At 38.0% G+C, this 72,089-nt stretch overlaps 1 protein-coding gene across 3 annotated transcripts; it reads right to left on the bottom strand.

Moving 5' to 3' along the window:
* Nucleotides 1–39,309: 39,309 nt before the first annotated feature.
* Nucleotides 39,310–65,681, bottom strand: LOC149549198 (uncharacterized). 3 transcript variants are annotated; one of them, XM_089792620.1, is made up of 3 exons: nt 64,865–65,666; nt 64,429–64,585; nt 39,310–39,552 (listed from the first exon to the last, which is right to left on the bottom strand). In XM_089792620.1, exons 1-2 carry the CDS (start codon nt 65,537–65,539, stop codon nt 64,469–64,471), a joined length of 792 nt encoding a protein of 263 aa, XP_089648746.1. In that variant the 5' UTR covers nt 65,540–65,666; the 3' UTR covers nt 39,310–39,552; nt 64,429–64,468. The 3 variants fall into 3 exon arrangements, with proteins under 3 accessions (XP_089648746.1, XP_089648744.1, XP_089648745.1); XM_089792618.1 differs by lacking the exon at nt 39,310–39,552 and adding an exon at nt 40,558–40,865 and having other exon boundaries at nt 64,865–65,665; XM_089792619.1 differs by lacking the exon at nt 39,310–39,552 and adding an exon at nt 42,177–42,567 and having other exon boundaries at nt 64,865–65,681.
* Between the last annotated feature and the right edge of the window lie 6,408 nt (nt 65,682–72,089).

The following is a 72,089-nucleotide window of genomic DNA, read 5'->3' as shown; positions in this document are numbered from 1 at the left end:
TGATTAGATGAAGAGAATTAAAGTACCAAAGTAGCCTAAGAATTTTCAAACCTCTTAAACCAAGCAATCTTCCCTTTGATGCGTAGATGTGTCCGAAAGATGGGATGTGTGCTCAATGACGTTGCTCAATCTTCAATGAAAGATATGAATCAAAATGGATTTTGCCATTATGATGGTATTTTGATAGTCCTTAAGCTCTCAAAATAGCATTATAACATTAGCATAGAAGTGGATAAAATTTGTGAAGGGAGAGGGTTTCATTTATAGGCCAAGGGGTAGTGAGATGGAGGGTCGGGATGCAAGGAAGGGGAATTGGTTAAGGAGGACTAGGATGCAAGGAGAAGAGAGCACATGGATTGTGCTTCGTCAAAGCTCTAGCCTTGTGACAAGTGTCATAAGGGGATTGGATAGGAAAGAGGGTCAAGATAGGTAGCTAGAGGGAGTTATGAGGGAGGAAAAGGGAGGATGAGTGTGGAAAATAGGTGTAAAAATTCTTTAAAGAGACTTTAAGTCATGTAAGAGCCTTTAAGGCTCTTGGATAAGAATGCAAGACTTTAAGGATAGAACTTTGACTTTGGTTTGGTTTAAGACTTTCTTAACCCTTGGTTAAAGTTGTGCACATACTTAAGGAAGGAATTAGACTTAGCTTAGGATAAGATTAAGAGGCAAGTGGTTTGGGATTTAATGAGGTAGGTTAAGTCTTTATTTGAATATTAAAAGAGAATGTTAAGTCTTTGTTTGAATAAAAAATGGGGATTGAAGTCTTTGTTTGAATATTAAAATGGAGGGTGAAGTCTTTTTTTGAATATTAAAATGGGAGGTGGATGGAAGTTTCACTTTGGCTTGGGTTAGGAATTCTTAATCTAGGATTAAGGTTGTAATGGTTAGAGTGAGGACTAGGCTTGGATTAGAGGGAGATTATGGGGCAAGTGGGTTAGATTTGATGGGATGGGTTACTTAGGTGGCTAAATGAGGTTAGTATGGGTGGATGGGTTGGATTAGGGGTTTGGATTATTTATTGAATGATTTATTTAATAAAATGGGGGATGTCAGATTAAATTAAATAGATTTGAGGATTTATTTAATTTAATAGAGGCATCGGGATTTAATTGATAAATTGATTTAAGGTTATCATTCGATTTTATCAATTGGACTATAGTTAATTAAATTAATCCATTAACTAGGGAATGATGATTAATTAATTAAATAATAAATGTTTAATCAGTAATGTCCTAGGAGATGACTAAATACAATTACCTATTTGTGTACTCAGATTTAGGTGTCTACATTTTGCCCCTCTTTGACATAGTGTTGGAACAACACTATTTCAAAGAGGTTTGAATATAAATGATGTGAAGAAGAAATTGAAAGAAACATGGTTTCCCCAGTCTTGAATAGAAGAGGAAAGAATGGACTATGTGATGCCCCCTCAACAAGGTGGCAAGGAGAGAAGGTGAGGCATGACAACTTCTTGAAAGGTACAAGAATCTAGGGCGAGAAAGGAGGACTGAGAGTGGCTTAGAGAGGGGGTTCAAGGAAGCGTATACACTCACTATGGGAAATCCTTGTGTGCAAGGATGACCAATGGTTAAGAACACTAGCTATAGGGGGAGGGGGGAGGATGATTGGTTTTCTAAATTGAACCTAGGGAAGTGATTTGGAAGATGGGAGATTTGGGAAGATTATGATTTGAGGATTTATGATTGGTGATGCCTAAGATTATGATTAATGCAGGAGCTATGATAATGATTGATGAAAGAGCTATGATTATGATTGATGCAGGACCTATAATGATGATTGATATAGGATTGGATACCATGGGATTGATAGAAGATATGATTGTGATATGGATAAAACTGTTAGATCATGATTGTAGGACTGATTGGATGGGATGCCTGGATAGGATGGGAGTTTCAAGTAATCCATTGGAGCTTGAGCACATGGGTGTTCCAAAGGGGAGCACCACCATGTAGTTATGCACTTATTTTGATATAGAAATATTGGGGATATGCTAAGGTTACTAAGAACATCAAGGCTTTTATACCAATATTAGATAGGACTAATGCAAAATAAACATGCAAGGATTGCCCTAGCATCACACATGAATCTCGAAAGAAACTAAGTGGAAATGATACTAGGTAACCCACAAGCAAATTATATTTCCCAAGTGTACCATGTAACCACAAGTGATATCATGTTTGGACTATGCAAGGGTCATATCTAACTGACTCACAAGCAGAAAAGAAGATGAAAAAGACCTGATCAAAACCTTGCGCTCGAATTGCCCCATTCGTAGCACACCATGATATAAAAGATCATGGCAACCATGAGCAGGGAACAACCCAAATCACTTGGAAATGAATCACTTGAATAAAATACACAAAAACCTAATATCAGAAGAAAGAATAAATTCATGATAAAGGAAGCTTTTGCCGAAGAGATCGGGATAACTGGATACTGACAGGCCAAGGTTAAGTACAAGGAAGGATGTAGAGCACTTGTCCCTATCCAAGGCTTTGGAATTAAAAGATAGTATCATGTGAGAACTAATGTAATGGAATGAAATGGGTGATGAAATGAAACAAAATGTAATGAAAATGTAAAGAGATGTGAAGAGATGAAATGAGATGCAATGCGACGAAATCGATAATGAGAGGGAATGGAATGTCTAAGGAACAAAATGATAGATGATGGAATGAAATAGTTAACGACCAAACTGATATATAATATGATGATATGAAATAAAGAAATGGAATGAAATGGCCAAATGTGGGGATGGTATGAAAGGAGTGGAAATGTGATAAAATAGGACGTGATAGGTGCTATGTAAGAATGTACTAGTTTTACACTTGATCCCGTTCTTTCAAATGGTCACAAGGCTACCTTAGGGTTTGATATAACCATGACATATTCAAGTTCACACTTAAGGGAAACACAATCTCCTCCACATAGTACCATCCTATTTAGGCTTCCTAGATACCATTAGAAGCATTTTTTTTTCCACATCCTCCTTTGCATCTTAGGAAATTCTTCCACCCTAGTCACACCTAGGTAAATCATCTTGTCATATACATTCATCACCATATCTTTTGCATTCCATCCTTAGAAAAGTTAGCATTTCATGCCACCAACCACATGTTCTGGTAAGAACCAATGGAAGAAGAAAGACATGGATCCTAGTCTTAGTAGTAGCACAACTTGGGCTTAGCCATACCCCATAGTTTCAGAAGCACCACCAGATCCACCATCACAAACTCTAGAATAAATAAGCTCTTATGTAGATATTGATGCTTTCATGAACCAACCTGGACACGTGACTATTGTTAATGCCATCACAGATAGAAATAGGGAGACCATCATGGCAAACTTCTTAAGAGATAATGTTGGCACCTTTGATTTTTGATGACCACCGCCTCCTAACATTATAGATCCTGCACATCCTTTTTTCGGATGGAAACCACCATCTATAGGGTCATCTATCCCTCATGATCCTTTCTTTTCAACAAACAGTGGGTATCAACCAACACACACAGAACTAGCAGACCTGAATATCCCTTTGAACAGAGGTCACTACTCCCATTCCATAAAACACTCAACCCATCCTCACTCAACCATTAGTTCATACCACATCCCAACCAACCTCAAGTGTATCATCTACATCTACTTCCACCATCCCTATCCCTCCTTCACAATACACCCCCTTTTCACTTAATAGCACTGCATTTCCCCTTCTATCCCAAAATGCATCTAATCCATTTATGAGTATCATAAACATCCAACCTATATCCCAGTACACTATAGGAATGCCTCCATTAGGGTCAAACACTTCATCCTCCATTCCCCCCAATATCACTATCAATCCATTTATCGCTAGCCAAAGTATTTCAACCTCATTTCCATTAGGACCTTGGAGTTTTGGTATGGCCCAAGGGCCTGCCGCTAGTATCCCCTTTACCACTGCATCCATGCCCATACCTCGGTCACATTCATCCCTTCCTTCGCAAGTCTATTCATTACCACCCATTACCGGCTATTTTTCTATGCCAACCTTAGGTGATAGCCAAATCATCCATTTGCTATAATACCCTACTGCACACACTCTACCTCACGTTAATTACCTTGCACATGTTACTACTTAGTTGATCTCTCACGTAGAAGCACAACCAACATATATTGGACAAAGTATACATTCCCAAAGCATGGCTCAGGCATTTCCAAAGCTACCATCTTTCTAGCTGCAATCAACACATTAGTAGTATGCTCAAATATCCACACAAAATTATCTAGTAGGGTAACAACCTCATGTTTACCCTCCCCATCAACCATCTACCCAGTAGATGTAGCAGTATGAAAAAACTACATTCCAACAACCCATAGCATCCATCCCACCTGTTATACAACCCATTTTCCCACAAACACCATATGGCAGTCAGGGTTTCCCATATCAATCTCTAGCATCTATTATGTATTCCACATTGGGGGCACCTAGACCAGGGGCATCCATTACTCTGCCCATGAACTCTGAATGGGAAGAAATGAAGAATGCTCTCAAGGCCCTCAGGGATGGAATGGATTCAAAAACTTTTTAATTTCAAAATGATTGTCTATATCTATTTGAAAAAACCATTACAATGACACCATTTCCTAAACACTTTGAGATTCCCAAGTTTGATAAATTTAGGGGGAAAAGTGAACCAGTCACGCATGTCAAATAATTTAATATGCATTGCCAAGAAGTGGCCTATAATGATGTATTCCTCATGCAACTTTTTTTGAAAAGCTTAGGAGGTTTAGCCCTAGAGTGGTTCTGTCATATCCCCTAGGGTACCATTAAAACCTTCGGTGATCTTTTTGAAGCCTTTGTGGCTCAATATGCTCATCTTGTCGAAACTGAATTATCTATAGTAGACCTAGTTTATACCAAGCAAAAAGGAGGAGAAAGCCTTGCAGAATACTTACAACATTGGAAAACCCTCACAACTAGGACCTCATGTACTATCCCAGAATGTCACCTTGTCAAAATGTTCATAAATAATATACATCCTAGTCTTGCCCATCACATGGTTATGAATTTTTTACAAACATACAAAGACATTAAGGAAAAAGGGACGGGACTTGAAAAATGGCTCATCAAGGATGATGTCATCAAAATTTACAAAGAAAACACCCAAGATTGAGGCCCAAGTAATGAAAAAACACCATATCAAAATAAAAATAAAAAAATGATGACAAATGGCGTCACCAACACCTGACATGTTCATATTGTTGGGGCAGCTACCAACATTCCCACCACATCTTGTCCATAGCAACCTTATCAACAACAACCCCCTATATATCAACAACCACCTATGCAAAACAATCAATAAGTACCCACCCATCACAATCAAACCAATGCCATCACACTTTTGGTTGGACCTGAACCACATGTCCAAAGACAACCACACATATACACCCCTTTGGGGGAGCCCCTTGATGCAATATTTGAAAAACTAGCCAAGGATAATCTTGTTCGATATCTGCAAACACAACCCTTGGTACCTAATCAGTCTACAGTATCCTAGTATAAGGGTAATGAGTTCTTCAAATTCTATCGTGTCAAAGGACATACCACACTTAAGTGCATGCAAATCAAATATTATGTCCAAGACCTTATTGACCAAAAAGAGATCATAGTAGGGGCACAAGTTTCACCCAATGTAGGGTTGATGATATATCAAAATGCTTTTCCTCCTCATAACACAAACATAGGAAAAGAACCTACAAACACTCCTACCAACAAACCAAACAATGCTTCAAATAAATAAAATGATAACCAAGATAAGTCTCAAAACTATACCTCAGCATAGTTGGACTATAGGAGCCTTATCGGATGCATATCACAAGCTGAGCCATCTATCAATGTTATAAAAATCAAAGGCCTAGATGCCCAATGTGCAATTACTACTCGCTGAGCTCGGCTCAATATAGTTGGCCCACCTATGTCTACACCATTAAGACTACCTCCATCCAGAGCACCTTCATCAAGATCATCCTCATTAGGACCACAATATAATATCTTGGAACAGCATAGAAACATGCCAACTAAGATTTCCATTCTAGATCTCTTACGAACAAGCCCACTTTATCAAGAGATCATCGACAATACTCTCCATGAGTCATGTGTCCCCACTGACATAAATTTCACCGAGTTCCATAACTTGGTTGGCCATCTTTTTGTATCATGTGCTTTATCCTTCAAAATCATTGACATCCTAGCAGTTGAACCCGATCATATCCTTCCACTTCACATAGCTATCATGGTTTCTGACTTTGCATTCAAACGGGTCATGATAGATAATGGATCGGCTTTAAATCTATGTACAATAAAATTTATCAAATAGGCAGGATACAACTAGATTTAGATAGCAGAGGAAGACTAACATAAGACAATATTTACCACAACTTGGGGAACATTCTATTATAACATGATGCTGTTTAGGCTAAAGAATGTCAGGGCAACATATTAGCACCCCATGACGGTTATCTTCCATGACTTGATCCATAAGACTCTTGAGGATTATGTAGATGATATCTTAGTCAAACCTCTTAATGCCCTTGATCACTTATCTCATCTCGAGGAAGTGTTTGATCGATTGGCTAAATATCGTCTCATGCTCAATCCTAAGAAATGTGTCTTTGGCATTACCTTAGGAAAGCTCCTACGATTCATTGTATCACAACATGGTATAAAATGTCAAGGCTATCATAGATATGGCTCCTCCTAAGACACTCAAGCAACGTCGTTCTCTTCAGGAGAAACTACAATTAGTCAGGAGATTCATCTCCCAGCTCGTTGATAAGTGCCAACTGTTTACACATTTACTCAAAAAAAATCAAAATTTCAAGTGGGATCCCATTTTCCAATGCAACTTTGAACTAATCAAGCAATACTTGGCTAACCCACCTATCTTGGTTCCTCTAGTTCTAGGACGCCCACTCATATTATACATTACAACTACTCCCACAGCACTGGGTTCTCTTCTAGCACAACTTAATGATACAGGAAAGGAAAAGACTATTTACTACATCAGTCGTACTCTAGTTGGATATGACCTTAATTACACACCAAAGGAAAAGACTTGCTTGGTTGTGGTATTTGCCACTCAGAAGTTACATCATTATATGTTGAGCCACATTGTGCAACTAATATCCAAATTTGATCCATTAAACTATATGTTGTCCCACACAGTGCTCACAAGGTGCCTAGCCAAATGGGTCATGCTTCTCAGCGAATTTGACATCTAATATGTTGACAGAAAGGCTATCAAAGATCAAGCTATAGTAGATCACTTGGCTGATGCACCTTTGGTTGCGGATCACCCTCTCATTATGGAATTCCTAGATCAACACCTTTTTTTAATAGAAGAAAAAATATCCTGGAAGTTATACATTGATGGATCATACACATACCATGGCTCCAAAGCTAGCATACTCTTGGTCACACCTCAAGGAGATTATATTCCTAAATCTTTTAAACTATAGTTCCAATGCACCAACATCTTAAAGTATGAGGCCCTTATTGCAGGACTCAAAATATTAGTCGAATGGAACATCACAGAGCTACAGGTCTTCGAAGATTCACAACTCGCTATCAAATAGGTTCTGGATGAATATCAGCCCAAAGATGACAAGCTGCAACCTTACAAAGAGTTGGTAGATCACTTGAGGGAACATTTTACACAAATACAGTTCACATAGATACCCAAGTTGCAAAACAAAGTTGTGGATGCCATGGACACTATTGGCTCACTATTAGAGATCCCACGGGAGGCTGCAAAGTATGAATTCTTAGTTAAGCAACTACACGAACCTACATAAGAGAATGAAAAATCAAAATAGGTCTGCATCTTGATTGCTCCGTAATCCCTATCATACCACAAAATTCACACTTACCTACAAAATGGTATCATATCTCCCAATCTCACACAAACCCAACGCCAGAACCTTATTCGTAGATCATCCTATTATACTATTGTAGCTCAAATCCTATATTGTCATTGCTATCATGATACTCTCTCTAACTATTTAGACCAAAACAAGGCTACAATGGCTCTCAAAGAAGTACATGCCAGACTTTGCAGTGCTCACACGAGCAGGATAGTTCTAGCTAAGAAAATCCTCGGGTTGGATATTATTGGCCCACTCTAGAGCATGATGCATGTGACTTTGTAAAAAGGTTTCTACCCTATCAAAAACATGCTAATCTAATCCAAGCCCCAGCTTAAGATCTCCAACCTATTGTGCCACTATGCCCATTTGCGTGTTGGGGGTTTGACCTTGTTGGTATTATAGCACCTCTCTCTTTAGAAGGACACAAGTGGATAATCACCACCATCGATTATTTCACTAAATGGGTAGAAGCAGTCCCCCTTGTTATTACCACAGGAGTTCAAGTGTCCAAGTTTATTCTCTATCATATCATATGTCACTTCAGCATTCTGGCTACCATTTTTACTGACCATGGAGGTAATTTTAAAAATATCTATATGGAGGAATTGTGCACTTCCCTTCATATCCATCACCATTTGTCTATCCCATACTTCCCACAAGGTAACGGTTAGGCGAACGTAACTAATAAAACCCTACTCAAAATCTTGAAGAAATTTGTCAATAATTTCGGCTGCAATTGGTATTTACAAATCAACCCCACCTTATGGGCCTACCGCAACTCATTTCATACGTCCACAAGCACAACCCCATACTCCTTAGTTTATAGTGATGAAGCAGTATTACCTATTGAGGTCAAACTCTAATCCCTATGCATTTCTTTGTGAGGCCAGATATCTAATGAGGATTACATAGTGGCTAGACTCACCCAACTAGATTTACTTGATGAAAAAAGGCAACAGGCCTATGACCACCTCATGGTCTATTAGAATCGCCTCAAGCGCAACTTCAATAGGAAGGTCCATTCGTGCCAATTTCAAGGAGACATGGTCCTCAAAGAAAACATGAAGGTCCAAGTTGACCGAGAAAAGAAAGGCAAGTTTGATCCCACATGGCTTGGTCCTTACATGGTCATAGCATCTTTTGGCTCAGGGGCCTATCAGTTATCCAAACTTGAGGGTGAAATCCTGAATGATCCTACCAACATCATTCACCTCAAAAAATTCTATGCCTACAAAAGTCCTCAGTGTATCCTGCTCCCTTAAAGTGATAGACAATTTTTTTAAAAATAGTAAAGAAAAATAAGTGTCCAATGGTGAATACTTGGCAATTCAAGCACCTTGGATAGGTGCCCTGGTGAAAACTTAGCAATAGGAACTGGGTGTACTTAGCCTATTCATTATCTATCAATGACCTACATATCCTGCATCACCCCTTCACATCTCATTGCTCATCTTCCCATTTTCCAAGATATTCCAAGAGTTCCCTCCTCGCACTCCAAAAAGTCATGGCACCAGCTTGGAGAGCCTACCTAGATCACATATTCTACCATGGTTAGCATATCTATCTCATCCTTGTACCTTACTAAATGTATCATATCAGTTGTATTTTATCCTTGTACCTTACCACATGTATCATATCAGGTGTATCTTATCCTTGTACCTTGCCACATGTATCATATCAGGTGTATTTTATCCTTGTATCTTACCACATGTATCATATCAAGTGTATTTTATCCTTAAAACCATGCCTTTATATCATATACCTGTACCAAGCCACAATGTTCTATGTACCATATCCTTGTAACAAAAACAATAATTCTATGTATCATACCCATGTAATAATAACCGTATTGCATCAATGCTATTTCCTTGTCCTGAGCTTTTCCCTATCATACGCACATCTGCTACTGTATTCTATCATGCATTCCTGAGTCATCCACCCATTGTATATTCATGCTTGTACACTTTTTAGCCTTACAGCAAAATCCTGCGTCACTATTACAATAAATCTCACTCACATCCTAGTTCCAATCCAACAATTGCCAAAAATATCAAAAAAAATTCAAAAATCCTCCCAAAATATCAAAAGAAATCCAAAAATTACCAAAAAATTCAAAATTCCTCCAAAATTATCAAACAAATTAAAAATACCTCCAAAAAAAAAAAAAAAAGGAAGAACCAACCCCATCACTCCTTTACAGAGCATCAACAAATCCAAAAAATTAAGCCAAACTCACCCTTCAATGTCCTCCATCAGATTGCCAGAGGATTCTACACAAACCACCCCCAAATCAAACCCAAAAAAAACAAAAACACCACCAATATAATTTCTCTTACAATCTCTAAATAAATCTCCCTTCTTTTGCACAGGATGGAGGGAAAGACGGCGCTGATAGTCGACACGACGATGGGAATCGATGAGGCAACAGCCTACCTGTTTACAGCACACGAAGCAACTAACACAAAATGCCAAAATCCAAAAATCCAAAAATTTCTAAAACTAACCAAAAAAATTCAAAAAACATCTTAAAATATCAAAAAAATCCACAAATAGCCCAAAGCATTCAAAAAGGGGTCATAATTGCCAAACATGGTTGTAAAAGCTTGAAACATTAACAACACCCCAAAATTCATGTCAATTCCTGAGTCACTTTAGCCCAATTAGGCTCTACAACGTGACATTAGATATTTCAACCCCACATGCCTCACTGATATTAAGAAGTAGCATAGTAATGTCCTGAAACATTTCGCGAGACTTTGGAAAATCTAGCACAACGCAGATAGCACAAGAGGTGCCTTCATTTCCTTCCTCTTGTCAAGAGCAACAATTCCCCATGGCTCATTAGTCTTATTTAAGTTGCAGTGGCCACGATTAGTCTAGTCCCCTTCAACAAATATATCAATGCTATCTTGAATGCCCAGATATTCATCAAACTCTTTCATCCTCATACAGCTGGGGGCACAAAATAAGTAAGCGTAAGTGTGAGAGCTTGGCTCCCCCCTATGTCAACTTCTTGAGACCAAAGTGTTCTTTTTGGACCCCTCAAGGACCTTTTTCAAGGCCCAAGTGTCCTTTTTGGACCCCTCTGATGCCTTTTTAGGCCCAAAGCGCCTTTTTCAAGGCCCTATTTTGACCTTTTCAAAGCTCCCGAGACACCTTTATAGGCCCAAACACCTTTTTCAAGCCCTTGAAATGCCTTTTTAGGCCCAAATGCCTTTTACAAGGCCCTATGTTGACCTTTTGAAGCCCCTGAGACACCTTTATAGGCCCAAACACCTTTTTTGAGCCCTTGAAATGCCTTTTTAGGCCCAAATGCCTTTTTCAAGGTCCTATTTTGACCTTTTCAGGCCCCCGAGATGCCTTTTTAGGCTCAAACACCTTTTTCAAGCTCCCAAAGTGTCCTTTTAGGCCCAAACGCCTTTTTCAAGGCCCTATTTTGGCCTTTTTAGTCCCCTGAGACATCTTTTTAGGCCGAAACACCTTTTTCAAGGCCCTTCTTGACCTCTTTTGGCCATTGCAAGCCTTGTGTAGGTCCCAATGCCTTTTCCCAAGCCTCGTAAGCATCTGTCTTGTCATGCACCTAGAGAAACATCCCCACATTTTTCCTTATTATTGTCTATCACGATTGTTAATATACACACTGCCATTCTCGCCTACCAATAATGGTTACCCTTACTCTATGGATTGTATTGTTCTCACTTTTACAAGAGTTAAACCATTCCAATATTTATCACAAAAACACAAAAACACTCACATATCTATCAAACATCCCAAAAATATTTACATATTCCACAAAAACACAAAAAATATTCACATGTCTATCAAACATCCCAAAAACATTTATACATTCCACAAAATCCCAAAAACAAAACATGGAAAAATGTAGAGCTATAAAACTAGTGCTTAAAGGAATACAATGAATAACCAAAACATTCAAAACAATAGATTTAACTCACATATATGATTGGATGAAAGAGAATTAAAGTACCAAAGTAGCCTAAGAACGTGCAAACTTCTTAAACTAAGAAATCTTACCTTTGATGTGTAGATGTGTCTGAAAGATGAGATGTGTGCTCAATGGCGTTGCTCAATCTTCAATGGAGGATATGACTCAAAATGGATTTGTGAATGGATTTTTCCATTATGATGGTATTTTGATAGTCCTTACGCTCTCAAAATAGTATTATAACATTAGCATATAAGTGGATGATATTTGTGAAGGGAGAGGGTTTCATTTATAGGCCAAGGGTTAGTGAGATGGAGGGTCAGGATGCAAGGAAGGGGAATTGGTTATGGAGGGCTAGGATGCAAGGAGAAGAGAGCACATGGATTGTGCTTCTTCAAAGCTCTAACCTTGTGACAAGTGTCATAAGGGGACTAGATAGGGAAGAGGGTCAAGATAGGTGGCTAGAGGGAGTTATGAGGGAGGAAAAGGGAGGATGAGTGTGAAAAATAGGTGTAAAAAGTCTTTAAAGAGCCTTTAAGTCATGTAAGAGCCTTTAATGCTCTTGGATAAGAATGCAAGACTTTAAGAATAGAACTTTGACTTTGGTTTGGTTTAAGACTTTCTTAACCCTTGGCTAAAGTTGTGCACATGCTTAAGGAAGGGATTAGACTTAGCTTAGGAGGGCATTAGGGTGCAAGTGGCATGTTAGAGGGATGCAAGTGGGCTAGCATTTATGAGGTAGGTTAATTAGTTGGTTGAGTGGGGTTAGCATGGGTCAATGGGTTGGATTTACCTAATGGTAGGGATTTGGGTATAGTTAGGGGTTGGGAATTGATTTGAAATTATTTATTAGATCAAGGGGGATTTTTGGGATTAAATTAAAAAAATTTATGCATTTATTTTATTTAATATAAGAATAAGGATTTAATTGATAATTAGACTTTGGATTTGTCATTTGATTTTATCAATTGGGCTATAATTGATTAATTGAATTAATTAACTAGGGGGTGACAATAGATTAATTAAATATTAAATACTTAATTAATGATGCCTTAGGAGATGACTAAATAGGATTACTTAAGTGATGTAATCAGATTTAGGTGTCTACATTTTGCCCCTCTTTGAGATAGTGTTGGAACGATACTATTTCAAAGAGGTTTGAAGATAGATGACACGAAGAAAACTTTGAAAACAACATGGTTGCCCCAGTCTCGAATAGAAGAGGAGAGAATGGACTGTATGATCCCCCCTCAAGAAGGTGGTGGGGAGAGAAGGTGAGGCCCAACAGCTTCTTGAAATGTACAAGAATCTAGGGCAAGCAGGAGGACTGAGAGTGGCTAAGAGAGGGGGTTCAAGGAAGTGCATACTCTCACTATGGGAGAATGATACAAAGGAAAACCTTGTGTGCAAGGATAACCAATGGTTAAGAATACTGGCTATAGGGGGAGGGGGGAGGGTGATTAGTTTTCTAAATTCAACCCAGGGAAGTGATTTGAAAGATGGGAGATGTGGGGAGATTATGATTCGAGGATTTATGATTGGTGATGACTAAGATTATGATTGATGCAGGAGCTATGATAATGATTGATGTAAGAGCTATGATTATGATTGATGTAGGATTGGATACTATGGGATTGATAGGAAATATGAGTGTGATATGGATAAAATTGTTAGATCATGATTGTAGAACTAATTGGATGGGATGCTTGGATAGGATGTGATGTTTTGATAGGATGGGATACTTGGATAGGATGGGAGTGTGAAGTAATCCATTGAAGCTTGAGCATGGGGGTATTCCAAAGGGAAGCACCACCATGTAGTTGAGCACTTATTTTGATATAGGAATATTGGGGATATGCCAAGGTTACTAATAACATCAAGGCCTTTACACCAATATTACATTGGACTGATGTGAAACAAACACGCAAGGATTGCCCCAGCATCACACATGAATCTCGAAAGAATCAAAGTGGAAATGATACTGGGTAACCCACAAGCAAACGATATTTCCCAAGTGCACCATGTAACCATAAGTGATCACATGTTTGGACTATGCAAGGGTCATATCCAACTGACTCACAAGCAGAAAAGAAGACAAAAAAGACCTGATCAAAACCTTGAGCTCGAATTGCCCCATTCGCATCACACCGTGATATAAAATATCGTGGCGACCATGAGGAGGGAACAACCCAAATCACTTGGAAATGACTCACTCAAATAAAATACACAAAAACCCAATATTAGAAGAAAGAATGAATATGATAAAGGAACCTTTTGCCAAAGAGATTGGGATAACTGGATACTAACAGGCCAAGGTTAAGTACAAGGAAGGATGTAGAGCACTTGTACCTATCCAAGGCTTTGGAATTAAAAGATAGTATCATGTGAGAACTAATGTAATGGAATGATTATCATGTGAGAACTAATGTAATGGAATGAAATGGGTGATGAAATGAAATGAAATGTAATGAAAATGTAAAGAGATGTGAAGAGATGAAATGAGATGCAATGCGACGAAATGGATAATGAGAGGGAATGGAATGTCTAAGGAACAAAATGGAATGAAAAAGTTAATGACAAAATTGATATATGATAAGATGATGTGAAATAATGACTAAGTACAACCATCACTAGCTCAGCTATAGTGATATGAATACTATGTCACGCTGAGAAGTACCTGCAAAGATGAACAATGTATAAAAAAAAATGACAACCATTAAGAACCAGAAGCTATAGCTGCAGAATAATAAAAGCAAGCACAAAAACAATCACATGTTAGATAAAAGATCTCACCTAAGATATTGCGCAAAATTGGTTGAGGTACACATGGTGTTCCATACAAGAGGAGGCACTTATAAGTGGACACCAATAATGTGCAAAACCATGGGAACACTGAAGTGAAATAGTGAAAATCCAATAAAAGATCATGACTTTATCCTGGTACCTTTAGTCAAGTACATCATCGTGGCACTAAAATCACATGATAGTATAGGAAATCATTATTCGTAGACCAGGCATGCCTCCAGTTGTGTGAAATAGTATTGAGTTTGTTCAGTTCTACTAGGGAGCAACTATCGTATCAGGAAAATAAGAGAGTGTGGCATGTGTTATTGGTGATTTAGTAGTGGGTACTATCTATGCATTGACGAAAATTAAGGTGGCTGAATGTCAAAACCAAGGGCCAAGTGTACTGAGTACCAGTGTAGTGAGATGTAGAGAGTGTGTGTTGGTAGAGAAGGTTGGAAAAAAAAATTAGTAGTCATTATATCATGGGAATGGCAGAAGTGTACTCAGTACAAGTGTGGTAGGAAGTAGACATGTGGGAAGGTCAGTAAAGAGTGAATCCAAGCAAGGGACGACCATAAATAGGCGTATAGCATGAGAATGGAATAAAGCAAGGTGAAGAGTAAAATGTGGTCATTGGATTGATTGAGAAAGTTGAGGTAGTGTGTAAGTGAAAGCATGTCAAGCTCACCAGATCAGTCACAGCAAGAGGGTGATGCTAGCTAGGGAAGGTGGACTAGGCAAGGGCGAAGGGCAAAGCGCATTAAGCAAACCTCGGAGGAGCTAGTGTATCAACCTGAACAGTAAGGTGAATCAAGTTAGGCAAGATAGGGGTTGGCACAACCTGAAGATGAGAGGATCGAGGTAGAAGAAATGCCCTTGTTAGTGTTAATGATGTTTTCAGGGACTACAGCACAATAGGCATTGCAAGTGGTATTAGATGACAATGAGATGATGATATAGGTAGAGAATAGTAGGCCTAAGATGACAAAGAGTATGTCCAGAGCAGAGGAGGATGTGGGAGAGATAAAATCTCCTAAAAAGTATATGGAAAAGGCTTCGAGGGATGTAGATGTTAGTGTGGGTGAGGGGATGAGTGGATCAGGTCAGTTGATTAGTCTTGGAATTCTAGGACAAGGATCAACGGGAGGGGAAGCAAGTAGTGTAAATGTGGAGGAATTGTGGCTAGAGGTGGGGGGTGGAGACCAATCATCAAATGACGTGGAAGAAATGTGGAGAATGTTGGCTATAGAGAGAGCCCAAGTAGAGAATGTTGAATGGGAAGTCGAGTTTTTGTTGGGATTGATGAAGAAAGCATGAGAAGATGGAACGCAAATGAAAGCAAGACAACTCCAAGCAGTGGTGAATACAGAGTGGGCACGGGTGCAATCACTGGAAGCAAAATTGTGTGTGGATTAATTGCATGCGGAGGGAAATGTTGTAGGGATGTGTGTGGAGTGGTCACGGGCTTAGTGGTTGCAGAAATTGCTGAAGATGGCACAAGTGGGTTTAGAGAGTGCACAAAATGAGCTGGTGTTATTGCAGTCGTAGTCAAAGTCCTTTAGAGAAACTATTGGAAAGGTGAATTCTTTAGCATTGAAGTTGTAGGAGCAGTTAGCATTGAGTGAGGGGAAGGTGAGGCAATTGCAAAAGAGTTTGGGTGAGACAAGAGCGGATGTGGAGCATTGGCGAATGGTGACTAATCAAATGCAGCAAGAGTGAGATGTGGCCCGATGAGTGATCACTGCACAGGGGCTAAGAAAGTTGGTGGAGAATGTATTCATGAAAATGCATCGAACGAAAAAGGTACAAAAAGAAGCTGCTTATTGGATGGGATGTTATTATCAGGCATTCCCAAATGAGGATCGACAAGAGTCACAATTCATAGATAGGGAATTTGTACAATTGTTAAATACGCAGTTGCATGGTGGTAGGTTTCCCATTCCTATGGATGCAGTGTAGATATGTAGAGGATTGATGCCAGGGGCTTCTTCGTCAGGAGCTGGGTCTGAAGGAACACCATTGATTGGACACCCTATCTTACCACCTCTCCCAAGGAGGCCAAAATAAATAATCTGCCAGACATTGGTTAAATGTAAGGTTGTTGTTATCGTCATAGGAGAATAAAAAGTTTGTGCTTGTTGTTGTGGCAATAAAAGGGAAAATGGATGTTGTTTGTAATGCAATGTCATGTTTTGTTTTTGGGATTTCATGGAATATATATGGATTGTTTTGTGTTTTTGTTGAATATTTAAATATTTTTGGGATGTTTGATATATATTTGAATTTTTTTGTATTGTTGTGATAGATAATGGAATGGTTTGACTCTTGTAAAAGTGGGAACAATACAATCCGTAGAGTAAGGGTAACCATGACTCGTAGGTGAGAATGTATGTGTGTAGATTAACAATTGTGATAGACAATAATAAGGCAAAATGTGGGGATGTTTCTCTAGGTGTGTGATGAGACAGATGCTTATGAGGCTTGGAAATAGGCATTGGGACCTATGCAAGTCTTGTGATGGCCAAAAGAGGTCAAGAAGGGCCTTGAAAAAGGAGTTTGGGCCTAAAAAGGCATTTCGAGGGCTTGAAAAAGGCGTTTGAGCCTAAAAAGGTGTCTTGAGGGCCTAAAAAGGTCAAAATAGGGCCTTGAAAAAGGCATTTGGGCCTAAAAAGGCATTTCAGGGGCCTGAAAAAGGTGCTTGGGCCTATAAAGCCATCTCGAGAACCTGAAAAGGTCAAAATAGGGCCTTAAAAAAGGCGTTTGGGCCTACAAAGGCATTTTGGGGGCCTAAAAAAGGTGTTTAGGCCTAAAGAGGCATTTGATAGGCCTTAAAAAAGGTGTCTTGGGCCTACAGAAAGGTGTTTGGGCCAAAAAAGTCACTTTGGGCCTTAAAAAGGCATTGGAGGGGACCAAAAGGACACTCGGCCCTTGAAAAAGGCACTTTAAGGGGCCTAAAAAGGCACTAAAGGGGTCCAAAAAGGACACTTGGGCCTTCAAAAAGGCATTTTGGCCGTAAAAAGGTGCTAGAGGGGCCCAAAAAGAGGTGCTTGGGCCTAAAAAGGTGCTAGAGGGGGGAGTAAAGCTCTCACGCTTATGCTTACTGATTTTGTGCCCCCAACTGTATGAGGATGAAAGAGTCTAATAGATATTTGGGCTTTCAAGATAGCATTGATATATTTGTTGAAGGGGGCTAGACTAATCATGGCCACTGCAACTTAAATAAGACTAATGAGCCATGAGGAATTGTTGCTCTTGACAAGAGGAAGAAAACGGGGGCACCTCTTATGCTATCTGCATTGTGCCAGATTTTCCAAAGTCTCGCGAAATGTTTCAGGACATTACTATGCTGCTTCTTAATATTAGTGAGGCATGTGGGGTTCAAATATCTGATGTCCAATTGTAGAGCCTAATTGGGCTAAAGTGAGGTAGGAATTGACAAGAATTTTGGAATGTTGTTAATGTTTCAAGCTTTCACAGCCATGTTTGGCAATTATGACCCCCTTTTGAATGCTTTGGGCTATTTGTCAAATTTTTTGATATTTTTATATGTTTTTTGAATTTTTTTGGTTAGTTTTAGCAATTTTTGGATTTTTGGATTTTAGCATTTTTGGTTAGTTGCTTCGTGCACAGCAAACAAGCGGGTTGTTGCCTCACTGATTCTCGTTACCACACCGGCTATCAGCATCATCTTTCCCTCCATCGTGTGCAAAAGAAGAGACATTTTTTTAGAGATTGTAAGAGAAATTATATTGGTGGTGTTTTTTTGGGTTTACCTTTTGGATTTGATTTGGGGGTGTTTGTGTAGTATCCTCTGGCGATCCAATGAAGGACATTGAATGGCGAGTTTGGCTTCATTTTCTAGATGTGTTGATGGTCTGTAGAGGAGTGATGGGGTAGGTTCTCCCTTTTTTTTTTCTTTTCTTTTTTTAAATTATTTTTGGAGGAGGATTTTTGAATATTTTTTTTGATAATTTTTTGGCAATTTTTGGATTGGAACTAGGATGTGAGTGAGATTTGTTGGAATAGTGACACGGGTTTTCGTTGTAAGGCTCAAAAATGTACAAACACAAATATACAATGGGTGGATGACTCATGAATGTATGATAGAATACAGTAGCTAATGTGTGTATGATAGGGAAAAGCTCAGGACGAGGAAATAGCATTGATGCAATATGGTTATTGTTATACAGGTATGATATACAAAATTGTTGTTTTTGTTACAAGGATATGGTACATAGGATATTGCGGCTTGGTATACGTATATGATATAAAGGCATGGTTTTAAGGATAAAATGTATAAGGATAAAATAAAAATGATATGATACATGTGGTAAGGTACAAGGATGGGATAGATATGCTAACCATGGTAGAATATGTGATCTAGGTAGGCTTTCCAAGCTGGTGCCATGAGTTGTTGGAGTGCGAGGAGGGAACTCTTGGAATATCTTGGAAAATGGAAAGATGGGCGATGAGATGTGAAGGGGTGATGCGGGATATGTAGGTCATTGATAGATAATGAATAGGCTAAGTACACCTAGCACCTAATTGCTAGGTTTTTCTCTAGGGTACCTATCCAAGGCACTTGAATTGCCAAGTATTCACCATTAGACACTTATTTTTCTTTACTATTTTTTTTTTTTGGTTTCTTTTCTCTTCCATTGTCCTTCCCTTTAAGGGAGAAAGATACACTGAGGATTTTTTTTAGACATAAAATTTCTTGAGGTTAATGATGTTGGTGGGATCATTTAGGACTTCAGCCTCAAGTGTGGATAACTGATGGGCCTTGAGCCAAAAAAATGTTCTAACCACGTAAGGACTAAGCCATGTGGGCTCAAACTTTCCTTTCTTTTCTTGGTCAACTTGGACCTTCATGTTTTCTTTGAGGACCATGTCTCCTCCTTGAAATTGGTGTAGATGGACCTTCCTATTGAAGTTGCACTTGAGGCAATTCTGGTAGACCATGAAGTGGTCATAGGCATGTTTCCTTTTTTCATCAAGTAAATCTAGTTGGGTGAGTCTAGCCACTCGATAATCCTCATCTAATATCTAGCCTTGCAAAGAAATGCATAGGGATGGGAGTTCGACCTCAATAGGTAATATTGCTTCAGCACCATAAACCAGGGAGTATGGGGTTGTACCTATGGATGTACAAAACAAGGTGCAGTAGGCCCATAAGGCGGGGATGATTTGTAAATGCCAATCACGGTCAGAATCATTGACAACTTTCTTTAGCATTTTGAGTAAGGTTTTATTAGTTACCTCCACTTGACTGTTACCTTGTGGGAAGTATGGGCTAGAAAAATAGTGATGGACATGAAGGGAAGTGCACAATTCCTCCATATAGATATTTTCAAAATTACCTCCATAGTCAGTAAAAATGGTAGTTGAGATGTCGAAGCAACATATGATATGATAGAGAAAAAACTTGGACACTTGAACTCATGTGGCAGTGACAAGGGCAATTGCTTCTACCCATTTAGTGAAATAATCGATGGCGATGATAATCCACTTGTGTCCTTCTGAAGAGAGAGGTGCTATAATACTAACAAGGTCAAACCCCCAACACGCAAATGGCCATGGTGGCGCAATAGGTTGGGGCTCAGATTAGATTAGCATGTTGTTGACAATGTAGACACCTTTTTACAAAGTCACATGCATCATGCTCTAGAGTGGGGCAATAATGTCCGGCCCATAGGATTTTCTTAGCTAGAACTATCTCACTCATGTGTGCACCACAAAGTCTATCATGTACTTCTTTGAGAGCCATTGTAGCCTCATTTTGGTCTAAATAGTGAGAGAGAGTATCATGATAGCCACAATGATATAGGGTTTGAGCTATAATAGTATAATGGGATGCTCTACGAATAAGGTTTTGGCGTTAGGTTCGTGTGAGATGGGGAGATACGATACCATTTTGTAGGTAAGCGTGAATTTCATGGTACCATGGGGACTGGGGACCAACCAAGATGCAGACCTATGTTGATTCATCATTCTCATATGTAAGTTTGTGTAGTTGCTCAACTAAGAATTCATATGGTGTAGCCTCTCGCGAGATCTCTAATAATGAACCAATAGTGGCCATGGTGTCTGTAGCTTTGTTTTGCAACCTGGGTATCTGTGTGAATTGTATTTGAGTAAAATGTTCGCTCAAGTGATCTACCAACTCTTTGTAAGGTTGCAACTTGGCATCTTTGGTCTGATATTCATCCAAAACCTATTTGATAATGAGTTTTGAATCTCCGAAGACTTGTAGCTCTATGATGTTCCATTCGACTGCTATTTTGAGTCTTGCAGTAAGGGCCTTGTGCTCTGAGATGTTGGTACATTGGAACTGTAGTTTAAAAGATTTAGGAATGTAATCTCCCTGAGGTGTGACCAAGAGTATGTCAGCTCTGGAGCCATGGGATGTGTATGATCCATCAAAGTATAACTTCCAGGATGTTTGTTCTTCTATTAAGCAAAGGTGTTCATCTAGGAATTCCATAGTGAGAGAGTGATCTGCAACCAAAGGTGCATCAACCAAGTGATCTACTATAGCTTGACCTTTGATAGCCTTTCTATCGATATATTGGATGTCGAATTTGCTGAGAAGCATGACCCATTTGGCTAGGCGCCCTGTGAGCACTATGTGTGACAACATATATTTTAATGGATCAATTTTGGATATTAGTTGCACAGTGTGGCTCAACATATAATGACGCAACTTCTAAGTGCAAAATACCATGGCCAAGAAAGACTTTTCCATTGGTGTGTAATTGAGCTCATATCCAACTAGAGTACGACTGATGTAGTAAATAGCCCTTTCCTTGCTTGTATTATCAAGTTGTGCTAGAAGAGCACCCAGTGCTATGGAGTAGCTATAATGTATAATATGAGCGGCATCCTGCAATTGCAGGAACCAAGATAAGTGGGTTAGCCAAGTATTGCTTGATTAGTTCAAAGTTGCATTGGCAAATGGGATCCCACTTGAAATTTTAATCTTTTTTGAGTAAATGTGTAAACAGTTGGCACTTATCAATGAGTTGGGAGATGAATCGTCTGACTGATTGTAGTTTCCCCTGAAGAGAATGAAGTTGCTTGAGTGTCTTAGGAGGATCCATATCTATGATAGCTTTGACCATTTTAGGATCAATCACAATAGCACGTCATGATACAATGAATCCCAGGAGCTTTCTCGAGGTAACGCCAAAGACACATTTCTTAGGATTGAGCATGAGACTATATTTAGCCAATCAATCAAACACTTCCTCGAGATGAGATAATTAATAAAAGGCATTAAGTGATTTGACTAAGATATCATCTACATAATCCTCAAGAGTTTTATGGATCAGGTCATGAAAGATGACTGTCATGGCACGCTGATATGTTGCCTCGATATTCTTTAGCCCAAATGGCATCATGTTAATTATAGAGTGTTCCCCAAGGTGTGGTAAATGTTGTCTTATGTTGGTGTTCCTCTGCTATCTAAATTTGGTTGTATTCGGAGAAACCATCCATGAGTGATAAGAGCTCATGGCTTGTAGTGAGATCAACAATCATGTCTAAATTTGGTAACGGGAAATCATCCTCTGGACAAGCTTTGTTGAGATCTTTGAAGTCTATGCAAATTTTGATATCACCAGAAGGTTTTATAACAGGTACCATGTTAGAGATCCATCCTAAATAGTCAATCGGGTGAATGATTTTTGCCTCTAGCAATTTTTCTAACTTTGCTTTAACCAATAAAGAAACTTTGGGGTACATCTTACGGAGCTTTTGCTTGACAGGTTTGGCCTTTGGATCCATGACTAAATGGTGTACTACTAACTTGGGGTCCAACCCTGGTATGTCTTGATAGGATCATGCAAAGTGACCAACATTTTCACATAGGATTTCAATGAGAAGATCCGCCTGCTCAAGTGGTAGAGATGTCGTGATATATGTGATATGTGGCACTTCAATCAGACTGATATTGACTGGTCTAGTTTCCTCTATTAAGACTGAAGATATGGGAGGCCTATGATCCAGTGGGGGAAGGATGAAATCTCCATCCTCGGGTGCCTCTGAGACATTTTCACCATCAGATACATCCTTTATTTTCATTTCATTTTTTGAATCATCCAATGATGCCCCAGAGGAGTTTTCACCAGAGGATGGTTTGATTTTTCTCTTTTTCTTTTTTGTTTCCTTTTTCAATTCAATTTTGCAACTGGAGACTTCCTCGTCCCCAAAGTAACCTGCTAGATCTAGTTTTTTGACATATGTTGATGGTGGCGGTGGTCATTTATTCGGTGTTTTTGCCCCCATGAATTTAAGGAGTGTGTGCTCAGTAGAGAATTCGTCAACATGGACTACACTTGGTTGGTCCTAATCAATGAGTTTGATGTGAGCAAGGGGTAGGTCTATGAGATTTAAGGATAATTGGAAAAGCACAGAGGCTCTGAGGATAATTTCATCAAGGAAAATATCATCATAGGCTTTTTTTTCTACTTCCTCAGGAATGTCTTTGACCTCAACGAGACTATTTTGGATGTTTGTGAAGGCGTGGCCTTCTATTATAGTGCCCCCAGTTGCAGGGATTCTATAGCCTAAGCCTTTCTTTTTCTTTTCTTTGTATGCTTCCATAGGCTACTTAATGTTGAACTCCACATGACCTTGACCACCTCATTGATAATCCCATTGTTTAGTGGCAAGGCGATGTGACCATGGGTATTTTTGTTTGATTTGATTGAGAAGTTCTTCAGTCTTTGAGGGTAGCTCTTTGTATATCCATGTCCTAATGTCAAGAGTGGTTTCCTCTCCATCGAGGATACCCTTGGTAATGAATGTGGTAAGGCCCAATTTCCTTAGTTGAGGGGTTGTATCTGGCCTTGGTACTTGATATGTCAGGCACCCTTGAGTATGTGGATCAAGGGGCAAAGCGTCGATAGTAAAAGCATTTGTGAGACTGTACTCTCTGCAACATTGATAGTTGATCTTAACTGTGGAAAGGGTGGAGGCTAAAATGGTATCCAGATCGTGGCAGGTGCTAGAGGAACTAACCATAGTGTGGCCAATTTTGATTCCAAGACAATGCTTGGTGTATGAAGCTTCGTCGTATTGCAATAAGAAAATGGTTCAAGATCTGCGTGGATGGTTACCTCAGTGCCATTATGCAAAAACTTGATGCACTAATGATATATGGATGGAACAGCTTTCATGGCGTGAATCCATGGTCGACCAAGGAGGATGTTATATCGAAGGTTAAGATCAACTACGTGACAAACTATTTCTTGAGTGGCTGGGTCGACTCTAATAGGTAGCAAGATGGTTCCTTCAGCGGTGCGCTCCAAGTTGTCATATGCTTTGATGGTAATTACCTCATTAATGATATCTGCCTTAGTGTATCCTGCCTGTTTGATAAATTTTAAAAGTATATAGAGTTAAAGCCGATCCATTATCTATCATGACCCGTTTAACTACTAGGATGTCAGTGGTTTTGAAGGATAAAGCACATGATGCAGAAAGATGGCCAACCAAGTTGTAGAACTCAGTGGTGTTTATGTCAATGGGGACACATGACTCATGGAGAGTACTGTTGAGGATCTCTTGATAAAGTGGGCTTGTTTGTAAGAGATCTAGAATGAAAATCTAAGCTGGCATGTTTTGAAGGTGTTTCAAGATATTATACTATGATCCTAATGAGGATGATCCTGATGAAGGTACTCTAGATGGAGGTGGTCTTGATGGTGCAAACACAGGTGGGTCAGCTATATTGAGCTGAGCTCGGTGAGTAGTAACTGCATATTGGGCATCTGGGCCTTTGATGTTTATAACATTGATAGACGACTCAACTTGTGATATATATCCAGTAAGGCTCCCATAGTCCAAATATGTTGAGGTATAGTTTTGAGACTTTCTCAGTTATCGCCTTGTTTATTTAGAGCATTGTTTGCTTTGTTGGTAGGAGTGTTTGTAGGTGTTTTTCCTATGTTTGTGTTATGAGGAGGAAAAGCATTTTGATATATCATCAACCCTGCATTGGGTGAAACTCGTGCCCCTACTATGATCTTTCTCTATGCAATAAGGTCTTGGACATAATCTTTGAGTTGCATGCACTTAAGGGTGGTATGTCCTTTGACATGATGGAATTTGTGAAACTCGTTGTCTTTATACCAGGATGCTCTAGACTAATTGGGTTATAAGGGTTGTGCTTGCGAATATCGAACAAGATTATCCTGAACTAGTTTTTCAAATATTGCATCAAGGGGCTCCCCCAACGAGGTGTATATGCGTCGTTGTCTTTGAACACATAGTTTAGGTCTATCCAAAAGTGTGATTGCATTGGTTTGATTGTGATGGGTGGGTACTTGTTGATTGTTCTACATAAGTGGTTGCTGATATATAAGGGGTTGTTGCTGATAAGGTTGTTGTTGACAAGATGTGGTAGGAATGTTGGTAGCTGCCCCAACAATATGAACATGTCGGGTGTCGATGACGCCATCTGTCATTGTGTTTTTTTTTTAAATTCTAATACCATGTTTTGTTGTTGCTTGGGCCCCGATCTTGGGTGTTTTCTTGGTAAAGTTCGATGACACCAACCCTTATGAGCCCTTGTTCAAGTCTCGTCCCTTTTTCCTTAATGTCTTTGTATGTTTGTAAATGGTTCATAACCATGTGATGGGCAAGACTAGGATGTGCATTATTTATGAACATTTTGACAAGGTGACATTCTGTGATGGTACATGAGATCCTAATTGTGAAGGTTTTCCAACGTTGTAAGTATTTTGCAAGGCTTTCTCCTCCTTTTTGCTTTGTATGAACTAGATCTACTATAGATAATTCAGTTTCGACAAGATAAGCATATTGAGCCACAAAGGCTTCAGAAAGATCAGTGAAGGTTTTAATGGTACCCTGGGGGATACAACAAAACCACTGTAGGGCTAGTCCTCCTAAGCTTTTCAAAAAAAGTCACATGAGGAATACATCATTATAGGCCACTTCTTGGAAATGCATATAGAATTCTTTGACATGCGTGACTGGATCACTTTTCCCCTCTAAATTTATCAAACTTGGGAATCTCAAAGTGTTTAGGTAATGGTGTCATTGTGATGGTTTTGTCAAACGGATATGGAAAATCATTTTCAAATTTAAAAGTTTTGGAATCCACTCCATCTTAGAGGGTCTTGAGAGCATTCTTCATTTCTTCCCATTTAGAGTTCATGGGCAGAGTAACAGATGCCCCTGGTCTAGGTGTCCCCAATGTGGAATACGTAACAGATGCTAGAGATTGATATGGGAAACCCTGACTACCATATGGTGCTTGTGGGAAAATGGGTTGCATAACTAGTGGGATGGATGCTATGGGTTGTTGGAATGTAGTTTGTGCATACTACTGCATCTGCTAGGTAGATGGTTGATGGGGAGGTAAACATGAGGTTGTTGCCCTACTAGATAATTTTGTGTGGATATCTAAGCATATTGCTAATGTGATGATTGCGGCTGGAAAGATGGTAGCATTGGCAATGCCTAGGCCATGCTTTAGGAATGTATACTTTTCCCAATATATTTTGGTTGTGCTCTTGCATGAGAGATCAACTGAGTAGTAACAAGTGCAAGGTAATTAATGTGAGGTAGAGTGTGCGCAACTGGGTATTGTAGTGAAGGGATGATTTGGCTATTGCCTAAGGGTGGCATAGAAAAATAGTTGATAATAGGTGGTAACGAATAGACTTGAGAAGGAAGGGATGAATGTGACTGAGGTATGGGCATGGATGTAGTGCTAAAGGGGAAATTGGTGGCAGGCCCTTGGGCCGTACCAAAACTCCAAGGTCCTAACGAAAATGAGTCTGAAGTACTTTGGCTAGCGACAAATGGATTGACAGTGATGTTGGGGGGAATGCAGGATGAAGTGTTTGACCCTAATGGAGGCATTACTGTAGTGTACTGGGATATAGGTTGGATGTTTATGGTACTAGTAAATGGATTAGATGTATTTTGGGATGGAAGGAGAAATGCAGTGCTATTAAGTGAAAAGGGGGTGTATTGTGAAGCAGGGATAGGGATGGTGGAAGCAGATGCAAATGATACACTTGAGGTTGGTTGGGATGTGGTATGAACTAAGGGTTGAGTGAGGATGGGTTGAGTGTTTTGTGGAATGGGATGAGTGACCTGTGTTGAAGGGATATTCAGGTCTGCTAGTTCTGTGTGTTTTGGTTGATACCCAATGTTTGGTGAAAAGAAAGGATCATGAGGGATAGATGACCCTACAGATGGTGGTTGCCATCCGAACAGAGGATGTGCAGGATCTATAACATTGGGAGGCAGAGGTCATCCAAAATCAAAGGCGCCAACATTGTCTCTTAAGAAGTTTGTCATGATGGTCTCCCTATTTCTATCTATGATGGCATTAACAATAATCGCATATCTAGGTTGGTTCATGAAAGCATCAATATCTATGGAAGAACCTGTTTCTTCGAGAGTTTGTGATGATGGATCTGGTGGTGCTTTTGAAACTATGGGGTATGGTTGAGCCCAAGCCGTGCTACTACTAAGACTAGGATCCATGTCTTTATTCTTCTATTTGTTCTTACCAAAATGTGTGGTTGGTGGCATGAAATGCTAACTTTTCTAAGGATGGAATGCAAAAAAGATGGTGATGAGTGTATGTGACAAGAGGATTTACCTAGGTGTGACTAGGGTGGAAGGATTTCCTAAGATGCAAAGGAAGATATGTAAAAAATAAAATGCTTCTAATGGTATTTAGGAAGCCTAAATGGTATGGTAATACGTGGAGGAGATTGTGTTTCCCTTAAGTGTGAACTTGGATATGTGGTGGTGATATCAAACCCTAAGGTAGCCTTGTGACTGTTTGGAAGACAAATGGGATCGAGTGTGTAGCCCAACCTTTTGCTTAAGGTGATGTGGGACACAAGTGACAGTTTATCCTAAACAATGCTTAGTTTTGAGGATAACTATGATAGTGAGATGGATGGAGATTTCTTTTAGGGAAACAAAGCTCAAAATTGGTGATGATAAATGATCTTGATTATTTTTAAAATGGAGGTTTTGTTTTGCAAGGAAACCTTTTGGTCAAGTAGGATATGTAATGATGGTATTTTGAGAAAGGTAACCTTTGGACCAAAGAAGGACAAGTTTGTTTACAACTGGACTTTTGTTAATGCCTACTTTTTGAGATAACAAAGATATTTTTTTAAAAAGGGTGAAGTTGGACCAACAAAACCAAAGTTTTTGTGAATGTACTTGCTAACAACTATTTTTGGGATAACAAAGATAAGACCTCTTCCAATGCTACGATGTGTGAACAAACAGTTTCTCAAAGGACAAAGCAACTTTGAGAAAGACAAACAAGTGATCCCTTTAGCAAAAGGATTTGATAGTAACCATAGAACTGTATATGTTTTAAAAATGTTTTTAACAGATCTTGAGCACAAATAAGACAATTCAAACACACTCTTTATCCCTAAGGTCAAATTTTAGTTGCAACATGCTATTCAACAGCCCACAACTTAATGTCTCAAGATTCTAGTGCAATATGTCCCTCTCATCGAAGAGGTGAGTCGATACAAGAGTTGATCGACAAATGATACACATCAAAGAGTCTTCAAAGCATGGAAAATAGAAATCCCCCTTCTACGGGAACAACGACCCTTGGAGATGAAACCCAAGTGGCCTTATGCCTCTACCAGGAGAGCACAATGGTGAGTAACCTTGAGGGATGTTGTTTCTCTTGCACCACAAACAACATACTAAGTTGGTTCGTAATTAGGTCTGTGGTGTCAGCCAAACGGTTGTTACGTATGTGATCTACTTAAGAATCTATTCTAGACATACTGAAATTGTGGGAAAGTTTTCCCACCTCAAGCTACCCCTAGCCTGAACTTGCTTGATGGAGCGAAAAAGTTTACCCTTCCCCTCATTTATATACTGGACAAATTATTTACCGGTTTGAGCTTCTCACCAAAGGGGACGCGCTTCCCAGAGGAGGATGAACTTGCTAGAAGCACTCCTAGATTGTTATGAATGGTCTTGCTAACAACTTCGTTACATGCGTCACGTATTTAAATAGTTCTACTTTGCAAAAAATAGAGAAGTCAAAGATGTGCTAAAAGGCACAATCTCAATACACGCAAGACACTTGATTCATTATATTTCTGAAGCTTCTAGATTCTCTATCGTATAACTTGAAGACACACGTGATTAGCATTCCGATGTTCATTCCAACTGGATAGCATCATGAACAAAGGTAAATTGAGTCAACAAAAGTAAATCGTGCGTGTGAAAGCTTGGAAAGGAGGGAATAAGAATGTTTTTACTTTAGAGCATTCAAGATTGAATGACGTTCATTTTAAATACCAAAGTTGTAGTGTATTGATTTGCAATGTTCTTTAATACCCAAAATCAAATGTTTATCGCATTTGTTCTTTTTAACCTTTAGCATTCAAGAGTGTGTCAATCATGCATTCCAATGAAAATATTAAATTTTAGTTCATGGCATTCAAGATTGATTTTAGCAACATGCATTCAAAGACAAGTTTTTAAACATTCAAGTTCATTTTCCAAGAGCAATAAAATATTTAAGGAAAACCTACAAGAAATATGGTTAGTGGTTTCTTAGAACTCTTCAACTGACAATGGACGAGTTAGCAAATATCCCTACAAAACCACAAGTTAGGGTATCAAAAGAAAAAATGAAATAACCTTGCAATAAAAATATTAAGAACAAAGTTTAGTCATTAATAGAAAAAATAAGTATCTAAAAAGCCTCAAAATATGATAAAACCAACACCATCATGACGGGCTCAGAACTAGCTTTTCGACAATATTTTGTTTTCTTAAAACGGAGTCCAAATGCTCAAGTTATGAGCAAAACATTGAATGTTGCTTCTTAAGGCTTAGAAAGGGCATGTAGAAGGTTGTTGATGTCGTGCTGATGTCACCAAACTATGAGTTTAAATTTGATGGCCATATGGCTATCATAGGCAAAAAATAACCTACTGACATGGCAAATCCAATGGGCGCTAACTATGCACGATTAGGCAGTGACTTAGCATGATGATGTGTTACTGAAGTGGTTGGGACCCAATGAATGGGTGTGAGTGGGAGTTGCAACAGTGGTGGCAGTCTTCAAAGGCTGCGAGCTGTGAGGAGGCCGCAGGAGGCATTGGAGGTAACGACAAAGGGTGGAAGCAGTTGCGAAGGCCGCGAAAAATGGGTATGGGTAGTAGTGGAGGGTTGCGCGGGAGGAAGAGCAGGTTGTGGGAGGAGCGCAGAGGCGGCAGAGGAAGCAAGGTAGGGACGAAGCAGGTCACGGATAGAGAATGTAGGTGGGGCCGCATCGCTATGATAACTAGGAGCGGCATTGTGGTGGCTGCCAACTAGGTCTAGGTGGTGCCTGCAAGAAATTGAAAAAAATTTGGGGGCTAAAATCTATGCCATTGCAAAAAGATAGACACGTATTTTACACTTTTTTGAATTTTTTTTTAAAATACATATATGTGAATATACATATTTTCACAAAAAAAAGGTGTAACACAAATTTTCTAATTTTTTTTTTAAATATAAAAATATTAAAGAAAATTTGCAATATAAAGAAAATACAAGGAAAAGAGAAGGTGAGATTTTTTTATTTATTTTTTAAATAAATAATAAATAAATAAATTTCACCTTGTGGTTGTGGGTTGGTCCCACCGAGCGTGCCAAAATGTAGAGCTATAAAACTGGTACTTAAAGGAATACAATGAATAACCAAAACATTCAAAACAATAGATTTAACTCACATACATGATTGGACAGAAGAGAATTAAAGTACCAAAGTAGCCTAAGAACGTACAAACCTCTTAAACCAAGCAATCTTCCCTTTGACGCGTAGACGTGTCTGAAAGATGGGATGTGTGCTCAATGACATTGCTCATGTCATGTCCCCACTCTAGCTCAGTCTAACAGAGACATGTGAGTCAGCTTATTATGGGGTCTTGTAGGCTGACGGGGTTGGATAGAGACCCAGTATGGTTATTCAGTGTTGAGGACTGGGTTTTCTGGTGGGTATTGATCAGTTGGGTGACGTTCCTTGTTTTTAGGAGGCAGTTCCTACATTTATGGGGTTCATTCCTACTTTTTAGGAGGTATGATCATGCCCAGGGCTGGGTTTCCATGAGATGACCCTTTAGGTTCAGTTTCAGAGGGATAGGGCTTGTTTCCTAAATTTTAGGAGCATCCCTAGATTTTAGGGATGAGACTGCCAGTGGATCCTTGATTTTTGACTTCAGTCACAGACAGGTGACAGGATGATTTTATGGTTTGTGATGTCAGTTGGGTAGTTTGTGGCTATTTGGGTTATATTTTTAATATTTCCTAAGTTAGCATTTAATATTTAAATAAGGCTAAGTTAATAGCCATTTTGGAGTAATAAGGAAATTTTGGCCTCATCTGGATGTGTATCCCATGTTATGATAGCTCGTTGGAAAGGTCTTGAAATTCTCATCTTCTTTGGTCTCAGGGCGATTCGGTGAACGGATTTATTACTATGGTGGAAAAGGTCATTTTCTAGTGACATGGTCACTTTAAAATAAGATTTAATTCATTTTTTATAGCCAACGCCAATTGGGGGTCACTTTAGGGTTCGAATTGCTTTGCAAGGGGTTATAAGGAGATGGACGCCATTTCTCATGATTATGCATATTTTTCAAACACTTCTTTTCAAATTTGCTCTGCTTGAGTGATTTGCATTCTGGGACACAAACCCCAGGGTAATTGTTGGCTGGGACGTAACCCTCAGTAGCATTGGGTATTGGTTTGTCAGTAGTTTCAACAGTATTTAGGAGGAAGGTAGACGCCACTTCAGCTTGGGCCTACAGTTTGTTTTGTTGGGCATGTTCTTTGGCGTATGGGAGGTGAATTCTAGCAGCCGTACACTGCCATTTCTTGCAGTCGTACTTGCAACCGTACTCTGTCATTTGCAGCACTTGGATACATAGAATAATCGGTTACTTAGCAGCAGATTCTTGCATCTTATCAGCCCGTCTTCATCAACCAGTTGTGGTATCATTGTTAGAGGAAATGTATTGGTTCTTTTATTTGGCTCTATAATTCAGAGATCTGCCTGGTACGATTTTTATCAACTCTGACTTTACTGCATATTATTATTTAAGTTCAGACTCTTTTCTTGCCATTTGCTACTTCTCATTTCTATGTGGAATAATCATCAAAAAACACAAAAACAAACAAACTCTTCTGCATTTCCGTCTAGTTCTACAAGAAAACATTAATAAACAGAAAAAAAAAAAACTAAAATAAAATTAATCTACAGCAGATTTGCAGCAGAGATCCATCAAGGATCTTTCAACTCAATCTTTAATGTAGGATATGACTCAAAATGGATTTGTGGATGGATTTTGCCATTATGATGGTATTTTGATAATCCATAGGCTCTCAAAATAGCATTATAACATTAGCATATAAGTGGATGATATTTGTGAAGGGGGAGGGTTTTATTTATAGGCCAAGGGGTAGTGAGATGAAGGGTCAGGATGCAAGGAAGGGGAATTGGTTATGGAGGGCTAGGATGCAAGGAGAAGAGAGCACATGGATTGTGCTTCTTCAAAGCTCTAGCCTTGTGACAAGTGTCATAAGGGAATTGGATAGGGAAAAGGGTTAAGATAGGTGGCCAGAGGGAGTTATGAGGGAGGAAAAGGGAGGATGAGTGTGGAAAATAGGTATAAAAAGTCTTTAAAGAGTCTTTAAGTCATGTAAGAGCCTTTAAGGCTTTTGGACAAGAATGTAAGACTTTAAAGATAGAACTTTGAGTTTGGTTTGGTTTAAGACTTTCTTAACCCTTGGTTAAAGTTGTGCACATGCTTAAGGGATTAGGCTTAGCTTAGGATGAGATTAAGAGGTAAGTGGTTTGGGATTTAATGAGGTAGGTTAACTCTTTATTTGAATATTAAAAGAGGATGTTATGTCTTTGTTTGAATAAAAAATGGAGGGTGAAGTCTTTGTTTGAATATTAAAATGGAGGGTGAAGTCTTTGTTTGAATATTAAAATGAGAGGGGGATGGAAGTTTGACCTTGGCTTGGGTTAGGAATTCTTAATCTAGGATTAAGGTTGTGCACATGATTAGAGTGAGGATTAGGCTTGGATTAGAGGGGGATTAAGGGGCAAGTGGCTTAAATTTGATGGGATGGGTGGGTTAGGTGGCTAAGTGAGGTTAGTATGGGTGGATGGGTTGGATTAGGGGTAAAAGTAGGGTTTAAGGATGTTTAGGGGTTTGGATAATTTATTAAATGATTTATTTAATAAAATGGGGGATGTGAGATTAAATTAAATAGATTTGAAGATTTATTTAATTTAATAAAGGAATATGGATTTAATTGATAAATTGATTTAGAGTTATCATTTTATTTGATCAATTGGACTATAGTTAATTTAATTAATTAATTAGGGAATGACGATTAACTAATTAAATAATAAATATTTAATCAATAATGTCCTAGGAGATGACTAAATACGATTACCTATTTGTGTAATCAAATTTAGGTGTCTACACTTACATAATAGATTTCCTACATGTCTTTGTTTGCGTCTAGGTTTAGATGTCTCTTGCATCTTAGTACCTTGAGTTAGATTGCTTTCAGGTTTTTCTTGACATAGATGTTGATTTTGGCTTTTGGGATTATTATCATGTTTGGGACTTGAGACTATCTCCTCAACCCGGTGGGAGTGGACCCTTTTCGGTTACCACAAAGTTGGGTGTTAGTGCTTTTTACTTTTACCATTAAGATCCGTCAATTCGATGTTGTAGTTAGAGTTCCCCGTTCTGCATTTCCTTTCATTATATTCTTCTGTACTATGATGGATGGTTATACCTATTGTATTGTATTTTATTTCATGGATCTTAAAGAGATGATGTAATCTATTTTATGATGTATATTCTTTTAGCCTTTTATACCCTGTGACTTGTACAATGGATGATTGTGCATTCCAATTATTGCCAAGTGGCATTGAGATAATTGTATATTATTTAAATGGATTTGTACTTGTAGTTATTCTTGAATGTAAATGTGTTATATATTCATTTTAGTATTAATCAAATTTAAATGTGATTCAACATCATGGGACCCTTAAGAATTGTACTATGTTTGATATGTGTTTGTGTATGTTATTACTTTCGCTATTCTATAACTATTGTTATATATTATCTTTCAAAAAAAAAAAATTGGGAAACTTAGTAAAAATTTAGGTTAGTGTCTTTTGGGTCCCTTGATAGAACGTTACATGTAGTAAACTAGTATATTGCATTCATTGTGTGCAATTAACACAATTAGTTAAAATACATTATTTAATATAATCTTTCATTTAAACCTATATGACATCTTATTTTTCATAATAAAAATTATTATTTTTATATATTTGAACATATTATTTAATTACTTTTCAAAATCTTTTTTTTTTGGAGATGGATTATATTTTTATACAGAGCTATATAATACTATGTTTATCAAATATTTATGATTTTTTTAATAATAAAAATTTAACATTATAAGAGACAATTCTCACCACCACCAAAACAAAAAGTCATGTCATTATGTGAAAATAGTTATTGTTACTAAGCTTTTTTCTTAAATTAATTATTTTATCTAAGGATAGTTTTTAAACACTAAAATCTTGTATGTCGATGAATAATGGACAAGAATTTCTTCTTTCACTAATTAAGAATACAGCGAGTGTAGATTTATATTGTATCTAGTTGATGGGCTTTTTCATGGGGGTACAGCCCGTCGGATTAGTGACCGTTGTCAACAAAGATTAAAATTTCTAGCCCCACCTCCCACTTCCACCAACACAACATTTTCCTAGCCTGACAACTACCAGCTTGTTTGTTTTTCATAATCATCCATAACCTATATCCTCATTTTGAGCATGGATGGTAACAAAGTCGAATGTCAATTGTATTTGATTGCAGATTTCCAAATCCCTTTAAACAAACTTACTGCGTCAAGCTTGCGCTTACTTCAATTTCTGAGACTATATTTCTTGAGGTCAACTATAAAGAACTCACACATAGATTGTGTGCTTCCACATACTACACGCATATAGTTATGTTATTTTCAATTTTTTTATTTGAATCCTCCATTATAATGAAGATATGGAGGATACTAAATTTCTGAAATTCACAAGCTTCTAAAGCTTTCAACAAACATTTACCAATCAATGATGGATGGTTGTACCATTTTAAAAAAATAAATAATAATGTCCACAATGAGATATTTAACCAAAGCCTTTGATTTTGTATTTCTATGGATGCTTATATGTTTCAGTTTACACCTTTACACTTTAAAGTTCTAGCACTAATAAGAGGCAAGGAGTATGTGAGGATTGTGACCTCACAAAAAACCCCAAATCAACAGTTTCTTCCCATTTTTCTCTTTGAAGGTATTTTGTGAAATACCTCGACGGAAGATCAACTTGCTATTTTTAAGTTTGTTGACTATGAGTTATACCCTTGAACCTTTCTCAATGCAAGCACTAGTTATAAGTTAGTAATGATTCCATTCATTTTTGGGTCCATCTTGAAGTTACCAACTTTCTGCGAAATTGGGAGGGGGCTGACGGTGATATATGACAACTACTTCCAACCTTAGGTCCTATTCAAGGTTCTGACAAAGGGGAGAATGTTTTTTTCCAATGTTTGAATTGGGTTTGATCTTCTCTAATAGTGTTGATGGACTAGACCTTTATTCATAAAAGTATACTCCGAAGAGGAATTTATAAATCAATCCATAGCATATTGTAACCTACTTAAAGATAGAAGTGTCAATGTTCATTCCTTGTAAATAGACCCTTCATATAAATATATGAAAAAAAAACACATTATAATCTTATATTTATATGAATACTAAACACTTTATAATCTTATCAAGAAGAGAGATGTTTATGGTTGTATAGCCATATATAAATATACTACAAAGAGGAATTTTCAAATCTATCCATAGCATATTGTAACCTACTTAAAGATAGCAGTCTCAAATGGCCATTCCTTGTAAAGAGACTCTTCATATAAATATATGAATACTAAACACATTCTAATCTTATCTTTATATATGAAAGCTAAACACTTTATAATCTTGTCAAGAAGAGAGATGTTTATGTTTATGTTTGTATGAGTTAGAATTTAGCTATTTCTTAGAATAGTTCCAACTCATTTTAGGTCCATGGGATCTGCTACTCATGTGATGGTTGTGGCATAACAAACACGTAATCGCTATAGTTGTTGTTATCCAATTGCCTTACTACATTTTCAGGTGTATGACAACATTGAGATATCAAAACATTTGGGCATTGAATAAGCCTATCGGCTTAATTATTAATTTATTCTCTATTTTCAATTATTAGTATTTTTATGATTTCTATATTTTAATACATATATACCAAAGTGTTGCCACCCGTACATTCAAAAAAAGTGCTAAGTGTTCCATTTATTCTCATGAAACATGGGTCAATGAGTTCAACTCAAAATCACACAATTAAATCCTGAGTAATATCACAATTTGACTTGCTATGGAAATTATCTCCTACATACTACACCCAATTCATTTAGCAAACCTGTGTTAGCTACCTCCTAGCTTTGCTTTCTTGAACAAAGTTCAAATATTTGTTGAGATCAATAAGGATATGTTTGGTTGCTGGAATTGGGAAATTCTTATACCAAAATTTCCAAATTTGCAATTCCTTTCTAAAATCAAAAAATGGAATTAGATCTTCCAAATTCCAAATTTTGCCCAAAATGAGCACATGAATTGTCAAACTCAAAAGGTGGAATTGGAAATTCCAAATCCACTTTTCTATAAATCAAAATTTATGAATTGATAAGTAGGAGATAATTTTCACAGCAAATCAAATTGTGAAATTGCTATCAAGATTTAACTGTGTGATTTTGAGTTAAACTCATTGACCCATGTTTCATGAGTAGTGATTCAACATGAATCCATCTCTCATGAGAATAAATGGAACACTTAGCACTCATTGGCTCTAGGTGACGCTCATAGGGATGAAGCACCAAGACTTCCTAAGAGGTCACCCATCCCAGTACTACTCCAGCGTGAGTGCTTAACTACAGAGTTCCCTCCATGGTTAAACCCAAAGCTTGCAACCCAATTTGCAAAACCTTCACCAAATGTTGTGCCTTATGAACCATTCATTAGAAAGCCCCTCAAGCTCATCAATTGGAGAAATTTCCACAGCAAGTCAAATTTTGATCCAACCTGAGTGCGCTTAACTACGAAGTGTCCTCCATGGTTAAACCCAAAGCTTGCAGCCCCATTTGCAAAACCTTCACCAAATGTTGCGCCTTATGAACCATTCATTAGAAAGCCCCTTAAGCTCATCAATTGATAAGTAGGAGATAATTTTCACAGCAAGTCAAATTGTGAAATTGCTATCAAGATTTAACTGTGTGATTTTGAGTTAAACTCATTGACCCATATTTCATGAGTAGTGATTCAACATGAATCCATCTCTCATGAGAATAAATGGAACACTTAGCACTCATTGGATCTAGGTGACGCTCATAGGGATGAAGCACCAAGACTTCCTAAGAGGTCACCCATCCCAGTACTACTCCAGCGTGAGTGCTTAACTACAGAGTTCCCTCCATGGTTAAACCCAAAGCTTGCAACCCAATTTGCAAAACCTTCACCAAATGTTGTGCCTTATGAACCATTCATTAGAAAGCCCCTCAAGCTCATCAATTGATAAGTAGGAGAAATTTCCACAGCAAGTCAAATTTTGATCCAACCTGAGCGCACTTAACTACGAAGTGTCCTCCATGGTTAAACCCAAAGCTTGCAGCCCCATTTGCAAAACCTTCACCAAATGTTGCGCCTTATGAACCATTCATTAGAAAGCCCCTTAAGCTCATCAATTGATAAGTAGGAGATAATTTCCACAACAAGTCAAATTTTGATATTGCTATTAAGATTTGACTATTTGATTTTGAGTCAAACTCATTGACCCATGTTTCACGAGTAGTGATTCAACATGAATCCATCTCTCATGAGAATAAATGGAACACATAGCACTCATTGGATCTAGGTGATGCTCATAGGGGTGAAGCATCGAGACTTCTCAGGAGGTCACCCATCCCGGTACTACTCCAACTTGAGCGTGCTTAACTATGGAGTTTCCTCCATGGGTAAACCCAAAGCTTGCAACCCCATTTGCAAAACCTTCACCAAGTGTTGTGCCTTATGAACCATTTATTTGGAAATTATCTCAAACTTATTAATTGATGAGCTTAAGGGGCTTTCTAATGAATGGTTCATAAGGCACAACACTCGGTGAAGGTTTTGCAAATGGGATTGCAAGATTTGGGTTTAACCATGGAGGAAACTTTGTGGATAATCGTGCTCAAGCTCGAGTAGTACTGAGATGGGTGACCTCCCGAAAAGTCCTAGTGCTTCACCCCTATGAGCATCACCTAGATCCAATGAGTGCTAAGTGTTCCTTTTATTCTCATGAGAGATGGATTCATGTTGGATCACTACTCATGAAACATGAGTCAATGAGTTTGACTCAAAATCACGCAATTAAATCCTAATAGCAATATCACAATTTGACTTGCTATGGAAATCATCTCCTACTTATCAATTGATGAGCTTAAGGGGCTTTCTAATGAATGGTTCATAAGACACAACACTTGGTGAAGGTTTTGCAAATGGCATTGCAAGCTTTGGCTTTAAGCATGGAGGAAACTCTAGATTTAAGCGCGCTCAAATTGGAGTAGTACTAGGATGGGTGACCTCCTGGGAAGTCCCGATGCTTCACCCCTATGAGCATCACCTAGATCCAATGAGTGATAAGTGTTCCATTTATTTTCATGAGAGATGGGTTCATGTTGAATCACTACTCATGAAACATGGATCAATGAGTTTGACTCAAAATCACATAGTTAAATCTTGATAGCAATATCACAAAATTTATCAACTTTTTCAGTTTGTTTGCTTGTGTCTGTGCAAATGTACACATCGCATTTGCCCAAACAAGTTTTTGTCTTCAATGGCTGAAGATTTTTTAAGTGTCCACCAAAGCGCCTAGGGTTGGGTTTGTTGGAGTTGAATTTGTGAACCCCTAGAGAGAATGGAATCTTAGCCACGCAGGTTGAGGTTTTTCAAAATATGACCGTTCAACTAAGTCTTACCATTTTGCATTGTCTTTTCAATTTGTTTTGTTATGGTGTTGCTCTATTTTTTTTTGCCTTTGTGCATTATTGCTATGCTTTTGTATTGTTGTTGCGTTCGCATTGCTGCTCTTTTATTTTTCTGTGTATTCTTGCTTGTTTGCTTTGTTGTCCAATTGGGAAGAATGGTCGAGGAGAAATTCTCGACACCCAATTTAAAGGAGGCAACAGATACATTGGCAACGTTGGAAGCTATATCTTTAGAGGAGTTGCAGAGGAGATCAGAAAAAATAATAAACATGTTGTCTATGGACAATAACAATGATATTCCTAATTTTGGTAGTGCGAAAGGAGGTCGAAACCTCCCATGTTATGACCCACTAGACAAATCTACATATACATTCTGAAGGCCACATTTTTTGTGATATCAGCTAGGTAGAAAGGACAATGATGAAAATCGCTAAAAGAAATACAAGGAAATGGAGCGAAGTCAAATATCATCTCATCCCAAAATTAAAATTATGATATTAGTGGTGGTGCTCTTTGTGTTTATTTTTTTGTATATCCGCATGGCATTCCAACACGTTAGATATTGATCTTAATTTGCAAGCTTTCAACGAGCCTGTAGATGGAATCAGCCTTCCAATGAGTGAACTATTAGAGAAATTGGACCTATCCGTCAATAAATGTGCCGAAGAATTAGGCCTTTTCATTAACGAGGATTTGGTGGAACATAACCTGCGAATCAATGAAAATACAAACAAATTCAACATGGTAATTGGTGAAGATGAAACCTTATTCCAATTCCAATTCTAGGAACCAAACGCAGAAAATACATCCTCTCACTCATCTCTTGAACCAAACAGTTCAAGCCATATTCCAAAAACCTTTGTCCGAATTTAGAACTTAAATTGACTAATTCCACTATTGGAGAATTCCAAACAAACAGGCCCTAATAATATCGAGCTTTTTCTAGATTAAGATGTCTCTTCATTATTCAAAAGTTACGCTAAAGTACAAGAGTTATTGATTCCAATCTTTGTTGGACATGCACAAAGACTGGCTATGGAATGAACAGAATTATAATTGATAAACACAAAAATTAGACACCCTATTTGCCACATAATATGCTTCCTCAATTCCCAATGTGTGCCACTTATGAACAGATATACCAGCTTGGGGCATTTGGTATATTTAAATATGCAAATGTAGTCGAGACAAATTGGCCCCTATTCACCCACCCCCTTCTCTTCTGATTGAAACCCATAAAAACTAAAATGAACCATATTGTTTTGGGGGTATTCTAGGTGAAGCAAAAACACACAGAACTAACAAAAGAAACAGTTACATGGTGTAGAATCAAAACTGTAATAGCAGTCGACAACAAAAATGGAATGAGCAATATTATGCCAAAATATGCATTTGCCGAACATGGTATCATCCATTTTGCCAACAAGGAAAACAAAGTTGTTTGATGTAGCGCTCCCTGGTGAGTAAACCTAGAAGTATTAGGAAATATGGTAAATTTGCTTGTTTTTGCAACAGAACTGACTTTAGTATACAGTGATCTGTGTAAATCACTCAGTTTATAACAATATTGACTTCTCGACTTGCAATGTTCTATGCAAACCACTTAATATATTGCATTTACTCCACCCAAAACAAAAATTTGTATCACAGACCCTTAACATTGCTGCGTTCCTCATCCACAAAACTTGAAGAATACATCCTTGAAGAAACTGATTTCCAAAAGAAGCAACAAAATTTAATTACTGAGAACAAAATCAATCACATTGTTCCATTGGAACCCTTTGAAAAGACATATCATAAATGCATGCAACATTAAAAAGTACGTCTCTTGGGTTCAAAATTACTGCTCTTGGCACAATTTACAATATGTTTAATGTCAACTTATAAGGAGTCAAAGATCATCTACAGAATGTACAAAAGACCCCAATCCATTAATACGAATTACAGTCATTAAATTTCGAAAAAGAGTTCACTCCAAAATCAGAACTTTGCCTTTCATAGAGACTTGGGAGGTAGATTAGCTGCCAAAAAAAAATTAGAAAATTAGAAAACCACATGTTCAATTTAATATCCTGAGCCAAGACATCATAATTGCTATTCTTTCCTATCGTTTAAAAAATTAATAGAGCATTGCAACCTCAAGTTTTCACTTGAGGTTTGGAATTGTGAACTTAACTGAAATGACATGTGACCAGACCTAGAAAAATAATATTATGTATAATATATCTGCTAGACTGCTACTAATTGCTAAAACAGCTTGGTATGTGACTCAATGCATATATCTGGCACATCATATGAGATTCTTCTAAAGTTGGCATTTATTTGGTTCTATCAAATCTCCTGTCAGCGTTAAAACCTAGAAAATGGGTTCTTGAAGAAAGGATGAGGAAAGCAAGTAAAACTTAGATTTATTTGCAAGACCAAAGTAAGCAAAATGTATCATGGTTTGCTTGGATAGATGGCTTGAATATACTTACCAAACCTCATCGAATTTCTTAAACAAAAGAGGTACAGGGTTCCAATGGTCTTATTACCATCTAGGTCGGCGATTCACATACCATGAACATACATCTAAATTCTAGATTAAAGGTAAGAGCTGCATCATAAAAAACAATTTACAAAATGAAAGGGTGTAGCAAGACAACAATCACCAATACAAAATTACAGCAGAATAAAGTGAGAATTATCCAGTTGTGTCATAAAAAACAATTTACAAAATGAAAGGGTGTGGCAACACCACAATCACCCATACAAAATTAGAGCAGAATAAAGTGAGAATTATCCAGTGTCACATGGGGACTCGCAACCCCTCCCAAACCTTTAAGTCCCCGAGACGTCCCCGCACCAGGTACATGAGTACCCAAGTACCCCCGCCTCTGCCATTCCGCAACCATGCAACCGCTGGGATGGGAACTTGAATTTCTATTTGAATTCTGGTTTCTGAATGTTACTATTGGGTATGTATTTTGTTAATATGTTGAATGTTCAATGGTTGTAGTTCATGTTGCAATTTTGCCATATTCGAGTATTTTAATTTGGTATGTTCTACTGACATCATTTCATAATTCATAACTAGCATTTAAAGTTCTATATGTATACTATACAACACCCCTCCTTGCCCCATCCACCACTTGCCAAAATGAGGCCAATTTTCCCCTGTACCAAAAACTCATCCCGGTGTCCCCCAGTTCCAACGTACCCCAGTACCGGTGTTACACTGGAATTATCCATAAGTAAAAAAACATACTGTCATTCACATAAATAAAAGCTTGAAATAATGCATGGTGCTCTTTTGCCTTGGCAATTGATGTTTACTATAAAGCTTCAGATGATTGTTACCAACCGAAATTAGCATTAATTATTACCACGCACTTCGTGTTATAGGATTTTATTCTGTTAAAGAGGGTCCATTCAAACTCCTCTTCCATTCTTAGATTACTACATATTAATTGCCCAACCATCATCCAAGATACCAAGCAATCACTTTGTTGAACATGGATTTCTATACAATTTCAGATGCCCTGGAATAAATGACAGAGTTTTATCTTTCAAGAAATTAAAAAAATCAACATGAAAACAAATGTCAAATTTATTCTGTTAAAAGAGGGTACATTCAAACTCCTCTTCCATTCTTAGATTACTACATATTAATTGCCCAATCATCGTCCAAGATACCAAGCAATCACTTTGTTGAACCTGGATTTCTATACAATTTCAGATGCCCTGGAACAAACAGCAGCATTTTATTTTTCAAGAAATTAAATAAACCAACATGAAAACAAATGCCAAATTTATTCATTTTCGAACTGGTGAATCAAAGTTATTGCATGTATTCAAAATGCTAGTATGGTGAGGTTATTGTGACAATTGCAAAGACTATTTCTGAGCTTCATCTAACAGCATGAAATAAACATCACAGAATTTGATATTTTTGTATAGATGTAATTATCTGCACACATCCACTAATCAATTATCCACTTACTCTATTATTACTAAAGCTGTGGATAACTTCTTCCCCGGGCCTATTATGAATACTAATCGGTTTTTACAGTGGATCAAATGGAAAGATGGCAATCAACTTAGTAAGGTTTCTACTAAGAAGATATATAATATGCTCAAGGATGATTGTTCTATTTTTGACAGGGTGAACCATGGCTGGGGGTTGGGGTGTTCAATCTCTACGTGACAGTTTAACTTTTTCTGGCACTCTTTTTGGGAGCCATAATTTTTTTTGCTTTAGATGGTTATTGGATTTGAGAAAACTTGTTGTTGGTAACACTTTGCCATGTGTATTAGGTAGCCCTATTATGTGTGGTGTGTGTTCTGTTCCAGCATCTTTTGAGCATCTATTATTTGAGTGTGTTTATGCCCGTGGTGTCTGGTCCATCTTCTTTGGGTCACCCATTGTTTGGACCAGTAGACCTGGCCTTTCTTGGAGTGAAATTTTAGCTGGTTTTGTGGAGTCTATTGATCTTAAAGCTAATACTTTCTGGTCTGTTTTAACCTGTGAAATCTTATGGTTCCTTTGGAAGGAGCAGAATGGAGAGATTTTTCAAAAGAGAAGGAGACAGCTTACTGAGTTTGGATGTAAACTCATAAATTTTCAAATCATGTCATAGGTTGCTCCTGCTTTAGAAATTTCCAGAGACAGGTTCATGGTGCTGATGCAGGAGGGACAAACCTTGATCCACAAGGACCTAATTTCATGCGAATACTTTCCTATTCAAAAGGACATGCTCAGTCATAGAGAAATTGATAACCTGAACCAGTTCATCAAAGGATTAAGTACTGAAGATAGATCTGCTGATACAAACAAAGTGCCTTATGTACAGACAGCACCCTTGACATATGGATTAGGAGGAATGACAGGCAATTACCAGATGTTTGGAAGGATACGTCTCTCAAGCTTATTTTGACTCTTTTTGTATTAACAGATATTATAGACTGTAGGTTACTTCAAGTTGTAATTAAGTGTAATCAATAGGTAGCTACTCAGGTGCTACCCAATAGTTTTCTGAATTTGAGACTGTAAAATTATAAGGTAACTCAAATGGCTTCTGCATCAGTGATGTAACCCAGCTATTTTAACTATGTTAACACAAAAAAAAATGGTCAACAGATATCATGAATTATTTTTATTTTACTTTAAAACTAGGTGAAGATACCCAGTAACCACCCCGGCTAACTTCGCACACCTAGAACTCCGAATCTGTAAGTTGAAACTTGCTGATTTTTTTGGTGAACCTCCTCCATTGGTGATTGAAGAGCTTAAAGCAAACCTTTCGCCTTTTTTGCATTCACAGAGCTCTCTTTAGAACTCATAGAGTGTGAGGTGGTCTAAAAGTGTCATTTTAAAATGTTCACCCAGAACCGTTATGTTCACCTCCTAATAGTCACTCACCAAAAAAAAGTACTTTTTGCACAAATTGACCAATCAGCAACCAAGAAAGCTAAAAAATGATCAACTACTAGTACATGTGTGATCGGCTATTAGTACATGTGCTATCATTTTTGGGGGCTTTCTATAACAGATACTGTATCGATCATTGGACCCCCAGAGGCTACTGGATCTCTTCCCCTATTTAAGAATTATTTATTTTAGTTACATATTTTTCTTTATTTTTTTATCTAAAAAGCCTTTTTACTTTACTTCAGAACTGTTAAGCATTATTTTATTTTATTTTATTTACATTGAATATTTTATTGTTATATGAATAGATTTTTTTATTTGAACGTCTGTTTATCACAGACTAACTACCTCTCTATGAATGATAGCTAACCACTTCCCCGTGAAATATAGATATCACATAACCAATTTTTTGATTGATAACAAAACTGAAAAACTGTCTGTACACAGAAACCTCTGCTAACTGACCTCCCTCTAGTTTATTAAGAATATTAAATCAGAAAATTTTAAAAGATTACATGTTGCTAGTAAAAATGAACTTCCGTGAGAAATTATCAAATCTCAAAAGGGTCAATTTAAATCACTGGATTGAAGTTTAATTTGAAAAAGACAATGTACAACCTCCTGTCCTTATCTGAATTGATAGAAAAGCAACTAAAGAAATATTAACAGTGTCCTTTTGTCTCTGACAAACTTTAGACAAGTCCGCCCAATTTGATCCTATGAAGTTCACCAAATGAAATTCTTTGACGGGTTGTTTTCTTGTCTCCAAGTTGAGATTAAACCTTTTCACCATCAACTACTTAAGCGTGTATGCATACCAAAATTGCTCTAAGGGGTGAAAACTAACACACAAACACTCAATCACATCTCAAACGAAAGTATTTGATGGGGAGTCCTAACTAACTCTCAAGAGCTCTCTAGCTCTTCCCAAGATCACATCTCAAATGAAAGTATTTGATGGGGAGTCCTAACTAACTCTCAAGAGCTCTCTAGCTCTTCCCAAGACCTATTAGTAGTTCCTGCTAGGGTACTCTTCTTTACCCTACTCAGAGATCACTTCTAAGACCCCTTTCCTTTAGAACTCTCCACCAACTTCAAACATCTACTATGCTTCAAACCTCAACTATGCACTCATGGGCTCAACTCAACCACTTTTTCCCTCCAAACTGCTCTAGGGCTAGGAATAGGTGTCCTTACTATTCCTGACTTGGGTTCAACCCATTTTGATCCATTTTGTTGGGTTCATCTTTGGATTTTCTATCAAGTCCTAGGTGTTCAAGGTTTTAGGCCTTGTAGCCTTTTTGCCCCAATTAGGCCTCCTCAAACCAATTTTCTTGGAGTAGTTCTGAATTCCTCCAAACAAGCCCCCAACTTGGTTAGGGATTCTCTCTAAGGTCTTCCTAGGCTTCAACATTTCCTAGGTTTTAGTTTCCCAAAGGGTCTGTACATATGTTTTTCACCAAACCCCTATTTTTCAGGGTTTTTAGGGCATGTGGCACTATTTGGTTTCTTTGCTCTCAACAAGTGCTTTAATGGCCACCTCTACACTCCTCCTTGCATTCACATGTCTACGACACATGCCCCTTCACTTCTACACTCTTTGATTGGCACATCCAATCCATTCAGCAAGTCCTCTTGCTCCTGTTCTGTACAAGCACCTAGCCAAAGTACCCCCTGCACTCGCCTAGGGCTTGTTAGTAACAATAGCTATCTTGCAAACCATGACTCCAAAGTCCATCTTTACATTATATACAGGGTTCCCTACTTGATTCCAAGAGGGTATGGTAGTTCAACCATGGGAATTCAAGTGCAGCACATATTTACAAGACTAACTCTGAACCGAACAGTAAATCAGCAAAACACAAGAAATTAACAAAATGCTAACCAGTCGTACAAAACCACTAAACCAATGCCACACAGGATAAGTACACCACACAAAGTGAAGTCTCAAAACATTAGTTCAGTCCTTTCAATCCATACATGACTGGATGAGGGCTCTGTTATGAAAATACAGTCAAATCTTTGTTCTTTCGAAACCTCAACCCATACAATGCCACCTCCAACTGTCAGGTTAGGGTTTTGCTGACTTTATATACCCTATCCCCACATGTTTGGACCCTTAGGTCGGGCTCAGAACACCCTTAAGGCGATTTCTTAAGTTTTAGGAAATGTTGTCATGAGCAACTTTTACAACTTTTTGCTCATTTGACAATTCCCTATCCAAACTTGCATAGCTTGACCCAAATCACATCATATGGTCTCAAGAACACCTAAAAACATCAAATGTGTCATTGACACTCCATTTTGGAGATTTGGTCAACCTTTGACCCATGTTTGACTTTCTAGGTTTTAGCATTAGGTTTAAAGAAAAAGACCACAAACCAAACTTCTAAGAACACCTATCTACAAGCACACCTCACACCTCTCTTGGGACCCTACCCATGGTCCTTATTACCTTGGTGGTTGGCTAGAACTACCTACAAGCCAAAATCGTGAAGATCTTTCAAAAAGACCTTAAGGTGCTCCTACACCAGTATTGCTACACCACCCCATTCAAAACCACAACTGATAAAAACTGAATATTCTTTCTTTAATGGCTACAAGGGTACATGGGAACACATCCCCTAGCATTTTCCAGGTTTCACAAGTGGAGATATTTTGGGGATGTTGGGATGCCTTTGAAACATCCTCTTGTTATCCTCTAACCCTTGCTTGGCACAAGAAACATCCTCAAAACACATGTGAAATGGTCCAAAAAAATTGAGGATATCATACAATGTTCCCCAACTATCCTATGGATGGTCAGCCATCTTAGGATGATCAGCCAACCCCTTTTAAAGAAGTAAAAAAGCGTTTTAAAAAAATCATCCAATTTGAATAAGAATTTGAGAAAAAAAAACATCCAATTTGAAGTAAAATAATTCAGTTGTCTTAATCCACAGCCCTGTTATAAACCTCAATAGAAAATATAGAAATATGCAATATATTCATAAATGATCAAATCCTTAAGGTAGGGCAACACCCTACAAAAGCTACTTTGAGGGGGAAATCCTTCCAATAGAGCATAAATTCAAATAAGAATCTTCAAGAAGCCTTCCAATTGAGATGTCATCACAGTATATAGAATCTTTCTGAAGACAACTTCTACTATCACATGCATGTGGGTAAATACCTAATTCTAACTAGTGGAATGACTAATAAAACATATGCACCCCCACATATTATTTATTACTACCTAATACACTATAATACTTAATTCTAACTATTGGAATGACATAAATATTAAAAAACAGATGCACCCCCACATGTTATTTATTACTACCTAATACGCTATAATACTCTACCCCTAGGTACATTACGAGCTCCTGCATAACACTTAACCCTAAAACAGAAAGCATAACCCCTTGTGCATTAAAAACCACATTACTCAATAATATTGTAGCAACGGAACTGGTGAAAAAAATCTTGATTGTTTGAAGAGTAAGGCAGCTAAGAGACCAAACCAAGGTTCTTGGTGCAACATGAGCAACCACTAAGGAGAAGGGGAGTAGAAGCAGAGTTAGGTGTTTATGTGTTATACTTTTATAAGAGCTGAAGTTTTTTCCCCCTATTATTCTCCATTTTCAGTTTGTACGTGCATTCTATTTGATTTCAGAAAGCAACATGGGCAACAGCAATGACAGTAGTGAGCATCAAATGGACAAAAGAGGAAAATTTTCTGTTAGGGTACATCAAGGTGTGGGAGTGGGTGTGGGTGAAGTAGGACAGCCACGTTAGTCATTTAGTGCTCTTCCATCCTCATGACACCACCTGCAAAAGGTCCTTTCAAACCCATAAAGTTCTACAATTTGTAACAGCTAAAGACAAAAATTAAATTCGCCAGGAAATAGAGTTTCTTGTCAGAAAGCTTTCAAAAAGAGCTATACCAAGGCATATATTCATCTTTCCAGCATTACAGGACACGAACTAAGGTTTTTAGACAAATATTAAATAACTAAACTAAGAAGTTCTTGGTTTCTACTTATAAAGACCAAGCAAGCTCTAAGGTTATGCTAATGCCAATCAAGACTACACATTCTACTTACCATCCATGGTTGTTAGTGGTAAATTGGTAACATGTATGCAAAAGGGAAGAGGAAGATTAATGGTGGTGAGAAGTTAAGGACAAATGCAAGTATTTTCACCATGCAATCACAAGAAGTGGCAAAGTCATCCATTTACAATTTTTCTTTGCCCATTTGTGTGGCATGTTCTCCCTATTTCAAACTAGTGTTGGAGGACACACTTTATGTTAGCCCCTTGTTTTGGCCCTGAAGAACATAAACTACGAGTTAGCCCCCTTGATAAGGAATTTTCTAAGGTGAATTTGGTGATCGGGAGCATAAAGGAAACTTATTTAAGGAAACATTGCTCTATTATTATGGATGAGCGGACTGGTATTAGACATCAACCAGTCATCAACATCATAGTCATATGTGCAACTGGTTCTTTTTCTTTTTGAGCCTTTGATTGCTGAAGTAAGTTTTAAAATATAGACTTCCAATTTTAGATTTTGAAAGAGGTCATCAAGGAGGTTGGGGCCACAAATCACGTCCAGAGATCACTAATTCAGCATATCTATGAAATCAGTAGGCACTAATATGAAGGATGCTTACAGAAATATCGTTTGGACCCATGTGTTCATCCATTGAACAACAAATTGACAGGCCATGATTGGATGAAAAGAGTGACCAAAAAAGCTAGAGAGATTTAGATGTTCATTTGCAACCACCACAACTCACTTGCTCTCTCCAAGATCATTTTGAGGAAGGAATTCCTCAAAGTTTCAAACCTATGGAAGCCGGATATTCTAATTACTTCATTTACTAGAGAAGATGCTTCAAGTGTAGGAGCCTCTATAGATGATAACGAGTTGATTCCAAGTTCATTTTGAGGAAGGAATTCCTCAAACCTATGGAAGCTGGATATTCTAATTATTTCATTTGTTAGAGAAGATGCTTCTAGTGTAGGAGCCTCTATAGATGATAACAAGTTGATTCAAAGTCTCCAAGTTCATTTTGAGGAAGGAATTCCTCAAACCTATGGAAGCTGGATATTCTAATTATTTCATTTGTTAGAGAAGATGCTTCTAGCGTAGGAGCCTCTGTAGATGATAACGAGTTGATTCAAAGTCAGGTAGATGGCCTTGTTCAAACACTGGTAAGGGGAAAAAAGCTACGAAACAAAGATCCTCGATTATAATTAGTGGTAATTAGTCATCTAAAGGCAAGATAAATTTTTATGTATTATTTTATTCTTAATTTGTTAATATTTTTAAAAAGATAACCTTATTCATTTGTGTATTAGCATAAACTATTGTTATATTTAGTCTCATAATCTTATTCCTTTTTGAAGCTTTTGTTTGTAAATATGCTTGCTCCTTCATCTCACTTGGTGTACATGTCTTGGAGAGATTTAATAGATGCTTGACGACATGGTGAGAAATGATGCAAACAATTCAAAGTGACACTCCTATATGGGATGATATGACAAGCATATCAAACTTATTGTGACAAAGGTGTAACAATATTAATTCCCCACGTCATATGGTGTATAGACACTAAATCCCAAGTCGTGGAAACTATGAGAATCCATTTCATATGAGAACCAATGCTCTAAATTTCAAATGGTATGCACCAAGGACTAGAAAAGTGTCTCCTAATGATGATGCAATGGAAGAGAGGTTAGTGAAGGCACCTCAAACATATTTCAATATAGGCAGCATTACTTAAAACACAACAGCTATTTATGTAAACCTTCATGATTCACCATTCAACAAGTTATTTATGTTAACCTTCATGATTCACCATTCAATCCAACCCTATTGGATGGTGGTCATGGCATGGCAAGGATGCATCAAGGTTGAGTGTAATATCCTTGTCCAAATCTGATTGAAACTTGCTATATTTGCTTTTAGAAATTTTGTCAAACACTTGTACAGCAGAGGAATATATGACTGATTTTATTTTTAGTTTGTTTTTGTGAAGAACCTCCTTATAGCAATATCGTGAGAATGCTCGAAATAACAGAATACCAAGTGATAGCAGAACTCAAAATGAATCAACTGATCGCAGGCCACTTCGAGGGGGTAACCTCCTTTGAGCAAGCTCAATACAATAAATTCGTCCGTACCCATCAAGGGCCTCAACCTATTCTTATATACTGGGTACGATCTAGAAAAGTAATACTACCTATGCATGTGGGATAATAAAATATACTCACGGGACGACTTACAAAGCATATGCGTCCAACAACACTACTCTAACAAAATAAACAAAAGGAACACACAGGTTCCTAACATCCCCTCTCCCTTAGAAAAAAGCTTTGTCCTCAAAGCTTAAGGTGTGGAAATTGTTGTTGAATCTGAAGAAGGGGTTCCCAGGTAGCATCCTCTGGTTGCATGCCATGCCACTGAATCAAGACCTCAGAGATGGAGCGAGAGCGAAGCTGGCGAGTGCGCTGGTCAATGATTGCCACCGGCTCCAGGATAATGGATCCTTCCGTATCCATTTCAGGGAGAGTAGTTTGTGCTCTGACAGTGGTACCCAGAACTTTCTTTAGACAAGAAACATGAAAGACTGGATGAATGCGGGAAGAAGGAGGAAGTTCCAGTTTATAAGCAACTGAACCAATCTTCTGCAGAACCTTATAAGGCCCATAAAATTTTGGGGCCAGCTTATGACGCCCTTTCAGCTTTAGGGAGGATTGTTTGTATGGCTGTAGACGAAGAAAAACCATATCCCCAACTTGAAATGATCGCTCAGAACGGTGTTGATCTGCTTGCTGTTTCATCCGATTACGGGCCATGTAAAGATTATCCTGTAAGGTACGAAGAATCTGATCCCTGCTGCGGAGAACTATGTCAACTGCCTGGACTGGTGAGCTGTTGGGAGTGTAGGGAAGGAGCACTGGAGGTGCCTGACCATAGACTGCTTCATATGGAGTCATTTTAGAGGCAGTGTGGTAAGAGGTATTGTACCACCATTCAGCTAAAGGGAGCCACTTGGCCCACTGATGTTGCTGCTCGGAAGTGAAGCAACGAAGATAAGTTTCCAAGCATTTATTGACAATTTCAGTTTGACCATCAGTTTGTGGGTGATAGCCCGAACTCATCTTCAGTTTGGTGCCAGTTTTCTGAAACAGTTCAGTCCAAAAATGACTGGTAAAAGTTGCATCACGATCAGAGACAATGGAAGAAGGGAGTCCATGAAGACGAAATATCTGGTCCATGAAGATTTGTGCAACAGAGGAGGCAGTATAGGGGTGGCTGAGGGCACAAAAATGACTATATGTCGAGAGACGATCAACCACAACCAAGATCACTGTCTTGCCACCGGATTTAGGAAGCCCTTCAATGAAATCCATAGAAATATCAGTCCAAATCCGTGTAGGGATGGGCAATGGTTCGAGCAAGCCAGGAAGGAGGGTCGTTTCACCCTTGTGGCGTTGGCAAGTATCACATTCAGCCACCATCTGTTGAATCGTCTGTTTCATCCCTTTCCAAAAGAAGTTTCTCCTTGCTCGCTCATAAGTTTTGAGGAAGCCTGAGTGCCCTGCTGAAGGAGAAGCATGGAGTTCATAAAAAATAGCCTGATGTAGAGCTGGGTTCTGAGGAAGCACTAACCGACCCTTGTATCGAAGAGAAGCACCATCCCAAGAGTAATGTGGTATAGCAGAAGGATTATTGGCTAGCTGGTGAATGATTTGAGATAAAGAAGAGTCACTGTCATAGCCCTGCTGAACAGATGCTAACCAATTGGGAATGGGCATAGAAATAGCGGAAAGGGAAGCTTGATTATCAAATGTGCGAGAAAGAGCATCTGCCACAATATTCTCCTTACCCTTCTTGTAGGTGATCTCATAATCATACCCCATGAGTTTGCTGACCCATTTCTGTTGTGTAGGAGAGGATACCCGTTGTTCCAGGAAATATTTCAGACTTTGGTGATCGGTTCTGATGCAAAAATGACTCCCTAAGAGGTATGGCCGCCACTTCTGTACAGCATGCAAAATAGCCATCATTTCTTTTTCATAAGTAGAGAGGGCTAGATTCTTACCAGAGAGGGCTTTGCTAGTGAACGCAATAGGATGGTCATCTTGCAGGAGAACAGCACCCAATCCATTGCCGCAAGCATCACTCTCAATAGTGAAGGGTTTGGAAAAATCTGGCATCGCGAGAACAGGTGTACTGCACATAGCCTGTTTCAGTTGTTCAAATGCAGTCTCAGCAACAGGGGTCCAGGAGAAGGCATCCTTTTTTAACAGAGCTGTCAATGGTGCTGCAATTTTCCCGTAATCTTTGACAAACTTGCGGTAGTAGCCAGTCAACCCCAAAAAACCCCGAAGGCTCTTGAGAGTTTTAGGATGCGGCCAAGTTTTCATGGCATCTATTTTTGTAGGATCCACCCGCACTCCATGGTGTGCAACAATATGCCCGAGATACTCCACTTCCTCCTGGCCAAACACACATTTAGATAGTTTTGCACAGAGTTGATGATCAGAGAGAAGTTGCAAGACAAGCTCCAGATGATGGAGATGCTCAGCCCAAGTTTTGCTATATATGAGGATATCATCAAAGAAGACCAGAATGAATTTTCGGAGGTATGGTCGAAATATGTTATTCATCACTGCCTGAAATGTTGAAGGAGCATTCGTGAGGCCGAAGGGCATGACTAAAAATTCATAGTGACCATCATGTGTGCGGAAGGCAGTTTTAGGTATATCCTCCTCATGAACCCGAATTTGATGATACCCAGAACGAAGATCTAACTTGGAGAAAAAATGAGCCCCATGAAGTTCATCAAGAAGTTCATCAACAACTGGAATGGGAAACTTGTCCTTTATAGTGAGATGATTAAGTGCTCGAAAATCAATGCAGAGTCGCCATGACCCATCTTTTTTGCGAACAAGCAGAACTGGAGAAGAAAAGGAACTGGTACTAGGGCGAATAATACCTTGCTTCAGTAAGTCACGGACAAGTATCTCGATTTCGGTCTTCTGATGAAATGGGTAGCGGTAGGGCCTGATGTTGGGCGGAACACTGCCAGGAAGGAGCTGAATACGGTGGTCCTCTGGACGAGAAGGAGTTAATCCCACAGGTTCAACAAATATACCAGAATACTTGTCCAAAATGTGTTGGAGATCGGCAGGAGTGCTAGAGACTGCTGAAGGCTGCATCTGAATGGAATGAAGCTGAGCGATGACACCATGTGAATTCTTCTTAAGAAGTTTTTCCATACGGTGTGAACTGATGATGCTGAGAGACCCTGGTTGTAAGCCTTTCAAAGTGTGTTGGTGCCCCTCGGCTGAAAACTGCATCCAAAGTTCAGCAAAATCCCAGAGAATGGGGCCAAGAGTGCGTAACCATTGGGCACCCAAAACCACATCACAGCCACCTAAGGGTAAGGCAAACATGTCAGAGCGCATGGTATAATCTCCAATAGAGAGACGCACATTGCGACATTTCCCTTTACAAGGTAAAGTGCCCCCATTGGCAATCATGACTTCAAAGCTAGAGCAGGGATGGATAAAGCAATCAGCCTGTTTGGCTATTGGTGGATCAATGAAGTTATGAGTGCTACCAGAATCAATGAGTATAGTAAGAGAGATCTTCTTGAAGAAACCCTGGACCCGCATGGTTTGTGGAGTAGTGACTCCTGCCAAAGCATGGACAGATATCTCTGGTGGAGCTTCTGGTGAAGGAGGTTCAGGCTGGTGAGGCTCAACCTCATCATCCACTGTTTCCTGAGCATCTACATATTCTTCCAGTTCCGGTGGAGAATCCACATCCAAGAGATAGAGCTTTTGCTGAACACATCTATGGCCCCGAGACCATTTCTCATCACAATTATAACAAAGCCCTTTGTCTCGCCTGACTCGCATCTCTGTTTCAGACAAGTGCTTGATCGGAGTAGTTCTGGGAGCTGGTATGACTGGAGGGTTGTGAGAACCTGTATTTCTGAATGGAACAAAATTAGATCTGGAGCGTTGTAGAGCACTAATCTTGTCTTCCGCTAACTTAGCCAACCCAAGGGCTTCCATCATTGTAGTAGGTCGAAACATTTTGACTTCTGAGCGAAGTGCATCCTTCAGACCACTGACAAAACAACTACGGAAGAATTCATCAGACAAGCCCTCTGTGTGATTAGCTAATTTTTCAAACTCTGTCTGGTATTCTCTTACAGTGCCTGTTTGACGCAGTTTAGTGAGTGCTCCTGTGAAATCATCAAAGGAACTAGGGCCAAAGCGCTCCAAAATGAGGGTGCACAATTCGCTCCACGTTGGGCCTACATTAGCCTTGATGTACCAACGGAACCATTGAAGAGCTTCATGTTCCAAATGAAAAGATGCAAGGGGGACTTTGTGGTTATCCAAAGTATTATGCAAGCTGAAATACTGCTTTGCCCTATAGATCCATCCAGTCGGATCAGAACCATCGAAGCGTGGAAAATCAAGCTTTGGTCCACGGAAATTGCCAGAAGAGGACCCAGTATCTCCTGAATGGTTTCGGCTCATGGCTGACTGCTGAAAGTTAAGACCCAAAATTTTGTCATCCAGATCTTGAAGTTTGGTTTTGAGGGATGCAATTTCCTCTTCCATGATTTTTGCTCCTGTACGCGTAACAACCATAAAACAAGGTTTTTTTTTTTTTTTTTTTTTTTTTTTTTTTTTTTTTTTTTTTTTTTTAGGAATGGGTAGAAGATGAGAAACAAAAACTTTTTTAGTTACGGCAAACTTGGATTTGGGTAAAACTCATATAGGAAATGGGTGTTCGACGGGTGGTGGGAGACTACCTGAGGACAAGGGAAAAAGAAAAATGAGGGTTTCAAGGGTAGGGAGGCGAAATGAGGCGAACAGTCCAAGAGGGATAAGGGAGCAAAATGAGGAATCGAATCTTGTGGCTCAGTTTGGTGGCGATTGGATGAGAGGTGAAAAAGATAGGGCAAACCCTAAAATTAGATAAATGAGGGATTTAGGGCTTTGATATGTAAAATTTGGGGTTGGGTCGCCAAGGAAGGAAGTATGCGAAATGATATTGCAGACGTTCTGCGAAAGTATGAGCAGAAACAGAAAGCAAACAAGGAAGCTACGACTAAAAAACAGAAAAAAATTTACTTTACTTTTTTTTTTTTTTTTTTTTTTTTTTTTTTTTTTTTTTTTAATTCTTTTTCTTTTGAACAGTCGACTTAGAAAAATTCACTCACAGACAGAACAACTGAAAAGAGATATTAGAAGTGAGAGGAACCTGAAGGCCACGACAGAAAAAAAATTTGATATAATTTCCACCCAGCGAGCCCAAGAGAGTGCTCTGATACCAGATGTGAAGAACCTCCTTATAGCAATATCGTGAGAATGCTCGAAATAACAGAATACCAAGTGATAGCAGAACTCAGAATGAATCAACTGATCGCAGGCCACTTCGAGGGGGTAACCTCCTTTGAGCAAGCTCAATACAATAAATTCGTCCGTACCCATCAAGGGCCTCAACCTATTCTTATATACTGGGTACGATCTAGAAAAGTAATACTACCTATGCATGTGGGATAATAAAATATACTCACGGAACGACTTACAAAGCATATGCGTCCAACAACACTACTCTAACAAAATAAACAAAAGGAACACACAGGTTCCTAACAGTTTTCAGAATAAGAAAGATGACTTCTAATATCATAGGATGACTGAAAAATGACTTCTCTTTTGCTTAGTCTACACCTACCATGAAATGCAACTCTTTTTTTATTTTTTTCTTGATGCAATATATAACATCTATTCAATGCAAATTAACACTTACAGCCAAGTGACATTATGTCAAACAGTTGGCATGCAAACTAACATTATATTTCAAACTTCAAAATTGATATTTTGCTGATATAAAATCAGGTTACAATGCCTTCAACAATCTAACTAGACTATCCATACAGAACCATGTAGATGTATTTTCAGATAATGCATAAACATGGAGATAAAATTAAGGGAACCTGAGATTGGTAGGCATCTTTAAAACTAATCAGAATCTGTCATGCACTGTAGCGATATTGTTCACAGCATTGTAGCAATACTATTCACAACCATTGTAGCGATAACACTATTCACGATTCCTGTAGCGTCTTCATGAATTGCTGCAAAAACTCAATAAGCTTCAATGAGATGACTGAAATATCACCTCCAGCAAATGCAACAATATCAACTGATAGTTTCACAGCCTCAAAGTTGTCAATCAAAGAGAATTATCGTTCTCAATGACTGAAATGTCCTGCAGAAACCCTTGGCTCCACAAGTGCACAAGTAAATGTCAATAACAAATCTAGATGCCCTACAATGAGGCTCTCTCCTCTATTTATTCTATTCCTTCACCCCTTCTAGAAGAACATAAAATAGTATTTTATTGCACTTTTCTAGAAGCTTCCTCCTTTCCAACAATAATTAGTTGTGCTTCTAGAAGATTCCCTTTTCCATATAATATAATATTATTTTAGTGACTTATGATTTAATATTTATTTTAGTCACTTTTTAATTCAATTAATTAAATATAAAGTCGCCTTTCAATTTTTAAATTATTTAATGACTTTATAAGAAATTAATTGAATTATTTCACCTTATTTCTCCACTTAGCCTTCAAAGAATGAAAGGCTAAGAACTCCATTGAGAGGCTAAAACGATGGGGACATTACAATCCGCCCCTCTGCAAATTGCACAACTCTGGATGTTGCAAAATCTCTTCACTCTCCCATGTAGCATCCTCAATAGGTAGGTCCCTCCATTTAATCAAATATTCTCTAATGACACGGCTTCTCAACTGCTTCTCTCTAAAATCTAATATAGCCTCTAGTATCAAAATCAACTTACCCTCATCATCTAAGGGTGGTAGAACTACAAAAGGAACCACATGATGTCCCAATGCCTTCTTGAGGCGTGATACATGGAAAATATTGTGCACTTTGCTATCCGCCGACAACTCTAGCTCCTAAGCCACCTCACCCACACGCCTAATGACCTTGAAGGGTCCATAGTATTGCAGCTTGAGCTTCTCTGCACCACTCTTCTTGAGAGTACGTTGTCTGTAGGGCTGCAACATCAAATACACCATGTCCCCAACCTCAAAAGAGCATTCCACTCTCTTCTGATCTGCATACTGTTTTTGTTGGTTTTGTGCCTTTCGGATGTTTTCACGAAGAGCCCTCATGATATCCTGATTTTCCTGTAACATGTCTCCAACACTAGGCACTCTACTATCACTCATCAACAAATCAAGAAAGCTAGGAGCCTCATAACCATACAAGGCCATGAATGGTGTCATCTAAATAGAAAGATGGTAAGTGGTATTGTAGTAGTACTCACAAAGGTATATCCACTTAACCCACCCTTTTTGCTGCCTAGCAATATAATTTCTGAGGTACCCTTCCACCCATTTGTTGACTATCTTCGTCTATCCATCTGTCTGAGGGTGGTAACTAGTAATTGGAGAAAGCTCGATCCCACACAATCTAAAAAGCTCCTGCCAAAAATTGCTCATAATCCAACTGTCTCGGTCACTAACAATGTTTCGTGGTAATCCATGCAATCTAAACACCTCACGAAAAAATAGTTCAGCAACCTGTGTGGCTGAATATGAAATAGTGACCAGAAAGAAATGTGCAAACTTGGTCAAGCGATCAACCACCACATATACGCAATCCTTACCTTGCGCTTTTGTCAACCCTGTGATGAAAACCATGGATATACATTCCCACTTCCTGTCTGGAATTGGAAGTGGCTGTAATAAACCAGCAGGATATGTATGGTCCTGTTTGTTCTACTGACAAACAACATACTCCCTAACATATCGTAGAACATCAAATTTTAGTTCCTTCCAAGTGAACCTCTCCCGAACTTGTCGATAGGTTTTGAAATACCCGAGATGGCCTGCCAATGGTGAATCATGAAAGGACTTCAATACTATGTTCTTTACTCCTAATCCTGGAGTCAAGAAGATCCTCCCCTTGTAAATGATAAGATCATTCACCACCGTGTACCTATCATCCTGCAATGACCCATCAATAATACCTAAAGCCCAAGAATCTTTAGCATATTCTGCCACATTCAAATGACTCCAATCCTTTGAAACCTCAGCCATAGAGCTCAGCTGTGGTCGGTGAGACAAGGCATCAGCGACTATATTCTGTGAACCTTTGACAAAAGAAATGTCAAAATCATAAGATTGCAACTTGCTTACCCACTTTTGTTGATGGTCATTAAGATCCCACTGCCCAAGGAAATGTCTCAAGCTATTATGGTTTGTTTTTACAACGAACTTACTGCCCACTAAGTACTGCTTGAACTTGGCCAATGCATGCATAATGGCCAACATTTCCTTGTCATATATACTGTAGCTCCTCTCAGGACCTCTCAGCTTCCTGCTCTCATATGCAATTGGATGTTTGTCTTGCATAAGAACAGCTCCAATCCCCTCACTTGAAGTGTCACACTACAACTCAAAGGGTATAATGAAATTAGACAATGCAAGCACTAGGCAAGTAGTCATAAGTCGTTTGAACATCTCAAAGCATTCTTGTGCCTCACAAGTCCAAACAAAAGCCCCTTTCTTGGTAAAATCTGTGAGTGGTCCTACATAGCGAGAAGACCCATTGACAAATCTGCGACAGAATCCACATAAGCCCAAAAATCCTCTAAGTTGCGATAGATTCATCGGAGTAGGCCACTCAACAAGCCTAACATCAATGAAATTGTGTGTCGCACCTGTATCAAGAAGGGTAATAATCTTTTGACCAGCAAGAACCCCTCGCATCCTAAAAGACCCTTCTCGCTGGAATACTTGTGAGACGAGCCTCTTTAAGCTTCACTTCTTCCTCTAATTCTTCATCATGTTCTGATTTTTTTGATTCTAAATCATTAATTTCAAATTGCTAGCCTGAATCAGAATCTTCAATTAGTGCCCACATTGCAAGATTTGACTTCCCCTTAGGTTTCATAGGGCAGTCGTGGTTAATCTCATATAGTCCCTTACAATAGAAGCATAATTTCCTCTTCCTTAAAGAATTAAGAGTCTCACGGTCAAACAAAAAAGTAGACTTACCTTTACCTTGTCCTCCATCTTAGGAAACTTCTTGTTGTCACGATTGGAAAATGTTCCCTTTGATGTAAACTTGTTGGTAGGGGCAGTGAACTCCATGCTTCGTGCCTTCTTCATTGCTTCCTGTAGTGAGGGAGGATCGAAAGCTTTCAACCAACCCTTCAATGGCTCCATCAATCCTTCCATGAATAAGACCACCAATCTTCTTTCACTGATGTTAGGAACCATGACTGATAACTATTGGAAGTCATTCACATAAGCATCAAGGGAACCATGCTATTTTAGTTGTGCAAATTCACGGAAACTCACCTCAGGATCTTTGACATCAAACCTTTCAATCAGCCTATTGGTAAACTCCTCATATGTATCGATAAGGTTGTGTCCAAGAGTGACTAACCCATGATACCACCACTCGTGAGCAGCTCCTTCAAGATGTAGTGTGGCAAATATTATGGCATCCTCTTCAGGCATTGGTCTCAAAGAAAGATAATTATCAAGCTTTTGAACCCAAGACCTAGCTGTGCATTTGTTACTTCCATCATAGTAAGGCATGGAAATCTTACAAGTGTTTGTTGATAGTCATTTCTTGGAGCATAGTGATCATTCCTTCCTCCTCTCCTATTTCTTTGCTTCATGAATTGATCAAATGTCCATATTTCTCTCATATCAGGAGGGAGAGTGGTATACTCCAAGTAGGCCTCTCTAGCTTCGTCTCCAAAAGAAACAGCTGGAGCAGCATGTGGTTGTTCTTCTCTTGGTGTAAAGGTGGGAAAAAGAGGCCTAAAGGCTAATCCTCTAGTATCTTCAGCGCAATGTATAGACCTTTCCTCATTAATTCCACTATGTTCAGCTATGTTTTGTTTTGAGTAGCTTGTTGATCCATTTTTGCTAATAAACGTGACATCATATCTAGTATCAAATTTCCTTTCAGCTCTTGCATCCCTATTTTCTTCTTCTGCCATATTTTGAACTGTTTCGCCGGTATCTCTTTCTCTTAATGCTTCTAAGATTTGAACTGTTTTGCCGGTATCTCTTTCTCTTAATGCTTCTGAGAATGTATCCCCTTCAACCTGAGGATTCTGATATTGTTGTCTCCATTGTTCCCCGTTATAATATCTGATTTCTCTCTCACTTGTCTACTATTTGACTGATCACAGGATGGCAGGATGAAAGCTCTGATACCACTGTAATATCCTGTCCAAATCTGTAATATCCCTGTCCAACTCTGATTGAAACTTGCTATATTTGCTTTTAAAAATTTAGTCATACACTTGTACAGCAAAGGGATATATGACTGATTTTATTTTCAGTTTGTTTTCAGAATAAGAAAGATGACTTCTAATATCATAGGATGACTGAAAAATGACTTCTCTTCTGCTTAGTCTACACCTAACATGAAATGCAACTCTTTTTTTGTTTTTTTCTTGATGCAATATATGACATCTATTCAATGCAAATTAACACTTATAGCCAAGTGACATTATATCAAACAGTTGGCATGCAAACTAACATTATATTTCAAACTTCAAAATTGATATTTTGCTGATATAAGATCAGGTTACAATGCCTTCAACAATCTAACTAGACTATCCATACAGAACCATGTAGATGTATTTTCAGATAATGCATAAACATGAAGATAAAGTGAAGGGAACCTAAGATTGGTAGGGAGCTTTAAAACTGATCAGAATTTGTCATGCATTGTAGCGGTATTGTTCACAACATTGTAGCAATACTATTCATTACCATTGTAGCAATAACACTATTCACGATTCCTGTAGCATCTTCATGAATTGCTGCAAAAACTCAATAAGCTTCAATGAGATGACTGAAATATCACCTCCAATAAATGCAACAATATCAACTGATAGTTTCACAGCCTCAAAGTTGCCAATCAAAGAGAATTATCATTCTCAATGACTGAAATGTCCTACAGAAACCCTTGGCTCCACAAGTGCACAAGCAAATGTCAATATCAAACCTGGATGCCCTACAATGAGGCTCTCTCCTCTATTTATTCTATTACTTCACCCCTTCTAGAAGAACATAAAATATTATTTTATTGCACTTTTCTAGAAGCTTCCTCCTTTCCAACAATAATTAGTTGTGCTTCTAGAAGATTCCCTTTTCCATATAATATAATATTATTTTTGTGACTTATGATTTAATATTTATTTGTCACTTTTTAATTAAATTAATTAAATATAAAGTCACCTTTTAATTTTTAAATTATTTAATGACTTTATAAGAAATTAATTAAATTATTTCACCTTATTTCTCCACTTAGCCTTCAAAGCATGAAAGGCTAAGAACTCCATTGAGAGGCTAAAAAGATGGGGACATTACATTGAGGATGCTTGCCACTCACCCTTTCACAAGTTGCCAATTTCTCTACTGTAGAAAAAATAAAATAAAAAATTGATCCACATAACACTTCATCCCCTCTACCAAAAGGAACAAGATTGCCTCTCAACAAGTAGAGAGGTTGGTAGTTGGACATGATGCCTTGCAACTTCGAGATTCCAAACTCCAACTTTACAATGGGAAGTCGATTCCACAGGCACCACAAAGATTGAAGAGGAGGCACCAATTGTTTGATGTTTCTTTGGATGAGGCAGTCCCAAATATTCACAATGAAACAAAATTCAAAGCCTCACTTTGATTTAAGAAAGGTGAAGGCAAAGGTGTGGAAGCAATAGACCTTAGATTGTCTATATCTTGTCATTTTGCACTTGCAACATTTTAAACTTCTCCTATTGTTGTATTACATAAATGCACATTGTTAATAAAGACTCAAATTAAAATGACTGTACAGTAAAAGTGTGAATTCTCAATTCAGCTTGTGTTCCATTTTACGGTTATGCATTGCATATGGTGACTGCATATATGCCTTATCATGTAAATATTTGAAATATTCTGTACTTTTAAATTCCCCCTACTTTTTATTTGTTCTCCATTAAGAAAAGTTCTTGCATCCCCTATTATCTTAGAAAAGAACCCCCGTGTTTCCTACCATCCTTTTCCCAAACCATGGAGAAACATATGCTCTACCAAGGGTTCTACAAATAGGAAAACAATTATCATGTGATACTTCTAGAAAATGTCAAAGATTCATCAACGCATATGATTCTTAGGCTTTGTCACAAGCCCAACACGCTCAAAGCAATTGCAAGGTACCGCTCAGGGGCAGCTGCAATAGTGACTGGATAGATTGATTCATTGGGGCTTGGTTAGACAAACCATGGACTGGACCTGCCAAGTCAGTTCCATCAATCAATCGGTATCATAAGGTGTGGCCGAAGGTTCAGGTTCGGTGTGTTAGTCTAGTCTAGTGGCTCTAAAACCTGATTCAATTGGTCAAGACTGTCTCTTTCCTTTCCTCATAGCTACGAATGCTTCTTTTACTTTTCCAATAAAGGAAATCCATATCCTATCCAAGCAAGCTACGCCCCATATTCATGATCCAAACTCTTGTTTCTTAAGTCAGTTTTAAAAATTATTGTACAAAGCTTCTCAACTACTAGTTACTTACTCTCTCTACTTACTATCATCACCAAAATCAATGGTCTAAAGTCTGTGATAGCATTCAAGATATCCTTCATGCTAATGTCAAATTCAAGGCACACTATGCCTAAAGTATGTCATCCTTTTTGGTAATCACATTTCCCTTGGCTTGGATAAGTGGTAAGTTTCGAAACCAACAACACCACAAGTTCAAGCCCATCATTATTAGCCTTCCACAATTCTCCAAATTGTGCATCCCAACATTTTTTTTAATTGGACTTTTGGGTGCAACTTAAAAATGTTAACTAGGTAACGAGCTTCAAGGGGTATCTCACTTGGGAGAGGATGATTTTGTCACTCATTCCAAAGGTATAATACTATATAATCCTAAAATTATATCGATTAGTAATCGATGATACCTTGCTTCGTGCTCAATTTCACTGTGATTGCAAAAGCAAACTACTACTTGCTTGATTGCCACAAAGGCAATTAATTAAGACAAGCCAAGTGGTTCTTAACCAATTTTGGAAGTACTTTTCTAATCTTACTCAGATATTTGTGACAACTTCTACCAAGCAAGGAGGAAAAGGTGAGAAAATCTTTCAATTGACTCCTAATAGATATCTCCACATTAAAATTTTACAAATATTTGGTTCTAAGTTTTTAGAACTATTTGGCAAAAGCAAAAACATAATCCAAGACTTGCAGAATACACTTCGGAAAATAAACTCACTTTCTAAAAAGCGATGCTTCCTAAAATAGAGCCTAAATAGATTCTCATGAACGTGCCTGGGTCAATTTATATAAAATTCCCATAAAAATGAACCATAAGAATCTCTGTTCAGATAGAGAATTCAAAGATATCCTACGTCGATCTCATCAAATCGTAATCCTCCACATGGAATGTCAAATGAATTCTGTGGTTTGTCGATCAAGTATAGAGATCACTACTTAACGACATTACATTTTCACAGTCCAATAAAATGTATTTTCTGAATGCTTCTGAATTTGACTACGTGAGTTTTTTTCTGTCAGAGAATCCCCTGCTACCTGCCAGAGATTTTAATCTTCGTACACTTCACCAGAATGGATAATATTGTATGACCTAGGCAGAATAGATGTCCCTCATGCCTTGGTATTCCAAACCCGGCTTCTCTGTGGCATTACCCCAGTAAAGGAGATGGCATGTAAAAAACAAGACAAAGGGATATTATAGACATGAAAATGCAAACAGGTAGTAAAACTATCCTCGCAAAATTCCCATGTGTAATGGTATAGGGTTTCATAGAACTGGTTTGCATAGAATAATAGAATAATAGGGTAGCCCATAATGCAGATAATAATAAAGAGGTCATAAGACCGCTCATAAACCAAAACATGTGACTTGAGGTTGCGGTGCATTGAAAAAAATAGCATAAAAAATTGTGTTCCCTGTTTGTCCCCACAAATTTAAAAAGACGATCCATCGTCTTACTCCATACCACGATAACACAAAGCACTGCAGTGAACAACACACCCAGTGGAAACAGAAAAAAGAAACAGAAACAAATATATATACCTCATAATCACTTAGAAATAGACTCCTCTGAGCGTTTTGGCTAAAGTGGGTTTTCTTCTTCAGCCTCCTTGGGGTTCTCATGTGCATCATTCTCACCAAAACCAGTCATTTCACCAATAGAATCAGTTTCCTTGTCATACTCCTCTTCCTTGGAACTCTGAAAAACGAATATAACAAACTTGTCAATAAAGTCCGCCTCTACAGCAAAGCCATTTCGCTTTCATCTCAATTGCATCCTAGTAAAATAAAATCAGTCTAATCCAAAAGCATTTAACATGCATGCTCACTTGAACTGAACCAAAGACCTTAAACCAGAATGGCATTTCCTCCTGTTTCCTCAAATTTCTCAGTGTTTAACATCCCACACAGCATTTCCTCCCTTTATGCAAACCCTAATTCATGACAATTATGATAGAGAAAATAGAAGAATGATTACCAAGTTGAGAGATTTAAACTTTTTAATTCCAAGAAGGCCTAAAAATTTATCACAATCCCAGCCCAAAAGACCACATATTGCGCGACCATAACCCCGGTGAGCGGCCTTGCTCTTTGTGTGCAGGACAGTCATCGAATGCTGGACGAGCCCCGCGCAGTTTGGATAAATTCTCCACACCTTTCCATTTGTTGCAGCGCAAACTGCGCACTGGAAAAGGCCCTGCTTACAATTCTCCACATATAGTCTTCTGAGCTCTTCGTTCTCCTTCAGGGCACTCTCAAAATAGCTCCGAACCTCGTTTTCCCTGTCAACGAGGGCAGCAGAGCTTCCTCCTCCTCCTTGTTCTTCTTCTTCTTCTTGATCTTCCTCTTCTTCAGAGTCACTGGAGAAGTGGCCGGATTCGTCCTCGCGACCTGTGAAGAAAAGGAGTTTAAAGGCCCTGGCAGCGTCTAGCTGCAGCTGAAGCTCAAGCGTGAGAGGAGGCTTAAAAGCCTTCGAGGCAGGGGCGCTCCATTCCGCCTGTTTTTTGGAGTCCCAAACTAAGGCCTCTTCCACCTCCCATCTCCCATTGTTGTTGTATGCCAGGTCTTTGTTGAATTCTTCAACATCCCCATTTACGATTTGGGCCAGTTTTGATGATTCCGTGGCGGAGGAAGAGCAATTGTCGACTCCCATCTCTCTATTTTTTTTCTGCTACACATAAACTCCAGTATGTTTTTCCTGTTTTCAAGACATTTAACTAGCCAGGGCGGGAAGGGTTTTATTAATAGTCGTGCCTAATTTACAATGTGGAAGGCCAGGATTAGCGAGGCTTGAGGTGATGAACTAATTCCTTTGCAACTACTCTGTTTTTTTCTTCCACGGAAAATAATTATTAGGTAAAATATGGAAGCATGTGTATTGAATTTAGTAAAATATAACAAATTTATGAAGTAACAATAGGCATCACCTTTCAATGTGTTTTGTATGTTAAATAGATACAAGTTCTAATAAACTTAGGGTAAAGTTTTGTTTTTTTTCTCTAAATGTATAGTTGTTTTATTGGTGTCATGATATTAAGGTTTATATTATGCTTGGATATTTGGCTATTATGTCAATGTGTTCATGGGTTTGAACAAGTGATGTGCCCTTTGAGGCCTCTAGGTGATTGTGCCTTATGAGCAAAAAAACAAAATGATAACATAAGAGTTATGATGTTGATGTCATGATTCATGTTGTAGTCAAGTCACATAGTGTTGTGGTCAAGTCACTTCATTGGAGTCATTGTAATTAAGGTTCATATCATGGTTGGCTATCATGTCTTCGCTTTGGTAATGTGCTCATGGGTTTCAACAAGCAATGTGACCCATTGAGGCCTCTAGGTAGTTGCATCTTATGAAGCAAAAATAATAATGATAACTTAAGAGTTATGGTATAATATTATTTTTAAATGTATAGTTAAAATGATAATTTAAGAGTTTATTTTACGGACACATAGTGTTGTGGTCAAGTCACTTCATTGGTGTCATAGTAATTAACGTTCATATCATGTTTGGCTATTGTGTCTTCACTGTTGGAACTACAATTCAAATAATTGTCAAGTTGGCATTGATGTCAAACCGTACTGGTAAGACATTTGATGTTAGTATAGAGTGTCGTATTATTTGATTGATGAAGAGGATTTGAAAAGAGAGTTAAGAAGATGAACTAGTAAAGTGGTTGAGTAAAGAAGAGTAATTATAATGGAACTACAAAAGGCACTTGATCAATTAGTATTTGACAAGATAATATGTTGTTTGATCATTGTATTAAGTAAAGAAGAAATATGAGTTGAAGTGTAGAAGAGATGATTGATAGAAGGTAAGAAGTTAAGTAAAACATGAGCTTGACCGAGCAACAAGTTATTAGGTCAATGAAGATGTTAAACATTACCGAACAAAAGATTAAAGATCTTAAGTATTAGTCTAGTGATGGTAATGACCAAGCAAGATGAAGGAAGACTGAAGTAATGACTGAGTACAGTGATGGTATAGCAAGCCAATGCAACCCAAGTGAGACTGATCAATAGTGATTGAGCTACCTAGTGATGATCAAGCTGAAGAACATAGTGGTGACCAAGTGTCAGCAAATTAATAGTTTGAGAAATAATCAAGATTTGAGGCCGACATGGTTGAATTTACAAAATAGTCAAAATGTGTTGAAGATGAGGATTGATGAGCTGACATATTTTATGCATGAATTAAGTTTGTTAAGTGTTCCAAGGTGAAGATTCAATGAGAAGTTTCCATAAGTTTCAAGGAAAGAGTGAGAAAGACAAAATGATGAACATATTCAATGAATATGGTCAAACCCTAAGATCTATGGTTACGTTTAAGTGAAAAAAGATTAAACCTATATATTTAAGGAGGCATATGAGATGTTTTACATGTTATGTGGCTAGCAAATTTGTGAAGAATAAATGGAAGAAAAAGAGTTGCAGACGAAACTAAGAAGTTGGTGAAAGTGAGATCACTTGAGGTGTTGCCAAGCAAATCATAGATGGAGAATGTGATGAAGTTCGGTCAATGAACCAGGAATAAGATGAACGGAGATTTGAACATGCAAAGTGAGTTGTAATTTATCTGATCAACCTAGATGTTACTTTCTAACCATTGTGGCAGTAAAATCCTTTAATCAAGGTTGACCTAACAGTCATGTTGTAAACCCTTTAATCAAGGTGTCATTCTGATGGGATATTTTTAAAGACCTCTAAAAAGGCCACTCCTAACAAGGTGATTAAATCCTTTAACAGGGTCACACCTAATAGTGTGTTTTGTAACCTTTAACAAGGTTGGCTCTTAATCGAGCTCACTTCAAAAGAGTGAAAAAGTAGTAGCATATTACTTGGTGGCTTTTTCCAAATTGGGTTTCCACATTAAATCCCAGTGTCATACTTGTGTGAATGTTTTTTCCATGTGTCGTGCTATTTATTGTTATATGTTTTTGCAATTAGGATAACACTAAAACAAAGAGCTATGTGTCGATATGAATAAGTTGAGTCACTAATGATTTTCTATATTGACCGAGTGAATTTATAAGTTTGATAAAGTTGGTTGAAGTTGTTAAAAGTTGAACTAGTACATGTTGAGTTCAGATTGTTCAAAGCAAGATTGTTGAGAAAAGAGATTAATAATGAGGGAGACTGTTGAGATCAGATTGATGGAACAATCATTATTTTGTCAATGATGTCAAACTTATTACTTGTTGTTAAGACAATTGCTTGTTGGTCTGAATGCTATCATTTGTTTGATTAATGAAGATGATTTGAAAATAAAAGATAACAAGAGCACCTAGAGAAAGATTGAGTTATTTAGTGTATAAAAGGAGCACCAAGACCAAGTAAGGCATGGATGATATGATGTTTTGTTGATGTACTCAAGGATAAAGTGAATGGTTACTTAAGATAAGCAAAGAAGAAGTGTGTTCATAAAAAGTGTCTGCCAAGCCTTGCCAAGCAAATAGTGCAAGGCAAGCAAATTTAGTTCAAGCTGAGTGAAAATCAATAGGGGTCGAGCAAAGAAGAAAAATAGTGGAAGCCTAGTAAAGTTTAGTTGATGTCGAGCATCAATAAACTTTAGTATGTGCCAAGTGAACTAGTATTGGCCAGGTGACAAAATACTGTAAGTGTTGAGTGATAGTAAAATGTGTATTAAATCAAAGATTTGACTAATCTGAGCCAACAAAGTTGATTTCTTGAATTATGTGAAGCATGTGGAAGATAAGCTTGATGAGGTGGAGGCATAGAATTCAACCATTTTGAAGCAAATTGAAAGAAGATTGGAGAGGAAGTTTCTAGAAGGGATTAAAATGGAAAAGTGGGTAGATTCATTAAATCTTACCTAACCCTAGAATGGACGATTATGGTGAAGTGGAAAAAGACCTAAATTCTCTATTTATAGAGATAGCAGGCCAGAAGCAATGTTTGTCATGTGTGAGAATCTAAGGAAGATGAGAAGTCTAAGGTGTTGCTTCATAAGGTGGTTGAAGGGATAAATTTGCAACTGACATGCTAAGCAAGAAGGCTTAAGTAGTTGAATGCTTGAAGGGTCAACAAGTTGTCAAAGATGAAAAGGATGAATGCCAAGCAGAAAGAAGGACTGAAACACAGATTCGTAATCTGCAGGTGAGTTGTATTTTGTTATCAAATCAAGTCATGTTATTACTTTCTAGCCATTGTATCAGTTTGGATAAATCCTTTGGATTAAGGTTGACCTAACAGTCATTTGCAAATCTTTTAACTAGGTGACATTCTAATGGAATGGTCTAAAGTCCTCTAACAAGGCTCACTCCTAATAGGGTGATTAAAGTCCTTTAACCAGGGCACTTTTAACAGTGTGTATTGTAATCTTTAACAAAGTTGGCCTTTCACAAGGCATCACTTCAAAAGAGTAAAATTTGGTAGCATGTTGCTGGTGTTTTTTTTCCAAATTGGGTTTCCACGTAAAATCCTTGTGTTAGAATATGTGAATGAGTTTGTGGTGTTTATGTTTACATTACTGTAAAGTTATTTTGACCTAAGACAAGAATATGCAAATATTTAAGGTATTTGATGATCTAATGGATGCATGCATGATATGGGTATATGGATATGAATTTGTTAACTATTGAAATGTTTTATTTGTACATTTGGACCTTGGATAACTAATTCACCCCCCTCTCAATTATTCTAAAGAATTCCAACAATTGGTATTAGAGCTAAGTGCTTGTGAGTGGATAGTTTGAAGGTACTAAAAACTAAAGATCAAGATGTACATAAAGGAGGTACCCAAGGTCAATAGAGACAAATTTCCTGCATGGCAAGGTTTGATGAAATTACACCTAGGAGGACTTGGAGATTATGCTCAGTCAACCATCACTACTGAACATGTTGATCTTGTTGGAACCCTTACTGGTGATGGCCTAAAAAAAGAAGAAAGAACACAATCAAGAAATGTTAGAGCTTCTGCCCTAAGCTACTAAGAGATTGATGACATCAAAGGATGTGATTCTGCAAAGAAAATGTGGGATGTTATACAAACAATTTATGGAGGAGCTAAAAATGTTTTGAGAACCAAAGTTGAAAGCTTAAGAGCTAAGTTTGACAAAATGAGAATGCAAAAAGGTGAGACCATAGTCCAGTACTATACAAGAGTCAAGGAAATTGTTAATGCAGTCAAAGGAGCAAATGAAACCATTGATGATGAGACTGTAATAAGAAAAGTATTGAGAACATTGTTGCATATCTATGTTATCAGAGTTTGTGTAATTCAAGAAGTGAGGTGTGCCCCTGGTAGCAATCAGATAACTCTTGAATGTTTGGTTGGTCGACTCACTGCTTTTGAAGTTTCTAATTTTGATAATTTCAAATCTGAGAGTGTTAATTTTGCTTTCAAAGCTAAACTGACATTGAAAGAACCTAAAGATGAGAAGAAGAAAAATGTTAAGCATGTTTCTAGTGACAATGATACAAATGAAGATGATGTAGAAGAGCTTGAAGCATTGTTGGCTAAGATATTCCATAAAGGAAAAGGAAAATAAAAAGGTAAGATACCTATCATGTGTTTCAATTATAATGAGGTTGGTCATATTGTTGCAAGGTGTCCAAAGAAGAAGAACAATAGAAGTGGAGATAAATATAGAGGTAAAAGAGATGAGAACATCGAAGATTATAAAGACAAAGGAACAAAATCCTACTACATCGTTGAAGAGGAATCAAATGATGGATCTGATGACCATGATGATGAAGTTGTATATGCTGCTATGAAGGATGATTATGATGAAGATGAGGCAACTGCATTAGTGTCTTATGTGAACAAAAGTGACAAATGGATCATTGACAGTGGATGTTCACACCACATGACTGGCGACAAAAGTAAGTTCATTACCCTTGATTACTACAATGGAAATAGTGTTAGATTTGGTAGTGATGCACCCTATCTGATAAAAGGAAAAATATTAATAAGATTGATAGAAAAGATCATGTGTGACAATGCTTACTATGTAGAACTTAACTATAACTTGTTAAATGTGTCACAATTGAATAGTTCAAGTTGTAAAGTTGAATTTGATAACAAGAAAGTAAAGATATATGGCAGTAATGGAAAATTGATTAGAAATGGATATCAGACTAGAGGTAATCTATTTTATCTTGATATGAATGATGCTATTTGTCTTGTTAAAGAATTTGATGATGTGTGGCTATGGTACAAAAGGTTATGTCATGTTAACTTTGATAATTTAGTCAATATCAATAACATGAAGAGAGTCAAAGGTTTATCAAATTGAAGAAACCTGATAATATGATTTGCAAACAATGTCAATTAAGTAAGATGACAAAATCTAGTTTTAAAAAGTTATGGAATTAGTTTATGCTGATTTATGTGGACCAACTAATGTGTAAAGCTAAAAAGGTGACAAGTACATTATCCTATTTGTTGATGATTATTCTAGGATGATGACAATTATGTTTTTGAAACAAAAATCTAATGCTTCTCAAATGTTTAAGTGGTATCTGATAAGAGTTGAAAAGGAGACTGGCAAAAGCTTGAAATGTCTAAGATCTAACAGAGATGGAGAATTTACATCAAATGAGTTTGAGATATTTTGTAATAATAAAGGAATCAAGAGACAAACTTCTGCACCTAGGACCCTCCACAAAATGGGATTGTTGAGAGAAGGAACAGATCAATAATATACTGTACTAGAACACCAATGATGGAGAAGAATGTTGCTTTGAAATATTGGAGAGAAGTTGTAAGTACAGATGTCTATACCTTGAACCGAGTGCAAGTCAAGAAAGTTAAAGTGCAAATGGAAAGTTTGATGAATATGTTGGAAATATAAGAGGAGTAACTAAGAGGGGAGGGGTGAATTAGTTACCACAAAAATAAATCCCAAATCCCTTAGATGTCAATAAAAATCAAAACTTTGATTTAAATTGTTTACTGTTGTAACTCGACAAACACATATGCACTCGGTTTATACTAGAAAATGGTGTAACTTGGTATACATTGAAATAACTTAGTAACTGCTTAACATAAAAGTCTTAAGATATTATGTGTTTATCCTTATTTAACTTAGTTGTAAAACACATGAAAGTAATAGCATGAACACAGTTGACACTAAGATTTAACATGGAAACCCAAATTGGGAAAAACCACCAACTATAACTAATTACTAATTTTCACTCTTCTAAAGTGAGCTTTGTTAGGAGCCAACCCTGTTAAAG

The sequence above is a fragment of the Cupressus sempervirens genome, chromosome 7 (assembly GCF_028749045.1).
Source record: "Cupressus sempervirens isolate cs-2001-9-10 chromosome 7, ASM2874904v1, whole genome shotgun sequence".
Classification (NCBI taxonomy): domain Eukaryota; kingdom Viridiplantae; phylum Streptophyta; class Pinopsida; order Cupressales; family Cupressaceae; genus Cupressus; species Cupressus sempervirens.
This window is presented reverse-complemented; position numbering and strand designations above follow the sequence as displayed.

Coding starts and splice junctions, on each gene's coding strand:
- LOC149549198 (XM_089792619.1), bottom strand. CDS start 65,539: ATGGGAGTCGACAATTGCTCTTCCTCCGCCACGGAATCATCAAAACTG. Junction 64,586..64,864: donor AGTTTAAATCTCTCAACTTG/GTAATCATTCTT, acceptor TTCGTTTTTCAG/AGTTCCAAGGAAGAGGAGTA.